This window comes from Pristiophorus japonicus, chromosome 5 (genome assembly GCF_044704955.1).
Source record: "Pristiophorus japonicus isolate sPriJap1 chromosome 5, sPriJap1.hap1, whole genome shotgun sequence".
Classification (NCBI taxonomy): Eukaryota; Metazoa; Chordata; class Chondrichthyes; family Pristiophoridae; genus Pristiophorus; species Pristiophorus japonicus.
In genome coordinates this window covers 270537413-270609501 of record NC_091981.1, presented here as the reverse complement: position 1 = coordinate 270609501, position 72089 = coordinate 270537413, and the positions used below count along the sequence as shown (strand labels likewise).

At 45.7% G+C, this 72089-nt stretch overlaps 1 protein-coding gene across 1 annotated transcript; it reads left to right on the top strand.

Moving 5' to 3' along the window:
• The first annotated feature begins 30740 nt into the window (after positions 1-30740).
• Positions 30741-53539, top strand: insig1 (insulin induced gene 1). Its single transcript, XM_070881646.1, has 6 exons — positions 30741-30916; positions 31562-31953; positions 36221-36345; positions 43308-43474; positions 46720-46819; positions 52453-53539. Exons 2-6 carry the CDS (start codon positions 31620-31622, stop codon positions 52504-52506), a joined length of 780 nt encoding a protein of 259 aa, XP_070737747.1. The 5' UTR covers positions 30741-30916; positions 31562-31619; the 3' UTR covers positions 52507-53539.
• The last annotated feature ends 18550 nt before the right edge of the window (positions 53540-72089 follow it).

Here is a 72089-nt window from a genome sequence, read left to right as displayed (position 1 = left end):
CTAAAGGGCCAAAGTGTGTTAAAAAAAAACAAGCCTGAAGGCTCTGTGCCTCAATGCGAGGAGTATTCGGAATAAGGTGGATGAATTAACTGCGCAGATAGCAGTTAATGGATACGATGTGATTGACATCACGGAGACATGGCTCCAGGGTGACCAAGGCTGGGAACTCAACATCCAAGGGTATTCAACATTTAGGAAGGATAGACAGAAAGGAAAAGGAGGCGGGGTGGCGTTGCTGGTTAAAGAAGAAATCAATGCAATTGTAAGGAAGGACATTAGCCTGGATGATATGGAATCGGTATGGGTGGAGCTGCGGAATTCCAAAGGGTAGAAAACGCTAGTGAGAGTTGTGTATAGACCACCAAATAGTAGTAGTGAGATTGGGGACAGCATCAAACAAGAAATAAGGGATGTGTGCAATAAAGATACAGCAGTTCTCATCGGTGACTTGAATCTACATATTGATTAGGCTAACCAAATTTGTAGCAATGCAGTGGAGGAGGATTTCCTGGAGTGTATTAGGAATGGTTTTCTAGACCAATATGTCGAGAAACCAACCAGGGAGCTGGCCATCCTAGACTGGGTGATGTGTAATGAGAAGGGACTAATTAGCAATCTTTGTTGTGCGAGGCCCCTTGAGGAAAAGTGACCATAATATGGTAGAATTCCTTATTAAGATGGAGAGTGACAAAGTTAATTCGGAAACTAGGGACCTGAACTTAAGGAAAGGTAACTTCGAAAGGTATGTGGCGTGAATTGGTTAGAATAGACTGGCAAAGGATACTCAAAGGGTTGACGGTGGCTACGCAATGGCAAACATTTAAAGATCACATGGATGAACTTCAGCAATTGTTCATCCCTGTCTGAAGTAAAAATAAAACTGGGAAGGTGGCTCAACCATGGCTAAAAAAGCAAATTAAGGATAGTGTTAAAGCCAAGGAAGATGCATATAAATTAGCTAGAAAAAGCAACAAACCTGAGGACTGGGAGAAATTTAGAATTCAACAGAGGAGGACTAAGGGTTTACTTAGGAGGGGGAAAATAGAGTATGAGAGGAAGCTTGCAGGGAATATAAAAACTGACTGCAAAAGCTTCTATAAATATGTGAAGAGAAAAAGATTAGTAAAGACAAACGTAGGTCCCTTGCAGTCGGATTCAGATGAATTTATAATGAGGAACAAAGAAATGGCAGACCAATTGAACCAATACTTCAGTTCTGTCTTCACGAAGGAAGATACAAATAACCTTCCGAAGGTACGAGGGGACCGAGGGTCTAGTGAGAAAGAGGAACTGAAGGATATCCTTATTAAGCGGGAAATGGTGTTAGGGAAATTGATGGGATTGAAGTCCAATAAATCCCCGGGGCCTGATAGTCTGCATCCCAGAGTACTCAAGGAAGTGGCCCTAGAAATAGTGGATCCATTGGTGAACATTTTCCAACAGTCTATCGACTCTGGATCAGTTCCTTTGGACTGGAGGGTAGCTAATGTAACACCACTTTTTAAAAAAGGAGGGAGAGAGAAAATGGGTAATTATAGACTGGCTAGCCTGACATCAGTAGTGAGGAAAATGTTGGAATCAATCATTAAGGATGAAATTGCAGCGCATTTGGAAAGCAGTGACAGGATCGGACCGAGTCAGCATGAATTTATGAAAGGGAAATCATGCTTGACAAATCTTCTGGAATTTTTTGAGGATGTAACTAGCAGAGTGGACAAGGGAGAACCAGTGGATGTGGTGTATTTGGACTTTCAAAAGGCTTTTGACAAGGTCCCGCACAAGAGATTGGTGTGCAAAATCAAAGCACATGGTATTGGGGGTAATATACTGACGTGGATAGGGAACTGGTTGGCAGACAGGAAGCAGAGAGTGGGGATAAACGGGTCCTTTTCAGAATAGCAGGCAGTGACTAGTGGAGTGCCACAGGGCTCAGTGCTGGGACCTCAGCTCTTTACAATATACATTAACGATTTCGATGAAGGAATAGAGTGTAATATCTTCAAGTTTGCGGATGACACTAAACTGGGTGGCGGTGTGAGCTGTGAGGAGGACGCTAAGAGGCTACAGGGTGACTTGGACAGGTTAGGTGAGTGGGAAAATACATGGCAGATGCAGTATAATGTGGATAAATGTGAGGTTATCCATTTTGGGGGCAAAAACATGAAGGCAGAATATTATCTGAATGGCGGCAGACTAGGAAAAGGGGAGGTGCAACAAGACCTGGGTGTCATGGTTCATCAGTCACTGAAAGTGGGCATGCACGTACAGCAGGCGGTAAAGAAGGCAAATGGTATGTTGGCCTTCATTGCTAGGGGATTTGAATATAGAAGCAGGGAGGTCTTAATGCAGCTGTACGGGGCCTTAGTGAGGCCTCACCTGGAATATTGTGTTCAGTTTTGGTCTCCTAATCTGAGGAAGGATGTTCTTGCTATTGAGGAGTGCAGTGAAGGTTCACCAGACTGATCCCCGGGATGGCTGAGCTGTCATATGAGGAGAGACTGGATCAACTGGGCCTGTATTCACTGGCGTTTAGAAGGATGAGAGGGGATCTCATAGAAACGTATAAGATTCTGACGGGACTGGATAGGATAGATGCGGGAAGAATGTTCCCGAAGTTGGGGAAGTCCAGAATCAGGGGACATAGTCTTAGAATAAGGGATAGGCCATTTAGGACTGAGATGAGGAGAAACCTCTTGACTCAGAGAGTTGTTAATCTGTGGAATTCCCTGCTGCATAGAGTTGTTGATGCCAGTTCACTGGATATATTCAGGAGGGAGTTAGATATGGCCCTTACGGTTAAGGAGATCAAGGGGTATGGAGAGAAAGCAGGAAAGGGGTACTGAAGGAATGATCAGCTATGATCTTATTGAATGGTGGTGCAGGCTCGAAGGGCCGAATGGCCTACTCCTGCACTTATTTTCTATGTTTCTATGACCTCCCCTTTAAGAGCTTGATTGAGCTGAAGTCAAGGATTGAAGGCTGATTGCTGAATGCAAGCCAGCTGAAATTGGGCAACTCTCTGTGACTCGTGCCCCTGCAGCTTCCAGCTGAGGCTAATAGTGTCTCATTTACCGCCACCCTTCACCCCGGGGGAAAATACCAAATTCCACACAATTTGCCAAGGCATCTCTCCGGGCACTAAATTTTCTAAAAGTTAAAAGTTACTGCCCCAAATGGGGCATAGAAACATAGAAACATAGAAAATAGGTGCAGTAGCAGGCCATTCGGCTCTTCGAGCCTGCACCGCCATTCAATGAGTTCATGGCTGAACATGCAACTTCAGTACCCCATTCCTGCTTTCTCGCCATACCCCTTGATCACCCTAGTAGTAAGGACTACATCTAACTCCTTTTTGAATATATTTAGTGAATAACTTGATGCAATGCCTGTAACAAAATTTGAATGTTCCCAGAACAATTTTGCATCAGCATCTTGCTTGAGCTTGGAATTAATGAGCAATGGTAAAACTCAATTTTGTGGGATTTTTTGTGAAGCACTCTTTCAAGACTGCTTTGGTGTGTCAGCCTAATTTATATGATGACACCTGTTGTGGTCGTGGACCGACAACCTTGTGACCCAGAGCTGACAGCGGATCACAAATCCATCCTCACTCTGCTGAATAGGCAACAAGCTGGGTCTGTGGCACATATTGTACACAAACGTTTTGGAAAGAGATAATGTTGAAGATCAGTAAAATTAGAAAAGGAGTCAATTCTAGTCAGCCCAGAATAGACTACGATATTCCTTTCCCTGCTCTTTTCAATTCCCCACTGAAACCTGCCTAATTCCATCCTCACAATCATACCAACATACGATAAATGACGGACAGGAAAAGACCATCCTGCCTTTCCAATACAGTTGTCTTGTACACCACAACACATACACTCCACACTCCACTCGGAGCCATGTAATCAAACAAACATAAAACCCAGGCCAATTAGAGGGTAAAAATCCATAACATTCCTCTGCAATCCTATGAGAGAATTGAAACTGATTCAGGAAACGACTCTGGCCATGATTAATGTTACACATTAAGGGCTGGTTTTTAAGCTTTTTTGGGGGCGGGGGCGGGGTGGGGTGATAATGGCGGTGGGGCGGGAAAGTTAGAGACTGGGAATAGTTTGCGCGTTCGTACTTAAGTTTGGGCATCTGGACCCTGCGTTAGGGGGCGCAGCGCTAAGGGAGGCATTGTACACCTCTCGTGGCGCAAGGATGGGAAAAACCCGAGCTAAAGAGCCGGGCCGAGAGCGCTCCAAATGACGTTTGGGGGGGGAGGGGGAAACTTTAAAAAAACAGCACAAATATGTTCCCAAAACATAGCCCATGCCAACACAACACAAATCGCTGAAAAAAATTAAAAGAACAAACAATAACACTTACCTTAGGACTCCATTACTCACCTCTTCGGTGACGGGATGGTAGGACCACCCTGGTTTTCCAGGCGGTCATTGTGGGCACATGTATGGGCGGATGGGTTGGGCAGGAGCTCAAACTCGCACTGGTGTCGCAACCAGGGGCGTTGCACACCGGGCACAGCTCTTCCGGGTGATCACCTGTTGAACCATGTTCCACACTTTTGAAAAGCCCAGATCAGGACACTAATCATGCCACGGGAGACTACGACAGAAGCATTCAAAGTGGGATAGACTTGCGTTGGAGAAAGTTCAAAAAAGGTTCGCTTGGTTGATTCCTAAAATGAAGGGGTTGTCTTACGAGGAACGAGTGAGCAGCTTGGAGTTTAGAAGAATGAGCGGTGATCATATCGAATCGTATAAGATTCTGAGGGGGATTGACAGGGTCGATGCTGAGAGGATGTTTCCTCTCGTGGGGGAATCTAGAACGAGGGGGCATAGTTTCATAGAAACATAGAAACATAGAAAATAGGTGCAGGAGCAGGCCATTCAGCCCTTCTAGCCTGCACCGCCATTCAATGAGTTCATGGCTGAACATGAAACTTCAGTACCCACTTCCTGCTTTCACGCCATATCCTTTGATCCCCCGAGTAGTAAGGACTTCATCTAACTCCCTTTTGAATATATTTAGTGAATTGGCCTCAACTACTTTCTGTGGTAGAGAATTCCACAGGTTCACCACTCTCTGGGTGAAGAAGTTTCTCCTTATCTCGGTTCTAAATGGCTTACCCCTTATCCTTAGACTGTGACCCCTGGTTCTGGACTTCCCCAGCATCCAACCTGTCCAAATCCGTCAGAATTTTAAACGTTTCTATGAGGTCCCCTCTCACTCTTCTGAACTCCAGTGAATACAAGCCCAGTTGATCCAGTCTTTCTTGATAGGTCAGTCCCACCATCCCGGGAATCAGTCTGGTGAATCTTCGCTGCACTCCCTCAATAGCAAGAATGTCCTTCCTCAAGTTAGGAGACCAAAACTGTACACAATACTCCAGGTGTGGCCTCACCAAGGCCCTGTACAACTGTAGCAACACCTCCCTGCCCCTGTACTCAAATCCCCTCGCTATGAAGGCCAACATGCCATTTGCTTTCTTAACCGCCTGCTGTACCTGCATGCCAACCTTCAATGACTGATGTACCATGACACCCAGGTCTCGTTGCACCTTCCCTTTTCCTAATCTGTCACCATTCAGATAATAGTCTGTCTCTCTGTTTTTACCACCAAAGTGGATAACCTCACATTTATCCACATTATACTTCATCTGCCACGCATTTGCCCACTCACCTAACCTATCCAAGTCACTCTGTAGCCTCATAGCATCCTCCTCGCAGCTCACACTGCCACCCAACTTAGTGTCATCCGCAAATTTGGAGATACTACATTTAATCCCCTCGTCTAAATCATTAATGAACAATGTAAACAGCTGGGGCCCCAGCACAGAACCCTGCGGTACCCCACTAGTCACTGCCTGCCATTCTGAAAAGTACCCATTTACTCCTACTCTTTGCTTCCTGTCTGACAACCAGTTCTCAATCCACGTCGGCACACTACCCCCAATCCCATGTGCTTTAACTTTGCACATTAATCTCCTGTGTGGGACCTTGTCGAAAGCTTTCTGAAAGTCCAAATATACCACATCAACTGGTACTCCTTTGTCCACTTTATTGGAAACATCCTCAAAAAATTCCAGAAGATTTGTCAAGCATGATCTCCCTTTCACAAATCCATGCTGACTTGGACCTATCATGTCACCATTTTCCAAATGCGCTGCTATGACATCCTTAATAATTGATTCCATCATTTTACCCACTACTGAGGTCAGGCTGACCGGTCTATAATTCCCTCCTTTTTTAAAAAGTGGGGTTACATTGGCTACCCTCCACTCGATAGGAACTGATCCAGAGTCAATGGAATGTTGGAAAATGACTGTCAATGCATCCGCTATTTCCAAGGCCACCTCCTTAAGTACTCTGGGATGCAGTCCATCAGGCCCTGGGGATTTATCGGCCTTCAATCCCATCAATTTCCCCAACACAATTTCCCGACTAATAAAGATTTCCCTCAGTTCCTCCTCCTTACTAGACCCTCCGACCACTTTTATATCCGGAAGGTTGTTTGTGTCCTCCTTAGTGAATACTGAACCAAAGTACTTGTTCAATTGGTCTGCCATTTCTTTGTTCCCCATTATGACTTCCCCTGATTCTGACTGCAGGGGACCTACGTTTGTCTTTACTAACCTTTTTCTCTTTACATACCTATAGAAACTTTTGCAATCCGCCTTAATGTTCCCTGCAAGCTTCTTCTCGTACTCCATTTTCCCTGCCCTAATCAAACCCTTTGTCCTCCTCTGCTGAGTTCTAAATTTCTCCCAGTCCCCAGGTTCGCTGCTATTTCTGGCCAATTTTTATGCCATTTCCTTGGCTTTAATACTATCCCTGATTTCCCTAGATAGCCACGGTTGAGCCACCTTCCCTTTTTTATTTTTACGCCAGACAGGGATGTACAATTGTAATTCATCCATGCGGTCTCTAAATGTCTGCCATTGCCCATCCACAGTCAACCCCTTAAGTATCATTAGCCAATCTATCTTAGCCAATTCATGCCTCATACCTTCAAAGTTACCCTTCTTTAAGTTCTGGACCATGGTCTCTGAATTAACTGTTTCATTCTCCATCCTAATGCAGAATTCCACCATATTATGGTCACTCTTCCCCAAGGGGCCTCGCACAATGAGATTGCTAATTAATCCTCTCTCATTACACAACACCCAGTCTAAGATGGCCTCCCCCCTAGTTGGTTCCTCGACATATTGGTCTAGAAAACAATCCCTTATGCATTCCAGGAAATCCTCCTCCACCGTATTGCTTCCAGTTTGGCTAGCCCAATCTATGTGCATATTAATTTGAGTACTGTTGGGGAGGATGACTCATCAGGGGAGGGCAGCAGCAGCCAAGTTCATGGCACCGTAGGTGGCTCTGCTGCAAAGGAGGGCAGGAAAAAGAGTGGGAGCGCGATAGTGATAGGGGATTCGATGGTGAGGGGAATAGATAGGCGTTTCTGCGGACGCAACCGAGACTCCAGGATGGTATGTTGCCTCCCTGGTGCAAGGGTCAAGGATGTCTCGGAGCGGGTGCAGGACATTCTGAAATGGGAGGGAGAACAGCCAGTTGTCGTGGTGCACATTGGTACCAACGACATAGGTAAAAAAAGGGATGAGGTCCTACGAAAAGAATTTAAGGAGCTAGGAGCTAAATTAAAAAGTAGGACCTCAAAAGTAGTAATCTCGGGATTGCTCAATATTCAGAATAAGGGGTCGCCCAATAAGGTTGGGGACAGCATCAAACAAGAAATAAGGGATGTGTGCAATAAAGGTACAGCAGTTCTCATGGGTGACTTGAATCTACATATTGATTGGGCTAACCAAACTGGTAGCAATGTGGTGGAGGAGGATTTCCTGGAGTGTATCAGGGATGGTTTTCTAGACCAATATGTCGAGGAACTAACTAGAGAGCTGGCCATCCTAGACTGGGTGATGTGTAATGAGAAAGGACTAATTAGCAATCTTGTTGTGCGAGGCCCCTTGGGAAAGAGTGACCATAATATGGTCGAATTCTTTATTAAGATGGAGAGTGACACAGTTATTTCAGAAACTAGGGTCCTGAACTTAAGGAAACACAACTTCGATGGTATGAGGCGTGAATTGGCTAGAATAAACTGGCAAATGATACTTAAAGGGTTGAAGGTGGATAGGCAATGGCAAACATTTAAAGATCACATGGATGAACTTCAATAATTGTACATCCCTGTCTGGAGTAAAAAATAAAACGGGGAAGGTGGCTCAACCGTGGCTAACAAGGGAAATTAAGGATAGTGTTAAATCCAAGATAGAGGTATCTAAATTGGCCAGGAAAAACAGCAATCCCGAGGACTGGGAGAAATTTAGAATTCAGCAGAGGAAGACAAAGGGTTTAATTAAGAGGGGGAAAATAGAGTATGAGAGGAAGCTTGCTGTGAACATAAAAACTGACTGCAAAAGCTTCTATAGATATGTGAAGAGAAAAAGATTAGTGAAGGCAAACGTAGGTCCCTTGAAGTCAGATTCAGGTGAATTTATAATGGGGAACAAAGAAATGGCAGACCAATTGAACAAATACTTTGGTTCTGTCTTCACAAAGGAAGACACAAATAACCTTCCGGAAGTACTAGGGGACAGAGGGTCTAGTGAGAAGGAGGAACTGAAGGATATCCTTATTAGGCCGGAAATTGTGTTAGGGAAATTGATGGGATCAAAGGCCGATAAATCGCCGGGGCCTGATAGTCTGCATCCCAGAGTATTTAAGGACGTGGCCCTAGAAATAGTGGATGCATTGGTGATCATTTTCCAACAGTCTATCGACTCGGGATCAGTTCCTATGGACTGGAGGGTAGCTAATGTAACACCACTTTTAAAAAAGGGAGGGAGAGAGAAAACGGGTAATTATAGATCAGTTAGCCTGACATCAGTAGTGGGGAAAATGTTGGTATCAATTATTAAGGATGAAATAGCAGCGCATTTGGAAAGCAGTGACAGGATCAGTCCAAGTCAGCATGGATTTATGAAAGGGAAATCTTCTGGAATTTTTTGAGTGTGTAACTAGTACAGTGAACAAGGGAGAACCAGTGGATGTGGTGTATTTGGACTTTCAAAAGGCTTTTGACAATGTCCCACACAAGAGATTGGTGTGCAAAATTAAAGCACATGGTAATGTACTGACGTGGATAGAGAACTGGTTGGCAGACAGGAACAGAGAGCTGGGATAAACGGGTCCTTTTCAGAATGGCAGACAGTGACTAGTGGAGTGCCGCAGGGCTCAGTGCTGGGACCCCAGCTCTTCACAATATACATTAATGGTTTAGATGAAGGAATTGAGTGTAATATCTCCAAGTTTGCAGATGACACTAAACTGGGTGGCGGAGGAGGATGCTAAGAGGCTGCAGGTTGAATTGGACAGGTTAGGTGAGTGGGCAAATGCATGGCTGATGCAGTATAATGTGGATAAATGTGAGGTTATCCACTTTGGGGGCAAAAACACGAAGGCAGAATATTATCTGAATGGCGGCAGATTAGGAAAAGGGGAGGTGCAACGAGACCTTGGTGTCATGGTTCATCAGTCATTGAAAGTTGGCAAGCAGGTACAGCATGTGGTGAAGAAGGCAAATGGTATGTTGGCCTTCATAGGTAGGGGATTTGAGTATAGGAGCAGGGAGGTCTTACTGCAGTTGTACAGGGCCTTGGTGAGGCCTCACCTGGAATATTGTGTTCGCTTTTGGTCTCCTAATCTGAGGAAGGACGTTCGTGCTATTGAGGAAGTGCAGCGAAGGTTCACCAGACTGATTCCCGGAATGGCAGGCCTGACATATGAGGAGAGACTGGATCAACTGGGACTTTATACACTGGAGTTTAGAAGGATGAGAGGGTATCTCATAGGAGCATATAAGATTCTGATGGGACTGGACAGGATAGATGCGGGAAGAACGTTCCCAATGTTGGGGAAGTCCGGAACCAGGGGACACAGTCTTAGAATAAGGGGTAGGCCATTTAGGACTGAGATGAGGAGAAACTTCTTCACTCAGAGAGTTGTTAACCTGTGGAATTACCTGCCGCAGAAAATTGTTGATGCCAGTTCATTGGATATATTCAAGAGGGAGTTAGATATGGCCCTTACGGCTAAGGGGATCAAGGGGTATGGAGAGAAAGCAGGAAAGGGGTACTGAGGGAATGATCAGCCATGATCTTATTGAATGGTGGTGCAGGCTCGAAGGGCCGAACGGCCAACTCCTGCACCTATTTTTCTATGTTTCTATGTTTCTCTGAGGAGGAATTTCTTCTCTGAGAGGGTAGTGAATCTTTAGAATTCTCTACCCCAGAGAGCTGTGGAAGCTGGGTCATTGAATATATTCAAAGCTAATATAGACAGATTCTTGAACTATAGGGGAGTCAAGGGTTATGGGGATCAGACAGGAAAGTGGAGTTGAGGCCAAGATCAGATCAGCCATGATCTTATTGAATGGCAGAGCAGGATCGAGGGGCCGTATGGCCTACTCCTGCTCCTATTTCTTATGTTCTTATGTAGAACCTTATCCCTTCTGGAGATATATCACCAACGATGTCTCGGCAAGATCCTGCAAATCCCCTGGGATGACAGGCGCACCAACATCGGCGTCTTCATCCAGCATTGAAGCAGTGACCACACTCGATCAGCTTCGCTGGGCAGGCCATATAATTTGAAAGCCAGACACGAGACTCCCTAAGCAATTACTCTGTCAGAGCTCCTTCACGGCCAACGAGCCAAAGCTGGGCAGAGGACACGTTACAAGGACACCCTCAAAGCCTCCCTGATAAAGTGCAACATCACCAATGACACCTGGGAGTCCCTGGCCAAAGACCACCCTAAGTGGAGAAAGTGCAACCGGGAGGGCGTTGAGTTCTTCGAATCTCAACACTGCCAGGGTGAAGAGGTCAGGTGCAGGCAGCGGAAGGAGTGAGCGGTAAATCAGTCCCATCACCTCCCTTCCCCCGACAAATGTCTGTCCCACCTGTGACAGAGTCTGTGGTTCTCGTATTGGACTGTTCAGCCAGCAAAGGACTCACTTTAGGAGCGGAAGCAAGTCTTCCTCGATTCCGAGGGATTGCCAATGATGATGATGATGATAGCCCCACAAGAATAATCCCTCTCTTTCTGCATTTATTTTCCTCTCTCTAAGTTATGTTTAATTTGTCAATACTTCCAATCACAGTAAATTGTATGCTGGCACCCTTCAGTACCTCAATTATTCTTGGTTTGTAATTTCTGTTCAAAACCAACTTGTTCAGCAGTGGTACACTATGGGTAAGAAGGTTGGCTGCAGATCTCAAAAACGTCATACTCAGAGTGCACAGTTATTGGTCCATAACAAACAATTAATTAAAGTCATTGGCATGGTTCTCAAAATCAATGGTGCAAATACAATACTTGCTTCCCATCATCTATTAAAAACAAGGTCATCTCAGCAATTAGTAACTATGGTCCTCAAAAGCCGTAACAAAATATGCTCAACATTACCACCTCTGATCCCCCTCCCACACACAAACACACACTTTCTCCATTACCTCTGTCTGTATGCCTATGTAACCTGAAGTTCCTTGTATCCATTCACGTGCTAATTTTGCCTGCCGTTCCAGACCAGAGCCCATTTATTCTTTCCCCCTTTTCCTTTCTTTTCTCTTTAACCCTCTTGGGCTCTTTTCTTCTATCTCCTCCACTCCTCTTACTCAACCATGTCTCCTTTCACATTTCCCCTCTCAGGTGTGTTTCCCCTCCAAATTGCTACTTCAATCCTTCACCATTTTTCTATTTCCCACCTCTGCTTTTTAAAAATTTGTTCATGGGATGTGGGCATCGTTGGCAAGTCCAACATTTATTGCCTGTCCCTAATTGTCCTTGAGAAGGTGGTGGTGAGCTGTCTTCTTGAACCGTTGCAGGTCTGATGATGAAGGTACACCCACAGTGCTGTTACAGAGGGAGCTCCAGGATTTTAAGAACATAAGAACATAAGAAATAGGAGCAGAAGTAGGCCATACGGCCCCTCGAGCCTGCTCCGCCATTCAATAAGATCGTGGCTGATCTGATCATGGACTCAGCTCCACTTCCCTGCCCGCTCCCCATAACCCTTTACTTCCTTATCGCTCAAAAATCTGTCTATCTCCGCCTTAAATATATTCAATGACCCAGTTTCCACAGCTCTCTGGGGCAGAGAATTCCATAGATTTACAACCCTCTGAGAGAAGAAATTTCTCCTCATCTCAGTTTTAAATGGGCGGACTTCTCTGCTTTTATATTCTATCCCCCTTGCAATAAAGACCAAAATCCCATTTGCTTTCCTGTTTACTTGCTGTACCTGCATACTAACATTTTGTGTTTCATGCACAAGGAACCCCAGGTCGCCCTGTACTGCAACACTTTGCAATTTTTTTCCATTTAAATTCTAATTTGCTTTTCTATTATTACTGCCAAAGTGGATAACCTCACATTTTCACAAATTATTCTCCATTTGCCAAATTTTTGACCACTCACTTAGCCTGGCTGTATCCAAGTCAGCATGGATTTATGAAAGGGAAATCATGCTTGACAAATCTAGAATTTTTTGAGGATGTAACTAGTCGAGTGGACAAGGGAGAACCAGTGGATGTGGTGTATTTGGACTTTCAAAAGGCTTTTGATAAGGTCTCACACAAATGATTGGTGTGCAAAATTAAATCACATGGTATTGGGGGTAATGTACTGATGTGGATAGAGAACTGGTTGGCAGACAGGAAGCAGAGAATCGGGATAAACGGGTCCTTTTCAGAATGGCAGGCAGTGACTAGTGGAGTGTCGCAGGGCTCAGTGCTGGGACCCCAGCTCTTTACAATATATATTAATGAATTGGATGAAGGAATTGAGTGTAATATCTCCAAGTTTGCAGATGACACTAAGCTGGGTGGCGGTGTGAGCTGTGAGGAGGATGCTAAGAGGCTGCAGGGTGACTTGGACAGGTTAGGTGAATGGGCAAATGCATGGCAGATGCAGTATAATGTGGATAAACATAGAAAACATAGAAAATAGGTGCAGGAGTAGGTCATTCGGCCCTTCAAGCCTGCACCGCCATTCAATGAGTTCACGGCTGAACATGCAACTTCAGTACCCCATTCCTGCTTTCTCGCCATATCCCTTGATTCCCCCTAGTAGTAAGGACTACTTCTAACTCCTTTTTGAATATATTTAGTGAATTGGCCTCAACAACTTTCTGTGGTAGAGAATTCCACAGGTTCTCCACTCTCTGGGTGAAGAAGTTTCTCCTCATCTCGATCCTAAATGGCTTACCCCTTATCCTTAGACTGTGACCCCTGCTTCTGGACTTCCCCAACATGGGAACATTCTTCCTGCATCTAACCTGTCGAAACCCATCAGAATTTTAAACGTTTCTATGAGGTCCCCTCTCATTCTTCTGAACTCCAGTGAATATAAGCCCAGTTGATCCAGTCTTTCTTGATATGTCAGTCCCGCCATCCCGGGAATCAGTCTGGTGAACCTTCGCTGCACTCCTTCAATAGCAAGAATGTCCTTCCTCAAGTTAGGAGACCAAAACTGTACAGAATACTCCAGGTGTGGCCTCACCAAGGCCCTGTACAACTGTAGTAACACCTCTCTGCCCCTGTACTCAAATCCCCTTGCTAGGAAGGCCAACATGCCATTTGTTTTCTTAACCGCCTGCTGTACCTGCATGCCAACCTTCAATGACTGATGTACCATGACACCCAGGTCTCATTGCACCTTCCCTTTTCCTAATCTGTCACCATTCAGATAATAGTCTGTCTCTCTGTTTTTACCACCAAAGTGGATAACCTCACATTTATCCACATTATACTTCATCTGCCATGCATTTGCCCACTCACCTAACCTATCCAAGTCACACTGCAGCTTCATAGCATCCTCCTCGCAGCTCACACTGCCACCTAACTTAGTGTCATCCGCAAATTTGGAGATACTCCATTTAATCCCCTCGTCTAAATCATTAATGTATAATGTAAACAGCTGGGGCCCCAGCACAGAACCTTGCGGTACCCCACTAGTCACTGCCTGCCATTCTGAAAAGTACCCATTTACTCTTACTCTTTGCTTCCTGTCGAAAGCCTTCTGAAAGTCCAAATACACCACATCAACTGGTTCTCCCTTGTCCACTCTACTGGAAACATCCTCAAAAAATTCCAGAAGATAAATGTGAGGTTATCCACTTTGGTGGCAAAAACACGAAGGCAGAATATTATCTGAATGGCGACAGATTAGGAAAAGGGGAGATGCAACGAGACCTGGGTGTCATGGTACATTAGTCACTGAAAGTTAGCATGCAGGTACAGCAGGTGGTGAAGAAGGCAAATGGCATGTTGGCCTTCATAGCTAGGGGATTTGAGTATAGGATCAGGGAGGTCTTACTGCAGTTGTAAAGGGCCTTGGTGAGGCCTCACTTGGAATATTGTGTACAGTTTTGGTCTTCTAATCTGAGGAAGGATGTTCTTGCTATTGAGGGAGTGCAGCGAAAGTTCACCAGACTGATTCCCGGGATGACAGAACTGACATATGAGGAGAGACTGGATCGACTGGGCCTGTATTCTCTGGAGTTTAGAAGGATGAGAGGAGATCTCATAGAAACATCTAAAATTCTGACAGGACTGGACAGGTTAGATGCAGGAAGAATGTTCCCGATGTTGGGGAAGTCCAGAACCAGGGGTCACAGACTAAGGATAAGGGGTAAGCCATTTGGGACCGAGATGAGGAGAGGCTTCTTCACTCAAGAGAGTTATTAACCTGTGGAATTCTCTACCGCAGAGAGTTGTTGATGCCAGTTCGTTAGATATATTCAAGAGGGAGTTAGATATGGTCCTTTCGGCTAAAGGGATCAAGGGGTATGGAGAAAAAGCGGGAAAGGAGTACTGAGTGAATGATCAGCCATGATCTTATTGAATGGTGGTGCAGGCTCGAAGAGCCGAATGGCCTACTCCTGCACCTATTTTCTATGTTTTTATGTTTGCAGATTTTTTGTGTCCTCCTCACAATTTGCTTTCCCACCCATCTTTGTATCATCAGCAAACTTGGCTACATTACACTTGGTCCCTTCATCCAAATCAATAATATAAATTGTAACTAGTTGAGGACCCAGCACCGATCCCTGTGACACCCCACTAGAAAATAACCCAGTTATCCCGACTCTCTGTTTTCTGTTAGTTAGACAATCCTTTATCCATGCTAATATATTACCCCCAACCCTGTGAGCATTTATCTTGTGCTTAACCTCTTATGTGGCACCTTCTTGAATGCCTTCTGGAAATCCAAATACACCACATCTACTGGTTCCCCCTTATCCACCCTGCTTGGTACATCCTCAAAGAACTCCAGCAAATTTGTCAAACATGATTTCCCTTTTCCTTTCATAAAACCATGCCGACTTGATCAGCAACAATGAAGGAACGGCGATATAGTTCCATCAGGATGGTATGTAACTTGGATGGAAATTTTTAGGTGGTGGTGTTCCCATGCGCCTGTTGCCTGTGTGCTTCTAGGTGGTGGATGTCGTGAGTTTCGGAGATGCTGTCAAAGAAGTCTTGCTGAGTTGCTGCAGTGCCTCTTGCAGATGGTGCACACTGCAGCCACGGTGCACCAGTGGTGGAGGGGGTGAATGTTTAAAGTGGTGGATGGGGCTGCCATCCCAAGATTGACTCCCATTTGGATAATCCCACAGCTTCCTTCTGTGTTTCAATATTCTCTGAAGGGCCCATCAAAGCTCTCATTGCTGGCTCCTTACCAGCAGCAACCCCAACTGCCCCATCCTCTTCTCTCGCCAATCTTCCCACCCAGCGTGACTGCTCAGGGCTAATCTTCCTATCCCACTCACCCCTCCCATTGTTGACCCTGCGGACTCTGCCTGAGGATCAACAATTACTGCTCCTCCTAGTATCTCCCTCCAGAATAATCATTCACTTTCCATCCATGATCTTATTGTGGATGATTGTATTGATATCATGACATGCCCCACCCAAACTGCCACAGTTCTTGAGTGTCGTTGGAGCAACACTCCTCCAGGCAAGTGGAGAGTATTCTATCACACTCCTGACTTGTGCCTTTTGATGGTGGAAAGGCTTTGGGAAGTCAGGAGGTGAGTCACTCGCCACAGAATACCCAGCCTCTGACTCGCTCTTGTTGTCAGAGTGTTTACGTGGTTGCTCCAGTTAAGTTTCTGGTCAATGGTGACTCGCAGGATATTGATGGTGGGGGATTCGATGATGGTAATTCCATTGAATGTCAAGGGGAGGTGGTTAGACTCTCTTGTTGGAGATAGTCATTGCCTGGCACTTGTGTGACCCGAGTGTTCCTTGACACTTATCAGCCCAAGCCTGAATGTTGTCCAGGTCTTGCTGCATGCGGGCATGGACTGCTTTATTATCTGAGGAGTTACGAATGGAACTGAACACTGCCATCATAAGTGAACATCCCACCTCTGACCTTATGATGGAGGGAAGGTCATTGATGAAGCAGCTGAAGATCTCACCTTGGTCTGCCCCCTCAATCATTGTGGTGGCTCTCTTCTGTATCCTTTGAATCATGCCCATGAGACCCAGCTCCTGCTCTCTCTCTCTCTCTCTCTATTCCCACTTATCTGCTGACCACTCAACTTCCCTTCCTGGCCACCATGCTAGCTGCTATTGTGAATTATTTCCTCCCCTCAGGTACTGTCCCTCTCCCTTTCAAATCAGCCATCATCACCATCCCCCGCTCCATCAAAAAACTTGCCCTTGATGCCTCTGTCCTTGCAAACTAGCGCCCCAACTCCAACCTTCCTTTCCTCTTCAAAGTCCTTGAATATGTTGTCGCCTCCTAGATTTATGCCTATTTTTACCACAACTGCATTATTTGAACTTCTCCAATCAGGTTTCTGCCTCTGCCACAGTACTAAAACTACCCTACAACCTTCCAAAAACTCTACATCACTCCAACTCTGGCCTCTTGTCCATTCTCCATTCCCCATTTAATGTGTATTCCCTTGCCTTGTTAGCCCTCCTCAAATGCACTGCCTCACACTTCTCCGGATTGAATTTCATTTGCCACTGTTCTGCCCACCTGACTAGTCCATTGATATCTTCCTGCAGTCTGCAGTTTTGTTCTTCATTATCAACCACACGGCCAATTTTAGTATCATCTGTAAACTTTTTAATCATACCACTACATTCAAGTCTAAATCATTGATAAATACCACAAAAAGCAAGGGACCCAGTACTGAGCACAGCGGAACCCCACTGGAAACATCCTTCCAGTCACAAAAACACCCATCGACCATTATCCTTTGCTTCCTGCCACTGAGCCAATTTTGGATGCAACTTGGCACTTTGCTTTGGATCTCATGGACTTTTACTTTCAGGACCAGTCTGCCATGTGGGACCTTATCAAGACCCTTGCTAAAATCAATATACACCACATCAAATGCACTATGCTCATCGACCTTCCTGGTTACCTCCTCAAAAAATTTAATCAAGTTAGTCAGACACGACCTTCCCTTAACAAATCCATGCTGACTGCCCTTGATTAATCCGTGTCTTTCTAAATGAAGATTTATCCTGTCCCTCAGAATTTTTTCAAATAATTTTCCCACCACCGAGGTTAGGCTGACTGACCTGTAATTACTTGGTCTATCCCTTTCTCCCTTTTTAAACAATGGTACAACTTTAGCAGTCCTCCAATCCTCCGGCACCACACCTGTAGCCAGAGAGGATCGAAAGATCCTCTCTACATAAGAACATAAGAACATAAGTATCATGTATTCAACTATCATTGTAACCCATATATAAGCTGACCTAAGTTGTACACCTTGAGAACATTGACCACAAGGGGGTGAACTTGTGGGAGACACTCCTAACCTGGACTTTCAGGTATAAAAGGGAAAGCTCCACCCACCTTCATTACTTGAGGGCTTGGTAATAAAGGTAACTGATCACAGAGTGACCTTCTCTCAAGTATGAGCCTCGTGTGCATTTATACTGTATAGTAAGGACATATCATTGGCGACGAGAAACTGGGATTTAAACCACACGAGCATGGCCACTAGCAGCACAGACAAGAGGTACTGTGTTGGTAATGATTGGGACGATTTTATTGAGAGACTACAGCAAAGTTTTGTCACTAAGGAATGGTTGGACAGGATTCGGCCGACAAACGCAGGGCTCATCTCCTGACGGTTTGTGGATCCAGAACATACTCCCTGATGAAGGACCTTCTAGCGCCAGAGAAGCCGGCGGACAAGACGTTCGAAGAGCTCAGTAAGTTGATCGGGAAACACCATAAACCGGCGAGCAGCATGCATATGGCGAGTCACCGGTTTTACACGCGAGAAGGGCAAAGCGTTCCAGACTTCGTGGCAGATCTCCGGCAACTGGCGAGCCTATGCAAGTTCCCAGATGCATGCAGAGCGGAGATGCTGCGAGACTTTTTTAATGAGGGCATCGGGCACGCTGGAGTTTTCAGGAAACTGATTGAGACCAAAGGCTGGACCTTGGAAGCAGTGGCTCTGATAGCCCAGACATTTATCTCAGAGGAGGAAGAGACCAGAATGATGTATGACAAAAATCTTGGCTCAAATGCGGCAAATGACCAGGGAATCAACATTGTTAACGCGGCATACAGTTCTCTAGGCAGACAAGGGCAATCAGACATGCCCCAGCATGTAGTCGAACCCAAAGGGGGAATTCAACAGAGACAATGACTAGCTGAACGGCGATTCATGCTATCGCAATGGACAATGAGGCCAGTAATGGGGCCATCAATACCTGATAATGGGGCGCTTAAGGACAGTTACAGAGACAGATCAGAGACGATCGACTGGTAATGGACCTTTTGTTTCCAACAACGGGGCCTCCAGCTCATGCTGGAGGTGTGGAGGCAAACACCCAGCCAGAGCTTGCAGCTATCAGCAATATACCTGCAGAAGCTGCAACATCAGCGGTCACTTGGCGTGTATATGCAGAAAGACTGCAGCCAGGTTGATGTATGAGGAGGACGGGCCCGATGTAAGCCCTATGAGGCCAAATGAATACTGGGGGAAATCGCTGGAAGCTGAAGTTCAGCGAGTTCATGTGGAGCACATTATACAGTTCATATACCAGGACACCACTGATAATGATGAAAGTGCTCCTCAATGGCATCCCAGTATTAATGGAGCTAGACACAGGGGCCAGCCAGTCCCTGATGAGTATCAAACAGTTTGAAAGGTTGTGGGTGTCCAAGACCAGGAGGCCAAAATTATTGCCAATTGACACACAGCTATGGACATATACAAAGGAGATCATTCCGGTGCGAGGCAATGCCACCGTAGTCGTGACCCACAAGGATTCGGAGAACAAGTTGCCACTCTGGATTGTCCCGGGGGTCAATCCCGCACTACTGGGGAGGAGTTGGCTTGCTGTCATGAACTGGAAATGGGGTGATGTCAATGCAATTTCTTCTGTGGAGCGAGTATCATGCTCACTGGTCCTGGACAAATTTGACTCATTATTTCAACCCGGCATCAGCACCTTCAGGGGGGCCAAGGTCGTGATTCGCACAAACCCGGACGCCAGGCCAGTACACCACAAGGCCATACCTGCCATACCTGATACGGGAAAAGATAGAATGCGAATTGGACTGCCTGCTGAGGGAAGGCATCATCTTGCCAGTCGAATTCAGTGACTGGGCGAGCCCTATCTCAAGGCGGATGGATCGGTCAGGATATGTGGCAATTACAAGGCCACCATCGATCGGGTGTCACTCCAAAACCAGTACCCGCTACCGAGAGCGGAGGACCTCTTTGCGACGCTATCCGGTGGCAAACTTTTTTCAAAATTGGACCTGACCTCAGCTTACATGACCCAGGAGCTGGCGAGTGAGTCGAAGAAGCTGACCACCATCACGACACACAAGGGGTTGTTTGAGTATAACACATGTCCGTTCGGGATTTGTTCGGCCGCCGCGATCTTTCAGCGAAATATGGTCCTTCATCAGGAAGTACATTCTAGATCCACAACCTGGAGGAGGTGCTATGCAGACTGGACCAGGTAGGGCTGCGACTGAAAAAGGCGAAGTGCGTCTTCTTAGCTCCAGAGGTAGAATTCCTGGGGAGGAGGGTAGCAGCAGACGGGATCAGACCTACTGCGTCCAAAACAGAAGCGATCCAGAGAGCACCCAGACCCCATAACACGACGGAGCTGCATTTGTTCCTGGGGCTCCTGAACTATTTTGGTAACTTTCTTCCCGAATTGAGCACGCTGTTAGAGCCGCTACACATGCTCCAACACAAAGGTCGCGATTGGATCTGGGGGGACAGCCAGGAAAAGGCTTTTGATAGAGCACGCAATTTGTTATGCTCCAACAAACTGTTAACGTTATATGACCCGTGTAAGAAACTTGTTTTAACGTATGATGTGTCGTCCTATGGGGTTGGGTGTGTGTTGCAGCATGTGAATGCCAATGGTCAGTTACAGCCGGTAGCTTATACCTCCAGAAGTCTGTCCCGGGCAGAAAGGGGCTACGGGATGGTAGAAAAGGAAGCGCTAGCATGTATATACACAGTAAATAAAATGCACCAGTACCTGTTTGGCAGGAAATTTGAGCTGGAGACAGATCACAAGCCCCTAACGTCCCTTTTGGCCGACAAGGCCATAAATGCGAATGCATCGGCCCACATACAGAGGTGGGCACTCACGTTAGCTGCCTATGACTACACAATTCAGCACAGACCGAGCACTGAAAACTGCGCCGATGCACTCAGCAGGCTCCCACTAGCCACCACTGAGGGGGCAACTGAGCATGATGCTGAGATGGTCATGGCTATTGAAGCTTTCGAAAGCGAAGGCTCACCTGTGACAGCCCGTCAGATTAAAGTCTGGACAAATAAAAACCCGCTACTGTCTTTAGTTAAGAAATGTGTCCTGAATTGGGGACTGGGCAGCCACGTACGGGGCATGCCCTGAGGAATTTAAACCATTTCATAGGCGCAAGGATGAACTCTCGATTCAGGCCGATTGCCTACTGTAGGGAAACCAAGTAGTCATGCCCCAGATGGGCAGAGAGGTGTTTATCAGAGAACTTCACAATGAGCACCCGAGCATTGTCATGATGAAGGCAATTGCCCGGTCACACGTTTGGTGGCCAGGGATAGATGCAGACCTGGAACTTTGAGTTCGCAGGTGCAACACATGTGCTCATCTGGGCAACGCACCCAGGGAAGCCCCCCTTAGCCCCTGGTCCTTTCCCGCCAAGCCATGGTCACGCATCCATGTGGACTACGCAGGTCCTTTCATTTAGAAAAAATTTTTTGGTTGTAGTAGACGCCTACTCCAAATGGATTGAGTGTGCCATTTTAAATTCAAGCACATCCTCTGCTATGGTAGAAAGTCTACGGGCAATGTTCGCCGCCCATGGTCTACCGGATCTCTTGCTCAGTGACAATGGCCCGTGCTTCACAAGCACTGAATTCCAGGACTTCATGGCAGGCAATGGAATCAACCATGTCAGAACAGCACCGCTCAAGCCAGCCTTAAACGGCCAGGCAGAGCGAGCAGTGCAGATAATCAAACAGGGGATGCTCCGAATCCAAGGGGGTTCCCTACAATATGACTACCATGACAGGAATGCGAGGGCACGATGTATTGATGTCAATGACCCTGCTTTTGTCCTTAATTATGCTGCAGGGCCCAAATGGCTTGCAGGCACTGTGATTGCCAAAGAGGGGAATAGGGTTTTGGTAGTTAAACTTACCAATGGACAAATCTGCCGCAAACACGTGGATCAAACTAAAAGGAGGTTCAGCAACCCCATAGAAGAAGCAGAGGAAGAACACGACGTAGATTTTACTCCACCACAGGTGACCGAATACCGGAACCAATTGGAGGAGAGCCCAGTCACTGTGGGCAGTCCGGACAGGCCTGAGGCACCGTAAACAGCAGACACTCAGGCCAGCGCCCAACAACCGGAGCCCCAACTCAGGCGCTCTACAAGGGAGCGTAAACCACCAGAAAGACTTAACCTGTGATCCCAATAAGATTTTGGGGGAGGAGGTGATGTCATGTATTCAACTATCATTGTAACCCATGTATAAGCTGACCTAAGTTGTACACCTTGGGAACATTGACCACAAGGGGGTGAACTTCTGGGAGACACTCCTAACCTGTACTTTCAGGTATAAAAGGGGAAGCTCCACCCATCTTCATCACTTGAGGGCTTGGTAATAAAGGTAACTGGTCACAGAGTGACCTTCTCGCAAGTATGGGCCTTGTGTGCATTTATACTGTATAGTAAGGACATATCAATAAGAAAATAAGAAATAGGAGCAGGATTAGGCCAGTCGGCCCATTGAGCCTGCTCCGCCATTCAATAAGATCATGGCTGATCTGATGTAGACTCAACTCCACTTCCCTGCCGGTTCCCCATAACCCTTTATTTCCTTATTGCTCAAAAACCTGTCTATCTCCGCCTTAAATATATTTAAAGACCCAGCCTCCACAGCTCTCTGGGGTAGAGAATTCCACAGATTTACAACCCTCTGAGAGAAGAAATTTCTCCTCGTCTTAGTTTTAAATGGGCGGCCTCTTATTCTGAGACTGTCTCTAGGATTCCTTCCCGCCTCTCTGTCTCTCTGCTCCTTTAAGACCCTCCTTAAATCTTACCAAGCTTTTAGTCACTCATCCTAATATCTTCTTCTTTGGCTCGGTGCCAATGTTTGTCTGATTACATTCCTGTGAAGCGGCTTGGAATGTTTTCCTGTTAAGGGTGTTATATAAATTCAAATTGTTGTTTTAACTACATTAGAATAATGACAAATCTTCAAAATACTTAGCTGTAAAGCCTTTGGAATGCAAGTTATTTCCTTTCTTTTTAAGTCGATAAGCAGAGAGACAGATACTGGGATTGTGGATGTTGATGAAAAAAAGCTTAATAATTAACCTTTCCTAACGTTTGTAGAGAGTGCTTATTCATGTCGTGGAACACATTTAAAAAATAACTACCACTTAAATCTGGGCATTGGTGAGAACATGGAACTTGCTGCCACAGGGAGTAGTCGAGGCGAGCAGCAGAGATGCATGTAAGGGGCGGCTAGATATGAGGGAGAAGGGAATAGAGGGTTATGCTGAGGGAGTTAGATAAGGAACATTGGGAGGAGGCTCCAGTGGAGCACAAACACCAGCACGGACTAGTTGGGCCGAATGGCCTGCATCTGTCCAGTATATTCTACGTAATTGCAAACTTGTGAGTGTTTGTGAAACTGGTGTACATTTGTGGAGCATTTACATGTACATTAAAGGCCGAGGGTATAAATTACTGTCACATTCCAGCAAACCCAAAATATGTTCCACGTCATCATCATAGGCACTCCCTCGAAATCGACGAAGACTTGCTTCCACTCTAAAAGTGAGTTCTCAGGTGACTGTACAGTCCAATACGGGAATTACAGTCTCTGTCACAGGTGGGACATACAGTGGTTGAAGGAAAGGGTGGGTGGGGAGTCTGGTTTGTTGCACGCTCCTTCTTCTGCCTGCACTTGTTTTCTGCATGCTCTCGGCGACGAGACTTGAGGAGCTCAGCACCCTCCCGAATGCTCTTCCTCCACATAGGGCGGTCTTTGGTCAGGGATTCCCAGGTGTCGGTGGGGATGTTGCACTTTATCAAGGAGGCTTTGAGGGTGTCCTTGAAATGTTTCCTCTGCCCACCTGGGGCTCACTTGCTGTGTAGGAGTTCCGAATAGAGCGCTTGCTTTGGGAGTCTCATGTTGGGCATGCGAACGATGTGGCCCACTCAACGGAGCTGGTCGAGTGTGGTCAGTGCTTCGATGCTGGGGTTGTTGGCCTGATTGAGAACATTGATGTTGGTGCGTCTATCCTCCCAGTGGATTTTCAGGATCTTGCGGATGCAGCGTTGGTAGTACTTCTCCAGCGCTTTGAGGTGTCTACTGTATATGGTCCACGTCTCTGAGCCATATAGGAGGGTGGGTATCACCTGGCACCAAGCTTATGGCCTATAGGTGGGTATCACCTGTAGGCCATAAGCTTGGTGCCAGATTTGAGGTCCTGGTCTTCTAACACTCTCTTCCTCAGGTGATTGAAGGCTGCGCTGGCGCACTGGAGGCAGTGTTGGACCTCGTTGTTGATGTCTGCCCTTGCTGATAGTAGACTCACAAGGTATGGAAAATGGTCCACGTTGTCCAAGTCCACGCCATGGATTTTGATGACCGGGGGACAGTGCTGTGTGGCAGGGTCAGGTTGATGGAGAACCTTTGTCTTATGGATGTTTATTGTAAAGCCCATGCTTTCGTACGCCTCTGTGAAGATGTTGACTATGTCTTGGAGTTCAGCCTTTGAATTTGTGCAGGCGCAAGCGTCGTCCGCGTACTGTAGTTCGATGAGGATAGGATGACCTTGGATCTAGCTTAGAGGCAACGAAAGTTGAACAGGTTCCCATTGGTTCTATTGCTGAGTTCCATTCCAGTGGGGAGCTTGTTGAGCGTGATTTGGAGCATCGCAGCGAGGAAGATCGAGAAGAGGGTTGGTGTGATGACGGACGCAGCCCTGTTTGACCCCAGTCTGGACGTGAATTGGGTCTGTGGTGGATCTGTTGGTCAGGATCACGGCTTGCATGTTGTCGTGGAGCAGGCGGAGGACGATGACAAACTTCTGGATGCAGCCGAAATGGAGGAAGATGTTCCATAGTCCCTCGCGGTTGACAGTGTCAAAGGCCTTTGTGAGGTCAAAGTAGGCCATGTACAAGGGTTGGTGCTGTTCCCTGAATTTCTTTTGTAGTTGTTGTGCGGTGAAGATCATGTCCGTTGTACCCCTTAGTGGACGGAATCCGCATTATGACTCTGGGAGGAGCTCTTCAGCCACAGGGAGAAGACGGTTGAGGAGGATTCTAGCAATGACTTTCCCAGTGGCCGACAACAGGGAGATTCCTTTGTAGGTGTCGCAGTTGGACTTTTTCCTTTTTTTTAAAGATGGTCATGATTACGGCATCGCTGAGATCTCCTGGCATGCTATCCTCCTTCCAGATAAGAGAGATGAGGTCATGCATTCCTACCAATAGTGCTTCTCCGCCATACTTTAGTGCCTCAGTAGGGATTCCATCTGCTCCTGATGCCTTGTTGTTCCTGAGCTGACGGATGGCCTTTTCTACCTCGTACAGGGCTAGGGCTTTGCTGAGATGGTGATGGGTAGCATGCTGTGGGATGGAGTCGAGGACACTCGTGTCAACGGCAGAGATTCAATGAAGGATATCTTTGAAGTGCTCCTTCCAGCGGGACCTGACTGCCTCGATGTCCTTAATGAGTGTCTCACTGTTCTTGGCCAGCAGTGGGGTGGGGCCTTGGGTGCTCGGGCCATAGGTGGACTTAACTGCGGTGAAGAATCCTCGCACATCATGGCTGTTGGCCAGCTGCTGAATCTCCTGTGCTTTCTCCACCCACCATCTATTCTTTAGGTCGCGGGCTTTTTTGTTGGATCTCAGCCTTCAGCCATCTGTGGAGCTGCTTTGCTGCTCCTGAATTGGGTTGCTGCTTTAAGTTCAGACATGCCCTGTGCTTGCGGTTTATTAGTTCCTGGATCTCCTGTTCATTCTCGTCAAACCAGTCCTAGTGTTTCCTGGTTGAGTGACTGAGTGTCTCTTCGCAGGTGCTGGTTATGGAGGTCTGGAGGACAGACCAAACGCTGTGGGCACTCTGCGTCTCAGGGTCACGAGGGTCCCCAGGTTGGCAGTGAGGCACTGGCTATATAAGGCTCTCTTAGCTGGGTCTTTGAGTGCCCCGGCATTTATTTTTCTGCAGCATTGCCGTCGCAGCTTTGGGGCTATATTGATGTTGATGATGGAATGGATTAGGCGGTGGTTCCGTCCAGCAGTCGTCAGCTCCTGTCATGGCGCGGGTGATGCATACGTCCTTGCGATCCCTCGCTCGGACGATGACATAGTCGAGCAGGTGCCTGTGCTTGGAACGAGGGTGTTGCCATGATGCCTTGTACTTGTCCCTCTAGTGGAACAAGGTGTTGGTGATGACAAGGTCGTGTTCTAGGCATTTTGTCAGGAGCAGGGTACTGCTGGAGTTGGTTTTCCCTACCCCCCTCTCTGCCGATCACACCTCCCCAGAGGTCTGTGTCCTTACCGACCCTGGCGTTGAAGTCACCGAGGAGGATCAGTCCGTAGGGACTCGAGACAGGGATTGTTCGAGGCTGGAGTAGAATTCCTCTTTGGCCTCATCTGTTGCGTCGAGTGTTGGGGCATACACACTGATAACTGTGGTGCACTGGTTCTGGGTTAGGGTGAACCAGAGAGTCATGAGATATTCGCTAATCTCGCAGGGGGAGTCTCTGAGGCAGCCGACCAGCTTGTTGTTGATGGCGAAGCCAACTCCATGGAGGCGGCGTTCTTCTGGTTTGCCTTTCCATAAGAAAGTGTAACCTCCACCTTGTTCCCCTGCCTGCCGAGTCTCACTTAGGGCTGAAAGGTACTGATGAGAATAGTGCACTGATTTGCAAAAGCAGCAAATCTCCTGATTTACTTCCATGGAGTAAATGGTGTTTCTTTTGGCACAGAGCAATGAGCTCATGTAAAGTTTTATACCATCCAATTGACATTTCAGTTCTACGTCTTTCTAACCAATGTTTCAGTTCCCCATCGCATTTGAAATAAATCAAAACAGAATTATTTAGTGGTAACACAGGAATATACAACTGTGGGTTGATTTGAATTTGTACGTGTGAGGTGGAGACTGTGAGCAGGAGCAGGGATCAGTGGGATGCAGTCCTCGACTCAGAGAGTGCCTGATCTCAGATATGTCCAAGTCACACACCATCCTGACTTGGAAATATATCGCCAATCCTTCATCGTCGCTGCATCAAAATCCTGGAACTCCCTCCCTAACAGCACTGTGGGAGTAGCTTCACCACAAGGCCTGCAGCGGTTCAAGAAGGAGGCTCACCACCAACCTTCTCAAGGGGCAATTAGGGATGGGCAATAAATGCTGGCCTTGCCGGCGACACCCACATCCCATGAACAAATAAAACAAAAATGTTGCTGCGGAACAAAAGCACCAAGTAGAGGCTCAGCAGCTTCTTTACATAGAATTACATTGAATATGCAGTACAGAAACAGGCCCCCGAGTCCGTGCTGCTCTTTATACTCCACATGTTCTAGCCCGTACTTTAGAGGGAGAGAAGGGGGAAGAGTCAGACTGTGAGTGTTCTTCCTGGGTCATTCTGACATACATTGCTACTTTCACAGTGACATTGGATCAGGTAACCCACTTACTCTCGCACCCAGGGCAGGGGTATGGAGTGAGGAAACCGGTATAGAAACATGAAAAAATGGATCTACCTTAATTCAAAAAAATACATTTTTAAAAATACAACCAATCCCACTCCAGAGACTTGAGCACAAAAATCTAGGCTGACGTTTTCCTAAGTTAAAGGTGTTATGTCAATGCAAGTTGTTGTTGTAACTACATTACAACAATGACTACTCATTGTTGGCCAGGCAGTGCTGAGGACGTGCTGCACAGTCCACTGTGCCATCTTTCAGATGGGACATTAAACCGAGGCCCTGTCTGCTCTCTCAGGTGGATGTAAAGGATCCCATGGCACTTTTCGAAGAAGAGCAAGGGAGTTATCCCTGGTGCCCTGGCCAATATTTATCCCTCAATCAACATAACAAAAAACAATTATCTGGTCATTATCACACCGCTGTTTGTTGGAGCTTGCTGTGCGCAAATTCGCTGCCACGTTTCGTACATCGCAACAGTGACTGCACTTCCAAAAGAACTTAATTGGCTGTAAAGCGCTTTGGGACATCTGGTGGTTGTGAAAGGCGCTATATAAATGCAAGTCTTTCTTTATTTTAACATTACATACAATTTGCAGCACAAAACAGGCCGCTCGGCCCAACAGGTCTATGCCGATATTAGACATACAAGTGCCATCTGACCACAGAGGGCGATCAGCTGCTGGCCCAATATGGTCAGGAAGGGTGATTTTAGGCCAAGACATTGGATCCATTTAGATGTTGTAATGGGAAGATTATAGAGTTGGCCTTGCAGTCGGAATCAGGTGAATTTATAATGGGGAACAAAGAAATGGCAGACCAATTGAACAAATACTTTGGTTCTGTCTTCACGAAGGAAGACATGAATAACCTTCCGAATGTACTAGGGGACAGTAGGTCTAGTGAGAAGGAGGAACTGAAGGATATCCTTATCAGGCGGGAAATTGTGTTAGGGAAATTGATGGGATTAAAGGCCGATAAATCCCCGGGGCCTGATAGTCTGCATCCCCAGAGTGCTTAAGGAAGTGGTTATAGAAATAGTGGATGCATTGGTGAACATTTTCCAACAGTTTATTGATTCTGGATCAGTTCCTATGGACTGGAGGGTAGCGAATGTAACACCATTTTTTAAAAAAGGAGGGAGAGAGAAAACGTGTAATTATAGACCGGTTAGCCTGACATCAGTAGTGGGGAAAATGTTGGAATCAATCATTAAGGATGAAATAGCAGCGCATTTGGAAAGCAGTGAGAGGATTGGACCAAGTCAGCATGGATTTATGAAAGGGAAATCATGCTTGACGAATCTTCTGGAATTTTTTGAGGATGTAAGTAGCAGAGTGGACAAAGGAGAACCAGTGGATGTGGTGTATTTGGACTTTCAAAAGGCTTTTGACAAGGTCCCGCACAAGAGATTGTTGTGCAAAATCAAAGCGCATCGTATTGGGGGTAATGTACTGACGTGGATGGAGAACTGGTTGGCAGACAGGAAGCAGAGAGTCGAGATAAACAGGTCCTTTTCAGAATGGCAGACAGTGACTAGTGGAGTGCCGCAGGGCTCAGTGCTGGGACCTCAGCTCTTTACAATATACATTAACGAGTTAGATGAAGAAATTGAGTGTAATATCTCCAAGTTTGCAGATGACACTAAACTAGGTGGTGGTGTGAGCTGTGAGGAGGATGCTAAGAGGCTGCAGGTTGACTTGGACAGGTTAGGTGAGTGGGCAATTGCATGGCAGATGCAGTATAATGTGGATAAATGTGAGGTTATCCATTTTGGGGGCAAAAACACGAAGGCAGAATATTATCTGGATGGCGGCAGATTAGGAAAAGGGGAGGTGCAACGAGACCTGGGTGTCATAGTACATCAGTCACTGAAAGTGGGCATGCAGGTACAGCAGACGGTGGAGAAGGCAAATGGTATGTTGGCCTTCATAGCTCAGGGATTTGAGTATAGGAGCAGGGAGGTCTTACTGCAGTTGTACAGGGCCTTAGTGGGGCCTCACCTGGAATATTGTGTTCAGTTTTGGTCTCCTAATCTGAGGAAGGACGTTCTTGCTATTGAGGGAGTGCAGCGAAGGTTCACCAGACTGATTCCAGGGATGGCTGGGCTGTCCCATGAGGAGAGACTGGATCAACTGGGTCTTTATTCACTGGAGCTTAGAAGGATGAGAGGGGATCTCATAGAAACGAATAAGATTCTGATGGGACTGGACAGGTTAGATGCGGGAAGAATGTTCCCGATGTTGGGGGAAGTCCAGAACCAGGGGACATAGTCTTAGAATAAGGGATAGACCATTTAGGACTGAGATGAGGAGAAACTTCTTCACTCAGAGAGTTGTTAACCTATGGAATTCCTGCCGCAGAGAGTTGTTGATGCCAGTTCATTGGATATATTCAAGAGGGAGTTAGATATGGCGTTTACGGCTAAGGGGATCAAGAGGTATGGAGAGAAAGCAGGAAAGGGGTACTGAGGGAATGATCAGCCATGATCTTATTGAATGGCAGTGCAGGCTCGAAGGACCGAATGGCCTACTCCTGCACCTATTTTCTATGTTTCTATGTTTCTAATGGTGGGGAATTCCAGAACCAGGGGTCACAGTCTAAGGATAAGAGGTAAGCCATTTAGGACCGAGATGAGGAGAAACTTCTTCATTCAGAGAATTGTGAGCACGTGGAATTCTCTACCACAGGAAGTTGTTGAGGCCAGTTCGTTAGATATATTGAAAATGGAGTTAGGTGTGGTCCTTATGGCTAAAGGGATCAAGGGGTATGGAGAGAAAGCAGGAAAGGGGTACTGAGGTGAATGATCAGCCATGATCTTATTGAATGGTGGTGCAGGCTCGAAGGGCCGAATGGCCTACTCCTGCACCTATTTTCTATGTTTCTTATGTTTCTATGGAAGCTCAGCTCAGGGTCAAAATAGTGTGGTTCAACATCGGACGGTGGGTGTAATACTCTCCGTAACTGCCACTCTTTTTGTGTCCTGGACATCTTTCTCTGTCTATCCTGATCATTTACTGTATGTGTATCTGTGTGTCTTGCTCTCTCACATATTATCTGCTCGCTCTTGTTGTCCAATTCTGGCTTGACTCTCCCTTTATTCTCTGGCTGTCTCTTTCATTTTCTGGCTGCCTGTAATGGACTCACCCTCTCTATCCTGTCAATTAATGTTCATCGATGGCTATCACATTGTCTCTCTCTCTCTTTGGTTTGCACTTTGCTCTCATTCTCTCTCTCTCTCTCTCTGTAAAAAAGGGGCGAGAATTCGGGCTGATGGTGCGTGCATCTGGTGATGCTATGACGGGTAGGTGTGCTTTGACTTCCACTTCCTCATTTTGTGGGAAGGGAGGCAATGTGAGCGGGGACGGTGCAGCGAGTGGTGTGTCCTGAACGTCATATGGGCCGTCAGGCTGCTATTGGCTCGACTGCGCTCACCAGACAGATTGTTTTTGACCGCCCGCCTGTCTGCGCCGTATGAATAGTCCCATGCAGGATGTGACCTAGTAATTTAACATACAATGTAAGCCAGCGGCAGTCGCCGAACAGCATCGACAGCAAAACTTACAAAGTTGCCCCCTTTTGCAGAAGGCTGACATGAATGGGTGCTGATACCTGGCTGCACGTCTTGGTCGGTAGGTGTTGCATTCTGATCGTGGCATGATTATTGAGCTGGGTCAGATCTCACTGTGCATTGGGGGTTTATTGCTCAGTGCAGGGCCTGTTGGTTACACAGTAACTCCAGGCTGCGATTCATCTTTTCGGTACCGGCTCTGTAGACTGAAGTGAACGGTAAAACGGGCAATTTTTTGTTGTTGTTGGTGTTGGGGGGGGGGGGGGTATGAGACATGTTTGCCTCTAGATATTTGTAAAGATTCCTAGATTTTTGCCACCTTAATGTAAGATCAGAATCAACCCCTATTGTTAACCTAGAAAGTGAAAGTAAGACGCGAAGTGGAGCCTGTTCTCGTTTTATATAGCGACTGAACCCTTTCTTATAAACACATACATCGTAATTCACATTTGCCTGATATTTGGGGTATTATATTGCCCTACTGAACCCTTCCTTATGAACACATACATAGTCATTCACATTTGCCTGATATTTGGGGCATTATACTGCCCTGTTTTTCATTTTTGAGGGGTTGCTGTATGAGTAAAACAAATGCTTCCATTCATAAAGTTTGGGACTTGGGCTAGTTCTGGTGTTTTTTTTTGTGTTGAGCAGTGCCAGTGAAGTCACCGAGTGATGTCTCATTTGTTTTCTCCTGACCCCGCAGGGCCGTGAGGTGCCGCCAATTGAGTGTTGACAACCCCAAGGAATCCCTTTTGTACCAAATGTCAAGGATTGAAGAGGCTTGCTGGACGTGCAGTTGCACACGGGCTGGTCGCTCTGAAAGCACCTCCGGCGGCACGCTGCTGGTGGCAAAGCTCTACGAAATGATGACCATCGTCACCTCGATCCTGGGCAGTGCCTACTGCTCCCTGGCCAGCGGCCACACCATGAACTTGCTGCGGAGGGGTTTGGTGCTCTTCACCGTGGGAGTCTTTCTGGCTCTCGTCTTAAACCTGCTGCAGATCCAGAGGCACGTCACCCTGTTCCCCGAGGAGGTCATTGCCACAATCTTCTCTTCTGCCTGGTGGGTGCCACCTTGCTGTGGCACAGCTGCAGGTAAGGATGTGTGTGTGTGTGTATGTGTATTGGGGAAGGAAGGGAGAGAGAGAGACTCTCTTCAAGTCAATATATCCTGTGTAGTTCAGCAGCACTTGTATAATCTTTAGCAGTGTAAAGTTCTCCAGCAGAGTTAAAGATCTGCAGTTGGCACCACCTTAACCTTGGCAAGGAAAAGTGCCCTTTCAATTTCAACAAGTCCTGTCCTATCTTAATGATCCTGTCATTGAGTAGACATGTGGAGCATTTTTTTAAATTAACCTATTGTAGTAAAAAATCATGTTTACCTCAATAAATGGAGATTAGGATGGATTTGGAATACAACTATTTTAAAATACAAACTGAGCAATGGAAACCCCGAATAAAACGCAACTAGGTTTTCATTGATTTTGTCAATCCTATATTGTTGTAAAACAAAGATGCACATCGCATCTGGCCACCAAAGGCGGGAATCTAATGAGTTGCAAACAATTCAATGCGAAATAATAAGGTGTTAATAGATCTCGAACTGTAAGAACAAAGACATTTAATCGTCTGTGGGTTCTGCCAATAGCAAGGATGCAATTTCTCTCCGTTCCAACTGCCTTTTGTCTAAATACAGCAACATTATGAAACTTTATGTTGTTGGATGTTTCTTTCAGAGAACTGAAAATTCACTTTAGTGTGAAACTTGCTGCAATGTGCTTGAAGCAGCTCAGAGCTCCCAGCCCCCTAATAGCTTTAACAAGACTCACACACCCCGGGCAAAAAAAAACCTTTTAAGTCTTGAGAGTAAATTATTTTTTTGTGAGAAAAGCATTTTTTTTTTTTGCAGTGTTTGTTTTAAATCTGAATGTTTTATTTTTGAAAACGAGTACTTCAAACAATTGGCATTTTAAAGAAAACTCTGTGCTTTAGGGGAGAGGGCTCACGTTGACTGTGGTTTTCCTGTTGTGCTTGGGGGGGGGGGGGGGGGAACACAAACCCTGGCTGGCCACAAGGCGCCTGTTCCCAGCTGGAGGGGGTTTCGCGCCACGTGTCCCTGGATTTGCATGGAATGTGGTGGAGGAGGGGGGGCGGGCCTTGCCGAAGGAGAGCCGCCTTTTCATTGGCCCAGCTGGGAACTGGTGAGCTGGGATGTTCGCTCCTGATTGGTTGCTATGTGCAACACGCCACCGCGCTGAAAAAAAAGAATGAAAACAAGGAAATGAGGCTCAGCAGCCAAGGTACTCCCTCCCGCCCCCCCACCACATCCTCCCATCTCAGTCAGTGAGCACAGCAACCGAGGTGTCAGGCTCGCTAAGGAGCTTGCAGTGCTGTTGAGTGGTTAACCCAATAACAACATGCTCTCCCTTCTATTTCATTGCTGGTTGCTATCTGTTTGTTTTTGAATGGGTTAACCCCCTCAGTGCAATAGCAGAGAGAGCAATTTGAAAGAAAAAGGACTTGCGTAAGAACGTAAGAATTAGGAGTCGGCCATATGGCCCATCTTCAACCTCAACTCCACTTTCCAGCCCGATCTCCGCATCCCTTGATACCCCTCGAGTCCAAATATCTATCGAGCTCAGCTTTGATTATACTCAACGACTTAGCATCCTCAGCTCTTTGGGGTAGCGACTTCCAAAGATTAACAGCCCTCTGAGTGAAGAAATTCCTCCCCATCTCAGTTTTATATTGCATTTGTAAAGCGCTTTTCATGACCTTAGTACTGCTCAAAGCATTTCGCAGCCAACTTTTGAAGTGTGGTCACTGTTTTAATTATCGTTGTATCATGCCACTGCCAGGATGGTAGAAGGCAAACTGAATGGACCTGTGTGTATCTTTTTTAGTCCAGCAATTCATACATAATGTTGGGAAAATTTGGTAGTACGGTAACAACCGCAACAATAATTTCTACCCATCTGTGTGGTAGCCTGTTTTGGGTTAATGCTGTCACTAAAACACTGCCCAGTGCAATCAGCCATAAGAGAATGGTTACAGCACAGAAGGAGGCCCTATGGCCCATCGAGCCTGTGCTAGCCCACTGCAAGAGTACTCAGCTAGTCCCATTCCCCTGCTCTTTCCCTTTAGCCCTGCAAATTTATTTTCCTTCAAATACTTATCCAATTCCCTTTTGACAGCCACGATTGACTCTGCCTCCACCATCATTCAGGCATTGTCTTTCCAGATCCTAACCACTCGCTGCATAAATAATATTTTCCTCAAGTTGCTTTTGGTTCTTCTGCCAATAAGCTTATATCTGTGTCCTCTGGTTCTCGACCCTTCCACCAATGGGAACAGTTTCTCTGTCCAGATTCCTTGTGATTTTGAACATCTCTATCAAATCTCCTCTCAACCTTCTCTGCTCGAAGGAGAACAACCCCAGCTTCTCCAGTCTATCCACGTAACTGATCTCAGTGAATGGTGGAACAGGTTCAAGGGGCTGAATGGCCTCTTTGTGGCCCCAAGTTTCCACATGATTTGCTCCTGATTTTTAGGAGCAACTGGTGTAGAACGGAGTATCTTAGAAATCGGAATTCTCCACATTTAGTTTTCTGCAGTTCTAGTCAGGTCGAACAGTTTTACTTTGGAACTGAATTTTTTTTTCAAAAGGGGGCGTGTCCGACCACTGACGCCTGATTTGGAAGTTTCCACAGTGAAAACGTACTCCAAACTAACTTAGAATGGAGCAAGTGAAGATTTTTGTACGCTTGAAAAAACCTTGTCTACACTTTAAAAAATCAGGCACAGGTTACAAATTAGGCGTCGGGAACGAGGTGGGGGGGGGAGGAGGGGGAAGGGAAGTCATTAAATTATACAATCAATCCTTAGTTATACTTATACAAATATTATACAAATAAATCCAACCTGAATAAAAATTTATAAGCAAAGAAAAGATGAAATAAACCATGTTCCTACCTGTGTGAAAGTGCTTCAGGCAGGCCTTTCAGGCAGCGGTGTGGCATCGGTCTCGACGGCAGGGGCAGGCAGCAAGCAGCCTTGGTGCTGAGCTTCAGTGCTTGAGGCAGCGGTGTGGCGTCGGTCTCGACGGCAGGGGCAGGCAGCAAGCAGCCTTGGTGCTTGAGGCAGGCCTTCATTCCCCGCGAAGATGCAGCACCTGGACGGACTTGAGGCCATTCGGCCATGGGATTGCAGCGGCGTCAGTGGCTGGTCGGGAGCAGCAGCAGCCTTCGAGCTGTGAGGGGGACTGAGGCCATTTGGACAGGGAGAGGCAGCCACATCGACATCTTTATATTTAAATTTGCAGAATGGGTGCACCACATATCATGCAATGGTTTGCTTCCTCATGCAAGAAATTCTTTGTTCTTGGTGGAAGTTGATCCATTGCAAAGTTGAATTGGCACTTTTATTTCTCCAAACACACAGTCCTTAATTTGCAGGCACCGGTTCTGCAAGTTTAGCAGTGAAAAGCTGAACTCACTGATTTCAGCAGGTGATTTATTCAGCAGTGCTGCTAAAAGCACTCCCTCACACACAGAAATATCAAGAAAATTAAAATGCAAGCCTTTGCAGGGGTCCAAGAAACAAATCTTCATTTTTTCTGCAGCACTTTTAAAAATGGCCGAGTGCCAATGTTTACGTCAGACTGCGCATGCGTGAACGCTCCAACGCGCACGCGCAGGGTTGCCGGCACCAAGAAGCCTCATTTAAATTGTACCCGCCCCCTCCTACTTACAAAATCGGCGCGAGTGGTAGGCTCCGCCGCGCCAAACAGACATCGAGCTCCAAGGAGCTCGGGAATACCGCGTTTTTTTTCAGGCGCCGTTTTCGGCGCGAAAAACAGGCGTCCAGCTCTGAGGGGCGCCTTTTTCGCCGCGTGTGGAAACTTGGAGCCCTTGTTCCTATGCTCCATAGGAATTTTAGATTCGTATGTTACCCGATGTGCTAAAGTGTTCAGCAAACAAATAAAGCTGATTTTTTTTCCTGTTTTATATAGCCCAATAAAGGAACAGAAATACACAATAGATCAATCAGCGTGTGAAAGGGAAAGGTAGATTAACATTTGGGAAAAAGGCTTATTCCTAAGCATTGACCATTTCTGTCGGACACTGATTATCCTGTTGTTCATCTCCAGCATATTCTTTTTCTGTTTTATTCCTTTAGTGACAATTGTACAAGTCTATATATTTCACGAATAACTCTTGCTAATATATTGAAGGGTGAATAATTTACCTGACAGAAATCTGTAAGCATTTTATTAAATCTACGACAGCTAGCTTGAATTAATATTCTTCTGCATGGTCTTAGTTTATGGTCCTAACTACTTTAACTTCTAATCTTTATTCAGCTGTGGTGGGCCTGCTGTACCCCTGCATTGACAGCCACCTTGGAGAGCCTCACAAGTTCAAAAGAGAGTGGGCAAGTGTCATGAGATGTGTAGCAGTCTTTGTTGGCATCAATCACGCGAGTGCTGTATCCTTCCAAATGTTAACAACAAGATGAACTGTTCATTTTTTCTGAAAGTTATTACTAATAACGTTTTGTAACTGCCAAATGGACTATATTGCTGCTTTTTCATAAGTTTTGCTTTTGAATAGGACAAGAAAAATATTTAAGTTGAGAGGGAATTTTGCAACTTTTTTTCTGTCTCCTAAAGAGCCTGGCACTAGGTTGCTAACCGGGAGATCAAAGTTGGTCAGGGTCAGACTTGCCTATAGGTGAATCATCATCATCATAGGCGGTTCCTCGAACCACATCAAAAGGGCTGAGTTTGAAGACTGGACCCTTCCTGTCAAGAAACACACTTTACAAAAAAGGCATTATTTATAAAACAATATCAAGCTATAAAATGAAGGGAATAATAGATGCCCGGCAGTGATTCATAAAATCATAGAATAGTACAACACGGAAGGAGGCCATTCGGCCCATTGGATTTGTACTGGCTCTTTTGAAGAGCAATCCAGTTAGTCCCGCTTCCCCTCCGCGCCCTCCCCCCCCCCACCCCCGCTCTTTCCCCATATCCCTGCAATTTTTTCTCCTTCAATTATTTATCCAATTCCCTTTTGAAGGCTACCATTGAATCTGTATCCACCACACTCGGGCATCGCATTCCAAATCCTAACCACTCGCTGCGTAAAAAAGGTTTCCTCATATCCCCTCTGGTTCTTCTGCCACTCATCTTAAATCTGTGCCCTCTCGTTCTCGACCCCTAAGCCATTGGAAAGAGCTTCTCTTTATATGCTCTATCTAAACCCTTCATGATTTTAAACATCCCATACACAACTTCCACTCCTCTGGCAAAGTTACACAGCAATCTCATTGAGAGGTTCACAATCTGCAAGAGAAAAGCTGAAATAGTTTCCAACTGTCATCCAAATCCTAAAATCTGATTCTTGTATTGCAATCACTCCATGGTTCATCCATAATTACATGGATACAGTGTCGATCCTGGATTTTTGTCAGATTTAGCTCCTTTTTCTCCCGACACATCCAAATGCTATCATATTGCCGAGATCATGATGTGCACACTGGAAGTTTAGGATTGAGATTTTAAGTCTTCACCCATCACATCTATGAACTCTGGAATTCTCCTGAATCTCTTCGCCTTGCTATCACTCTCTTTTCCCACCATTAAAATAATTCCTCAGAACTTCCCTCTCTGACCATTTGATCACCTTACCTTATTTTGTGTCAGCTTGGCTTAGCGGAACCCTTCTTGCCTCTTGAGTCAGAAGGTTGTGCTTAGAGGCCCCAGTGCTCGAATTTCAGCACGTGATCTAGATTGGCACTTCAGTGCAATATTGAGGGCAGTATCAGAGGTGCGATCTTTTGGATCAGACATTAAACTGTTCATGTGGGCGTAAGCAATCTCACGGTACTATTGGAAGAGCAGGAAGTTCTGGAGTTCTGCCCAACATTTAACCTTCCACCAACAGCAATTTACATTTACAGAGAGTGCAACGAAGGCTCACCAGACTGATTCCTGGGGTGGGGGGATTGTCCTATGAGGAGAGATTGAGTATACTAGGATTATATTCTCTAGAGTTTAGAAAATGAGAGGTGATCTCATTGAAACATGCAAAATTCTTACAGGGCTTAACAGCGTAGATGCAGGGAGGATGTTTCCCTGGCTGGGGAATCTAGAACCAGGGGTCACAGTCTCAGAATAAGGGGTCGGCCATTTAGGACTGAGCTGAGGAGAAATCTCTTCACTCAGAGGGCGGTGAATCTTTGGAATTCTCTACCCCAGAGGGCTGTGGAGGCTCAGTCATTGAGTATAGAGATCGATAAATTTTTGAATATTAAGGGAATGAAAGGATATGGGATTAGTGCTGGAAAGTGAAGCTGAGGTAGAAGGTCAGCCATGACATTAAATGGCGGAGCAGGCTCGAGGGACCGAATGGCCGACTCCTGCTCCTAATTCGTATGTTCGTTATATTGCGACTTTAGTGTAGTAAAATGTCCCAAGGTGCGTCACAGGAGTGTTATCAAACAAAACTTGACATCGAGCCACATAAGGAGATATAAGGATGGGTGGCCAAAAACTTGGTCAATGATTAACCAGTAAATTAAAAGATTAAACAGATTAACTAGACATTTATCTCATCTATTTATGAGATCTGGATGTACAGTGATTTGGGATATCCTGAAAAGCGCTGTATAAATACTAGTGCATTACCTCTTGCAATGTGTCCATCCTACTTACTGTAAGCGCTTTGGGACTACATTAAGGGTGCTATATAAGTGCAGGTTGTTATTGTAAAACTCCTTTGGCTGGTTTGTTATCTGATTTTCAGGAAATGCAGCAGTAATAATGCAGTGTGCTTCACATGATTTGCTGTCACTTCAGTTACAACACTAAATTATAGTGGGAATAGGGCCATTTCCAATGTCATCAGTCAGGTTCCTGCCATTTAATTACTGTTGCCAACTCTCCCTTCAGTCAGTTGAAGCACACTAGAGGTGAAAGAAGCAAACACAATCTAAAAATACCCATCTAGGGAATGTCAAAAATCAGGGTTTTTTTTTTGGAAAAAATAACAAGGATTCTGTCCTTGGCAAATAATATTGTGTTTACAGTAAAATAGAAGATGGTAGAAATGAAACTAAAAGCAGTCGGCCTCTGAAAGTGAAAGACAGTCTCCCTCATCCCGATCGACCAGTGATTCGTCACATCAGTTCAACCTCCCCATTCTCACATTCCATTTTGGCCTCCTGCGCAGCTTCAACCAAGCTAGCCTTCCTTTTGGGCACTCACTATTCCACAGCTTGTCTGTCTTATCCTTTTTTTCCTGCTGGATTCTCTCATTCATATTCCGGCATTTTTATCATTCCATTTTGGACCCACATTGGACTCACCATTTGTCGTTCGAAGCCTGATTCTGATGACCTTTGTGTAGTTGACAGCACTTTACATCTTTTTGCACCCTTTTAGTGATCTATTTCCAGGTTGTTAAGCCCATTCATTAGTTGCCTGTTTGTGAGACTGAAGAGCAGATTTGAACTCTTGAGCTGCTAGTCACTTCCCTCCCCTGTCCCTGTCATTGCTTTGGTCAGCCCTGTATAAGGGCCTCTCCCAACTACCTGCTCTGTTGCTTACATAGGGTCTTTCTAGGTACAGATGCAGGGGGCTTACTACTACATCAAGGAGCTTTTAAGTCTGTTTAAAAACTTTTTTTAAAATTTAGTGTAAAAGGGATAAAAATCAGTGTGGGGAAAAAGTTCGACCACAAATATTCAGGGAAATCCATAATGAAAACAATTTTTATTTTGTGTATCGCTAATACTCAAAAACAAACAAAAGAGAGAGTCTTGCATTTATACAGCAACCTCGGGATCTCCCAAAGCACTTTACAGCCAATGAAGTACTTTTGGAATGTAGTCGCTGCAGTAATGTAGGAAACGCAGCAGCCAATTTGTGCACAGCAAGCTCCCACAAACAGCAATGTGATAATGACCAGATAATCTGTTATTTGTGATGTTGATTGAGGAATAAATATTGGCCAGGACACCAGGGAGAGTTCTCCTGCTTATCCTCAGAAAGTGCCACGGGATCTTTTACGTCTACCTGAGAGAGCAGACAGGGCCTCGGTTTAACGTCTCATCCAAAAGCTGGGACCTCCAACAATGCAGCACCCCCTCAGCACTGCACTGGACTGTTTCAAGTTTCTGGAGTGGACCTAGTCAAACAAAATAATAATCCAGAAATATTGTAGCAGGAGTATGCCAAAAGGGCCTTCGATTTTTGGTCTCCTGTGCTTATTGTTTCAGCTTCTGTATCTTGTACCTGTCACTATGCTGGTGGGATGATAATTGTTGGAGATTATGCACACGGGGACCAGTTACAGTCTTAGAAACATAGAAAATAGGTGCAGGAGTATAGTAGGCCATTCAGCCCTTCAAGCCTGCACCACCATTCAATAAGATCATGGCTAATCATTCACTTCAGTATCACTTTCCTGCTTTCTCTCCATACCCCTTGACCCCTTTAGCCGTAAGGGCCATATCTAACTCACTCTTGAATATATTCAATGAACTGGCATCAGCAACTCTCTGCGGTAGGGAATTCCACAGGTTAACAACTCTCTTAGTGAAGAAGTTTCTCCTCATCTCAGTCCTAAATGGCTAACCCCTTATCCTGAGACGATGTCCCCTGGTTCTGGATTTCCCCAACATCGGGAACATTTTTCCTGCATCTAACCTGTTCAGTCCTGTCAGAATTTTATATGTTTCTATGAGATCCCCTCTCATCACTCTAAACTCCAGTGAATACAGGCCCAGTCGATCCAGTCTTTCTTCATATGTCAGTCCTGCCACCCCGGGAATCAGTCTGGTGAACCTTCACTGCACTCCCTCAATAGCAAGAACGCCCTTCCTCAGATTAGGAGACCAAAACTGAACACAATATTCCAGGTGAGGCCCCACTAAGGCCTTGTATAACTGCAGTAAGATCTCCCTGCTCCTATACTCAAATCCCCTAGCTATGAAGGCCAACGTACTATTTGCTGCCTTCACTGCCTGCTGTACCTGCATGCCAACTTTCAATGACTGATGTACTATGACACCCAGGCCTCGTTACACCTCCCCTTTTCCTAATCTGCTGCCATTCAGATGATATTCTGCCTCCGTGTTTTTGCTACCAAAGTGGATAACCTCACATTTATCCACATTATACTGCATCTACCATGCATTTGCCCACTCGCCTAATTTGTCCAAGTCACCCTGCAACCTCTTAGCGTCCTCCTCACAGCTCATACCGCCACCCAGCTTAGTGTCATCTGCAAACTTGGAGATATTACACTCAATTCCTTCATCTAAATCATTAATGTATATTGTAAATAGCTGGGGTCCCAGCACTGAGCCCTGCAGCACTCCACTAGTCACTGCCTGCCATTCTGAAAAGGACCCGTTTATCCCGATTCTCTGCTTCCTGTCTGCCAACAGTTCTCTATCCACATCAGTACATTACCCCCAATACCATGTGCTTTAATTTTGCACACTAATCTCTTATGTGGGACCTTGTCAAAAGCCTTTTGAAAGTCCAATTACACCACATCCACTGGTTCTCCCTTGTCCACTCTACCAGTTACATTCTCAAAAAATTCTAGAAGATTTGTCAAGCAGGATTTCCCTTTCATAAATCTACGCTGATTTGGACCGATCCTGTCACTGCTTTCCAAATGGGCTGCTATTTCATCCTTAATTGATTCCAACATTTTCCCCTCTACTGAAGTCTGGCTAACCGGTCTATAATTACCCTTTTTCTCTTTCCCTCCTTTTTTAAAAAATGGTGTTACATTAGCTACCCTCCAATCCATAAGAACTGATCCCGAGTCGATAGACTGTTAGAAAATGATCACCAATGCATCCATTATTTCTAGGGCTACTTCCTTAAGTACTCTGGGATGCAGACTATCAGGCCCCGGGGATTTATCGGCCTTCAATCCATCAATTTCCCTAACACAATTTCCCACTTAATAAAGATTTCCTTCAGTTCCTCCTTCTCACTAGACCGTCGGTCCCCTAGTATTTCTGGAGGGTTATTTGTGTCTTCTTTCGTGAAGACAGAACCAAAGTATTTGTTTAACTGGTCCGCCATTTCTTTGTTCCCCATTATAAATTCACTAAATCTGACTGCAAGGGACCTACGTTTGTTTTCACTAATCTTTTTCTCTTTGCAAAATCTTCTATAGATATGTGGTCAGTTTTTATGTTCCCAGCAAGCATCCTCTCATACTCTATTTTCCCCCTCCTAATTAAACCCTTTGTCCTCCTCTGCTGTATCATAAAATTCTCCCAGTCCTCAGGTTTGCTGCTTTTTCTGACCAATTTATATGCCTCTTCCTTGGATTTAACACTAATTTCCCTTGTTAGCCACGGTTGAGCCACCTTCCCCGTTTTATTTTTACTCCAGACAGGGATGTACAGTTGTTTTTTATTGACAAATGCGTCAGTATGTGACCGGAGTCAGCCTTTCATTGATGACTATCCCTGCGACTATTGATGTAGTATTGTATCGACGCACTGCTGTCGTTGTTCCATACCCAACTAGGAATGAAAGACTGCTGTGGTCTACCATCTTAACAGCAGTATTCAAAGGAATCACATAGAATTTACAGCACAGAAACAGGCCATTTGACCCGACTGGTCTGTGCCGGTGTTTATGCTCCACACAGTAGAGCCACATTCCCTTAAACCGTTCTTTTCCTGGCAAAAATCGAGTGCAGAATGTCCATGCCCCTGTGATGTCACTAACATGTGCAACACGCAGTGGACAGGCTGAGCTCACCGTTGCGACATGCAATCAAGGCTGGATCCGGGTTAGAGGAAGAAAACCCTGGGAATGTTTTTCCTCGGATTCAAATTGTCTTTGTTACTGATTCATCACCTGGAAAACAACCAGGGGGGGGTGGGTTAATTTTAACTTTGGTCAGCAGTGTACACGAGATGATGTTGGATCAGCTCCCTGTTGTACACCTTTCAGCTTGTTTTTGTTTCCATTGACTTCACTGAAAAGGAAATTCAGGAGAGGTGTATAACGTGCGGCCAATCAGATATCGCCTCATTTACGATATCGGCAAAAGTGAAAATGACCCCTAACCCCGGGAACTTATTACTGGAAATAGATTAAAAGTAGATTTTAATGATCACCCACTTTGGTTACAATTCTCGAACCTTCGCTAGTTGATACTGGGGCTCTGCCCCAATGACACATCTCCTAAAATCACCTCTTTATACGCCATCACAAGAATTACTTGATTGAATTCGAGTCATTTAACTTCTGGTCAGCTGTCATATACCAAATGTTGAAGAATCAGGCGTAGTATTTAACTTCAGTTTGGCCCAGGCTGTGCACATTATTAGATGTCTTGTGAATCGTTCACTTTATAATCCAAGATTGTTTATGGCTCTTTCCTTAACTCTCATTCAATCAGAAATTAGATTTTGCCAATAACATGCAATTGTCCTTGACCCTAGCAGCCCTCTCGCTGGGTCTCTGGTGGACTTTTGACCGCTCTCGAAGTGGATTTGGACTTGGCCTTACAATAGCATTTGTCGCAACCTTGGTCACCCAACTGTTGGTGTACAATGGCGTTTACCAGTAAGTACAAAACTTCATTTGTAACTTTGACTTTAGGCAGCCTCTCATCATTTCCCCCCTCCTTCCAGTCACCTCCCCAGCATCTGCGTTATTAGTAATGTATAGAAATTCGACAAGTATCTCCATGGCATTTAAGGCTATCTCTCCCAGTAGGAACCTCTTGGAATGTGCCAAAAGTTCCATACTGCACCCCAATAGCATGGCATTTTTACTCTTCTCTTTGAGTGCACTGTGCAAGATAGGGGAAAATCACTGGGATCCCCAGGTATGAATATCAGCCAAGATCGGCTTCCAGCGTCACAACTGATAGTCCAGTGTTAAAGCTACTCAGTACCCGACGGAAATACTTTCAACCATTTTGTGTCCAGTGGCTAAAAGGGGTGTAACGCTTATGTCTCACGGGACTGTGAGCTTTATTACAATAGCACTTCAATGTTTATTTCACTCTTATTTTATTACTAATTATAAAAATTGCCGTTCTTTTTGCAGTACTTTATTCTGGTTATGTTAAAGTAACAATATCCATTGCTGTTCAGCTCACATAATTAGTATTAAATTCATACCGACTGGAATATCCATTTCTCCCCTTGTAATGTACTTGGTTCTTTGCTTAAAAATTCATAGCAACACACTGCTATTAAGAACTGGTTTGTTTATTAATTACACTAGGTTTAACAATCACACTACACATTACGAGGTCATCCACCAGGCTCACAACCACTTGCCTCATCGTGGATCCCCTCAACCCAACTGGCTGGGGTTTTATTGAGTCTTGTGAACATCATGTGACTGGCTAAGCCTCTCCCAACTCAACAGCTCGATAAACCTGTGAGCATACTCACAGGCGTTTACATTACATCCCCCAATTCTAGATCCATTGGTATAACCTCCCCACTCCTGCCCAGTGCATTAGCAGCTGAACAGCAGTACCATCTGAAGACCGTATAGTCATTCAGCATTTTGATAGTCTGTGGGTTCTTTTCCTATTATTTCTCACATGATGAATTCACGTGGTCAGCTATGCCACCTGGGGGGGGAGGGGTGGTGAATAGGGAGTGAAGATGGTGGCAGGCTGTTACTATGCCACAAACTCGATGCTTGCTCTTGCAGTGCAAGACAAAAACTAGGTCTGGCCAATTGCTGATTAGACGAGTGCAACGTGTGATAGAGTCCTGAACCATATAATAACATATCGGCAAAGCACTATGTTTAGTTCCTGGTCTGTGGTGAGTTAGGTCTGTCATTTAGGATTTTTTTAATTCATTCACGGGATGTGGATGTCGCAGACAAGGCCAGCATTTATTGCCCATTCCCAATTGTCCTTGAGAAGGTGGTTGTGAGCCGCCTTCTTGAACCGCTGCAATCCATGTGGTGAAGGTGCTCCCACAGTGGGGGGGGACTTTGACCCAGCTGGTGTTCCCATGCACCTGCTGCACTTGTCCTCCTAGGTGGTAGGGGTCACGGGTTTGGGAGGTGCTGTCAAAGAAGCCTTGGTCAGTTGCTACAGTGCATCTTGTGGATGGTGCACACTTCAGCCACGGTGCGCCAGTAGTGGAGGGAGTGAATGGGGTGCCGATCAAGCAGGCTGCTTAGTCCTGGATGGTGTCGAACTTCTTGAGTGTTGTTGGAGCTGCACTCATCCAGGCAAGTGATTTTACTGGTGGCATTCTAATTAACTGTGGTTCCAGTCAAGGGAAGGGTTCCAGTCATTCATTGTTCCTGCTCTTTGCTCACAATCCAGCAGCCTGATCATCCCCTCCCCTGGAAGATGCACATGTATTGAGTGTAAGACCACTGTGATGTCTCCCATCTATGAATTGCCAGATTGACATGTTGCGACCTGGGGTGGGGAGAGTGGGTGGGGGGAGATACTGAAAGGCTGCCACTACTGGTGGGGGAATAATGAGGAAAGAAATCTTCTAACTGGTATTTAAGTTGAAGCAAGACAAGGTGCCCTGTGATCGAAAACTCCCAGCAGGAGTGCCTCTCGTAAAATCACAGGCACACCGTTTTAATAGACGCAACATCACAGACTGCGTACCCACAGTCTCTGTCCGGCGAAGGCTATTCCCCAAAACTGGGTCCAATAATCACTCGCCCCTCATGAACATAAGAAATAGGAGCAGGAGTAGGCCATTTGACCCCTCGAGCCTGCTCTGCCATTTAATAAGATCATGGCTGATCTGATCATGGACTCAGCTCCACTTCCCTGCCCGCTCCCCATAACCCTTCACTCCCTTATCGCTCAAAAATCTGTCTATCTTCGCCTTAAATATATTCAATGACCTAGCCTCCACAGCTCTCTGGGGCAGAGAATTCCATCGATTTACAACCCTCTGAGAGAAGAAATTCCTCCTCATCTCAGTTTTAAACGGGCGGCTCCTTATTCTGAGACTATGCCCCTTAATTCTACTTTCCCCTATGAGTGGAAATATTCTCTCTGCATCCACCTTGTCGAGACCCCTCATTATCTTGTATGTTTCGAGAAGATCACCTCTCATCCTTCTGAACTCCAATAAGTACAGGCCCAACCTACTAACCTATCTTCATAAGTCAACCCCCTCATCTCCGGAATCAACCTAGTGAACCTTCTCTGAACTGCCTCCAATGCAAGTATATCCTTCCTTAAATACGGAGACCAAAACTGTATGCAGTACTCTAGGTGTGGCCTCACTAATACCCTGTATAGCAGTAGCAAGACTTCTCTGCTTTTATACTCTATCCCCCTTACAATAAAGGCCAACATTCCATTTGCCTTCCTGATCACTTGCTGTACCTGCATACTAACATTTTGTGTTTCATGTACAAGGACCCTCAGGTCCCTCTGTACTGCAGCACTTTGCAATTTTTCTCCATTTAAATAGTAATTTTCTTGCTATTTTTTCTGCCAAAGTGGATAACCTCACATTTTCCCACATTATACTCCCATCTGCCAAATTTTTGCCCACTCACTTAGCCTGTCTATATCCCTCTGCAGATTTTTTGTGTCCTCCTCAGAATTTGCTTTCCCACCCATCTTTGTGTCATCAGCAAACTTGGCTACATTACACTCGGTCCCTTCATCCAAGTCATTAATATAGATTGTAAATAGTTGAGGCTCCAGCACCGATCCCTGCGGCACTCCAATAGCTACTGTTTGCCAACTGGAAAGAGACCGGTAATGGCATTGTTTCAAAGTTCCAGTCCTCCAGCTATTCTTGTAATAAGCCAAGAAATAAAGAAAGTATGTTTCATTGTTGATCCAGGTATACTTCACCAGACTTTCTGTATATTCGCTCCTGGCTGCCATGTATATTCTTCTCTGGAGGAGTGACTGTAGGAAACATAGGAAGGCAGCTGGCCATGGTAAGCAGTCTCCTTCAATCCAAATCTCTTCATTCTTCTCTGTGTGGGTGACTGAATTTGTCGATTTTTGTCTGATTATGTTTTACTACGTTAACGGCGCTCTATAAATGCAAATTTCCGTTGATTATTGTTTGTTCGGCAAGGGTATTCAGGGTTATGGAACCAAGGGTGGATGGAGTTAAGATACAGAGCAGCCATGATCTAATACCGGAGCAGGCTCGAGGGGCTGAACGGCCTCCTCCTGTACCTATGCCCCGGATCTTGTATGTTGTGTACAGCTACGTCGAACACTTCCTCTTGCTTCAATGTGCCGCTGTATTTACGTTGCAGCACTGTGGCTGTGATGTGATGTAACCGACACAGCAGTCCAACCGGAACAACACCTCCGTAGGTGACTGTTCCGCAAGTGCGGCATCACCGGCAACAACTGTAACTGGCCATCACTGATGTCACCGCCGGGCACAATATGTATATATATATTTTTTTTTCTGGTCAAGAGCAGGCTGAGAACTCGGCCCAGCCTGCATCTTTGCTTTTGCTGTTCTGTGCGGGTCTTCCCCGACACTGCCACTGCATCTGTTTAAAACCACCGCTTTGTGCTTTGCCAGAGGGGGCCTTTTGTCCCTGGGGGCGATGCAGAAATGATCCACGAGGCTGACTACCAGCGTCTGAAGATTGAGCTCCGACTTCATCGAATCACACAACACAGCGGGAGACCATTCGGCCCATCGTTCCTGTGCCTGCTCTTTGAAAGAGCTATCCAATTAGTCCCCACTGCCCTGCTCTTTCCCCATCGCCCTGCAAACTTAATCTTTTTCAAGTATATATCCAACTTGACTTGATAGGAGGCAGCTGAGCGGGGGCCATATAGATCTCATAGATAAGATGGTAACTGGTGTAGAAATGGTAAACCGCGACCAGTGGGATAAGGGGGATATCGTGTCCAAGCAGCAAAGTGCAAGTTTTGGACTGATGTGAGGTAGTTGACACAGTGCAAGATCCTCGCATCATCCGAGACTTTTCAAGTGTGCACCGGCAGCAATGCTCATCGGCAGCTGCCGGCTCGGATGGGGAAAATGGCAGGGAACACTCTGCCGACTGACCGCCGAGATTCCTTCCTGCAGAGACACACTGGCCAAATTACCCCCGAGGAGTTTTAGATAGAGGAACACAGCCAAAATCCCAGTAATTATTCCACAAACCATGTGCTGCTGTGATGGGTGGGGTGGTCAGTAGGTTTTTCTGCATCAGTGACTTAATAACAATGCATTTATATACCACCTTTCACGACTTCACCACTTCTCGAATTTAGAAGAATGAGAGGTGATCTCATCGAAACATGTAAAATTCTTACAGGGCTTGACGGGGTAGATGCTGGGGAGTCTAGAACCAGGGGTCACAGTCTCAGAATAAGGGGTCGGCCATTTAGGACTGAGCTGAGGAGAAATTTCTTCATTCAGAGGGTGGTGAATCTTTGGAATTCTCTACCCCAGAGGGCTGTGGATGCTCAGTCATTGAGTATATTCAAGATTTTTGGATATTAAGGGAATCAAGGGATATAAGGATAGTGCGGGAAGGTGGAATTGAGGTCGAAGATCAGCCATGATCTTATTGAATGGCGGAGCAGACTCGAGGGGCCGAATGGCCTACTCCTGCTCCTAATTCTTATGTTCAGGACATCCCAAAGTGCATTACAGTCAACATTGGTATTTTTTGAAGTGTAGTCGCTGTTGTAATGTAGGAAATGCGGCCGCCAATTTGCGCACAGCACAATCATCAATGAGATAAATCTATTGTTTTAGAACAAATATTGACCAGGACACTGTGGAGAACTCCCCCGCTCTTCTTCAAAATAGTGCCGTGGGATTTTTTTTATGTCCATCTGAGAGAGCAGACAGGACCTCAGTTTAAGGCCTCATCCAAAAGACGGCACCTCCGACAGTGCAGCACTCCCTCAGTACTACACTGGAGTTTGTGCTCAAGTCTCTGGAATGAGACTTGAACCTACGACTTTCTGACTCGGAGACAAGAGTGTTACCAAGTGAGCCACGGCTGACATTTAATGAAGTCAAATGGCCTCCCTTGGCTTCGTTCTGAAGAACGCCCCAGAGTTTTTATTAATTCATGGGATGTGGGCGTCCTAATTGCCCTTCATTGGCTTGCTGGGCCATTTAAGAGTCAACCACATTGCTGTGGGTCTGGAGCCACATAGGCCAGACCGGGTAATTTCCTTCCCTAAAGGACATTTGTGAACCAGATGGGTTTTTACAACAATCCCGTAGTTACATGGTTATTGATTCTGATACTAGGTTTTTAATCCCGATTTATTTAACTGAATTTAAATTCCACAGCTTCCGTGGTGCGATTTGAACGCTTGTCTCTGGATCATTAGTCCAGGCCTCTGGATTACTAGTCCAGTAACATAACCGCTATGCTACCGTTCCCGGTGTAAACTGGCCATCTAATGTCAAGCAAATTGTCAACCTCGTTGAGAATAATTATGGACTTGTTTAAAAATCCTTAATTAAAAATACACGGATTCAGCTGCAACCTGCACAATGAATGTTCACAATAAGCTTTCTGACAAATGCAGAATTTATTTTCAACCAACATCTGTCGAGGACACTGTACAGCTGCTTCCTGCCTGCCAAGTGTGAAACCTACCAAGTAAAGCAATTGTCAGTCGTCCAATGCTGCTATTTTCTATTTTGACTTCGATAGTGAAATCAAATTTTATAAATAAATAAAGCCTCAAAGATAAAAATAGAGCATGTCTGCTTTTCAAATGCCTGAGCTACATATGATGAATCGCCACGTGCAGAGATCTGAAAATTCACCTCGGTAGAGTCGCAGGTGCCATTCTCTGAGAGGAGGGGTTAGATCACGTATGTTATTGGGCAGAGTCAAGGAAGCAATGAATAGAATTTCTCAGACTGTGAGAATCTTGTGCTTCCTGACTGCCCATTTCACCTCTCGCACAATCAGGCTAAAAAAGCACACCCTCTCATATTACAGTAATTATGGCATTGAGGCATCAGTAGTTTTATTACTGGAATATAAATATAAGGCACAGACATCAAAAAGTTCTAAATGAAGTTTGAAAACATAGCTTTGTTTCTGCTCTGCCGTTATCTGTTCTCTCACCACTGTCCCATTCTTACTCTTAACTATTATTTTTGTTTTACAATCTTGCCGGGGCCTTCCCCCGCTAGGTCAGTGAGTTTATCCAGAGGAATAGCTGAGCTATAGGAGTAGGCCGTTCAGTCCCTCGAGCCTGCTCCACCATTCAATGAGATCATTGTAGAATTCCATTTACCCACCTTTGCTCCAGATCCTTCGATACAATGAGCTAACAAAAAATATATCGCTCTCAGACTTGAAAGCTCCAATTGTCCCAGTATCCACAGCATTTTGAGGGAGCGAGTTCGTGATTTCCACTACGCTTTGTGAGAGAAAATGCTTCCTGATTTCCCTCCTAAATAGAAACATAGAAAATAGGTGCAGGAGCAGGCCATTCAGCCCTTCGAGCTTGCACCACCATATGATCATGGCTGATCATGCATCTCAGTACCCCACCCCTGTCTTTTCTCCATACCCCCTGATCCCTTTAACCGTAAGGGCCACATCTAACTCCCTTTTGAATATGTCCAACCAACTGGACTCAACAACTTTCTGTGGCAGAGAATTCCACAGGTTCACAACTCTGGGTGAAAAAGTTTCTCCTCATCTCGGTGCTAAATGGCTTACCCCTTATCTTTAGACTGTGACTCCTGGTTCCGGACTTCCCCAACATCGGGAACATTCTTCCTGCATCTAACCTGTCCAATCCCATCAGAATTTTACATGTTTCTATGAGATCCCCTCGCTCTAATTATAAGATTATGTCCCCCCGTTCTTGATTTCCCCCATTAGAGGAAATAGTTTCCTTGTATCTCCCCTATCAAATCCTTTTAAGATTTAAATCATCAGGAGATGCCAGATTGGATTCCATGCTGAGTTAGCAATAATGGGAGTGTTAGAATTGCCCAAATGCATATAGATAGATTAGCAAGATGGTAATGAGCTCAGGTTCCTGTTGTTGATCACATACAGCCACCTCTGTTGGAGGTCCATGCGTGTGGATATGAGGACAGAATTAGCTTCAGCCTCAACTTGATGTCCTTCCGACTCACAGTTAGACCTGCCCTATACCCACATCCCTTGATTCCCTTTAGTGTCCAAAAATCTATCGATCTCCGCCTTGAATATACTCAACGACTAAGCGTCGACGTCCCTCCCTCTGGGGTAGAGAATTCCAAAGATTCACCATCCTCTGAACAAATTTCTCCTCATCTCAGTCCAAAATGACCGACTCCTTATCCTGAGACTGTGACCCCTGGTTCTAGACTGTTCAGCCAGGTTAAACATCCTCCCCACATCCACCCTGTCAAGCTCTGTAAGAATTTTATACGTTTCAATGAGATCACTGCTCATTCTTCTAAACTCCAAAGACTATAGGCCCAATCTACTCAATCGCTCATCATAGGACAGCTCTTTCATCGCAGGAGAGCTTTAACCTACCACATGGGGCGTGGCCTGTCTGCATGCTATGGAGTTGCACAAGGAGCAGGACCACAGATCAGTCAAAAATCCCATCTGCCCTGGCAGAGTCCCTTCATCTATTCTGTCCATTCTATTCTGCTTACCCTACCCTGATCATGTAACTACTTCCACAAAAATAATTAGTTTTGAAACTCCAGAAAGGAACTTTTACTTTAACGTGCCTTCTTGGGAGCAGTAGCTTTGAGCCTGAACAAACAGACATGTTTTACATGTCCAGTGAAGTTAGGCTAAGAGTAGAGGTAAACGAGCTGATTCCACGGGCCGGGACCTCCAAGCGACGTTGCAGGCTGGGCTCGTGCAGGAAATCGTAGGCCCGTGATTTTCTGCACGCTTGCTGGGAAAGCCCAATGGTAGAATTGGCCACAAAACCAAAAAAAAGGACTGAAAAATACCAAAGGAGAGTGAGTTGTCCTGGTGTCTGGGCCAACACTTCTCAATCAGCCATCTAAGGCAGATTAACTGTCCATTCAACTCATTGCTGTTTGTGAGCCACTTTTTGGCCCCGTACAGCTGCCGCATTTGCCTACATAACAGCAGTCATTGCCATCCAAAAATATCAATTGCGTGAAGTCCTTTACCATGCTTTACCATGTTCTGAGGTGATTAGGTATTTATAACGTTATATGAAATGTGGAACTCGGTACCAAATGGAATGGTTGAGTCGAATAGCATTGATGCATTTAAGGGGAAGCTGCGTGAGGGAGATGAAGTAAATAAAGTCAGGAGGAGACTCGTGTGGGCTGAATGGCCTGTTTCTTTGCTGTAAATCCTATATAATGACAGACGCAAAATCGTAACATCATTATAACATCAGAAAATTGCTAGAAATATACAGGCTGATGAGTGCATGAATGCCAGAGATGATGAAGGGTCACACCTGAAACATCAGCCTATCTTTGACCCACTGAATATAATTGCAGCAGATTTTTTTCCATCTTGTTTTTAGTGCTGAAACAGATTGCACCAGTCTGAACTGAAATCCAACTGTTTTTTTTTTCTGATTTGCCGTTTTTCTCTTTTTTTTTTTATAGGGAGTCACGGAAATCACACACAAGGACTGTCTGGATAAGATGCACAAGGATTGAACAATTGAGTGTTGGTGGAAAGGAGTGCTCATGGTGCCAATGTAGATGCTTCGTGTGAGAGTGCACGTATATACACCGGGCTGACCAGTAGGTGCCATATATGGTGGAGGTTGCGATTACTGCATGATATTCATAAAAGGGAACATTTGCAATCTGTGATTGCCTTCGTACAGTTGATCCATTTTTCAGCATCGACGTCTTTTTTTTGTCGCAGACTGTACATACCGAGTCTAATGAGTGTACATCATTTAATTTGTGTGTGAACTGCAATGCCATTGCCCCTGTTGCTACGGCAGACCTAATTAGCAAGTATTAGGTCTGGCTGATGAAAGTGCAATGTACACAGTACATGAGCCTTGTTGTATACCCATACCTTATTTATTTCCTCTTTTCGAATCCATTTGTACCATAAACATACAGCAGGGTTTCCCACCTCTTTGTACTGCATGGGTCTAAAATTGTAAGCAAAGAGATAGTATTTTTTTCTCCAAACTGTTATTCAGTACCTGCAAGTGACAATAGCTTTCACCAGAATTTAGCTCTTGTGCCACAATGTGTATATGTACAGTGTGTATATAGATATATATATGTGTGTATATATATATATATATACACACACACTATAGACATATATAAAGATTTATGATCCTAAGGGATGTGCGCAGTGCCGAACTGAAGGAAATGAACTTTCTCGAGCTGGAATTCTCCATTTGAACCAATATTGAGACTGTCACAGAGTGAAGGTTGGTTTTCCCTCTCTGCTTTCACAGTGCAATAGGGCAGTGAGAACAATTCCATTGCTTCGGGCCCAATCGGTGTATGCCTGCTTGCTGCTCCTCCACCCCCAGAGTGAAGTGATTTATTTTCTTTGTTTTTGCAGTGTTTCTGATCTGAAGCAATCATCGCGTTTGCACGCCTGGCGATAGGATGATTTATCTGATTTTGTAATTTAAATGTACACATTCAGTTTAAATGTATTCTGGGTTTTTTTCCCCCCTCACTGTTCGCAATAAAAATGTACAGTAATTGTCAAGTGGGTTTTCCCTTGTTGCGTTTTTTTTTCATTCAAAAGAGCGACTCAAAGTACCAGTTCATCTGAAAAAATGTTCATGTTATTGTTGACCTGAAAACATTTTATTTTCTCACAATCGTGTTGGCTGCTGGAAATAAGTAAATTAAATGTCCATTGTACATATGCTTTCCGAAGTTGACACAGTGCAGCCTGTGTGTCAACTTGACTCGCATTTCTGAGTCAGAAGGTCATGGGTTCGAGCCGCACTCCAGAATTGGAGCATATAATCCAGGCTGACACTTCAGCGCATTGTCAGAGGTGTCGTCTTTCAGATGAGACATTAAACCAAGGCCCTGCCTGGCTATTCAAGGGGATATGAAAGCTCTTATGTCGCTATTCAAAGTTCCCTTGGTATCAACCAAAGCACGTTAACTAGTCATTTATCCTACTGGAATTGGTTGCCGCATTTGCCTCTCAACGGTGACTACAGTTAAAAAGTTGGTTGTGCAGCGCTTTGGGATATCTTGCGTATGTGAAAAGTGCTGCATAAGTACCATAAATTATTTAAAAATATGAAAGATTTTGATAGAGCAGACACAGAGAGTGTTTTCATTTGTGGGAAAGAGCAAAATTAGAGGCCGTCAATATAGGATAGTGACAAAGAAATCAAATGGGGAATCCAAAAAAATCTTCTTTACCCAGAGCGTGGTGAGAACGTGGAACTCGCTACCACAGGGAGTGGTTGAGGTGAATAGTATCGATGCATTTAAGGTGAGGCGAGACAAGCACATGGAGGAGAAGGGAATAGAACGTTACGTTGATAGAGTTAGATGAGGAAAGGCAGGAGGAGGCTCGAGCGGCCTGTTTCTGTGCTGTGTATTCTGGAGATGAGGGGATTGACTTGTGAGAAAAGGTTGAGGAGGTTGGGCCTCTGCTCATTGGAATTCAGAAGAATGCGAGGTGATCTTATCGAAACGTGTAAGATTATGAGGAGGCTTGACAAGGTGGATGCAGAGAGGATGTTTCCACTGATGGGGGAGACTAGAACTAGAGGGCATGATCTTAGAATAAGGGGCCGCCCATTTAAAACTGAGATGAGGAGGAATTTCTTCTCTCAGAAGGTTGTAAATCTGTGGAATTCGCTGCCTCAGAGAGCTGTGGAAGCTGGGGCATTGAATAATTTTAAGACAGAGATAGATAGTTTCTTAACCGATAAGGGGTTATGGGGAGCGGGCAGGGAAGTGGAGCTGAGTCCACTTCCCTGCCCGCTCCCCATAACCCCTTATGGTCGGATCAGCCATGATTGTATTAAATGGTGGAGCAGGCTCGAGGGGCCATATGGCCTACTCCTGCTCCTATTTCTTATGTTCTTTTGTATTCTATGTAAGCCTGTGTAATAAATGATGTGCGACCACTAGGAGGCTGGCCCAGTAATTCTGAGTACTGCTCCAAGAAAAACAATTTCTTCCATTCTTGGCTTCACGTTCCCTAAGTTTCTTCCTACTCTCCTAAAGGGACAACATAACTGTGGGTATTTGTTCCATGGGTTGCCACTCTGCTACCCCAGTCAAGTGGCATTTCTTCATGTGTGACCATCTACCAGGAACGCTGGTAGACTATTATTGGGGGTAATCGAGTCGGGTCTGATCCTATGCTGCCCCAGTACCCAGAAACTGGGCTTGACAAGGTGGATGCAGAGAGGATGCTTCCACTGATAGGGGAGACTAGAACTAGAGGGCATAATCTTAGAATAAGGGGCCGCCCATTTAAAACTGAGATGAGGAAGAATTTCTTCTCTCAGAAGGTTGTAAATCTGTGGAATTCGCTGCCTCAAAAAGCTGCAGAAGCTGTGTCATTCAATATATTTAAGACAGGGATAGACAGTTTCTTAACCGAAAGTGGTTATGGGGAGCGGGCAGTGAAGTGGACCTGAGTCCATGATCGTATTAAATGGCGGAGCAGGCTCGAGAGGCTGTATGGCCTACTCCTGCTCCTATTTCTTATGTTCTTATGTGTGTTCGTTGATGGAAAAACTGGGCAGTGAGCAGGAGTGGCTGATTTTTTTTTTCCTCTCACAAGCTCAGGTCGTCAGGTCAGTTGGCGGTCGCATTGCCAAGATCAGCTAACCTCAGCTCCTGTAGTGAATTAAACGTGGACCCATCCCAGTCTGGGTCAGTTCCACGCAGCGCAGTTCATCTACCCACTGAGGCATCAGGCACTCCAAGGCAACACTTTTTATTTTAATGTATTTTTGTGCTTCAATGTTTTTTCTTTGATATTTATGTTTTTGAAATGTTACTGTTGTTCAGTTCATTCCCCTTTAATTATGTTTGCTCTTAACTTTTTTATGACCTTTGTTCTCAAATATTTGAAGTGTTTTAATCTTTTATTAACAAGTAAGAAAGTGTTAAGTATCGAATAACTCCACGAGGCTAAGTGCGGTGAGCTAGTTCAGGCATGACCTTACTCCAGTTTATTTATTCTCAAAGTGAGGATTCAACATGACTGCCAATATTTTATACACGGCTTGCACGTGTCTGCCAGTGACCATGAGGACTCCGATAGTCACGCCCTCCGGTGGCAGGTAAAACCCAGTTAACATACATAACAGAAAGAACGTGCATTTATATAGCACCTTTCACAGCCTCAGCATGTCCCAAAGCGCTTTACAACCAATGAAGTACTTTTGAAGTGAAGTCACTGTTGTAATGTGGCAAATGCGGCAGCCAAATTGCGCACAGCAAGATCCCACAAACAGCAGCGTGATAATGACCAGATAATCTGTTTTTGTTATGTTAATTGAGGGATAAATATTGGCCAGGACACCGGGGATAACTTCTTCGGAAAGGTGCCATGGGATCTTTTACATACACGTGAGAAGGCAGACAGGGCCTCGGGTTAACGTCTCATCCGTCAGTCGGCACCTCCGACATTGCAGAACTCCCTCAGCCCTGCACTGAAATCAGCCTAGATTTTACAGTCCAAAAGTAGCACAATTCAACTTTTGTTCGTGACACAGATCAGATGGGCAGGATATCCAGCACTCCCAGCCGATGATGATGGGCGGGCCGATTGATGTTTGGGATCAGGCCTCATTAAAATACCGGAGGAGAGTTATCAGTGCTAATTGCACCACGAATAGGCTGCTCACCATTTGGGAGAGGGGAAAAGCCTGCTGCTCTCAAAGTGCAGGTGTCATTTTCAGTGTTGGTGAGTCGACGGCAAATTACTGAGGCAGCAGGCACAATGATACCAGCCAGTGAGGACCAGGAAAGTGGTCCACCTTCCTTCAGATGGGCGATGGTGCACCGGCAAATTCAATAGCAGCAGTGGAGAGAGGTAGTTGCACAGGTCAAAGGCATCAGCACAGTCCTTAAGACCTGACTGCAGCGCAGGATAAAATTTAATGACCTTACTAGGACTGAAGAGGTAAGACTTCTTTTGATATCTCTCTTATCCTTTACACAGCCCTGTAACAACCAGACCTTAACCTCAGGACTGTCAATCCTTTCCGCCCCCCCCCCCACTTCATAAGCCTCTCCTCCAATCATAATAGGGCATTTCGCTGCACCTCCTTCTCCTGGCACTCTCGTGCTCAACACCTGCTAGTGACCGCCCCCCTTGCCCACACTTGCTGCTTCCTCTTATCAAGCACACGATTGTAAATCCACCTCACACGTCTTCAGAACATCTTCAACAGGGCAAACACTGACCCACTCACGCTCTTGCAGCGGAAGCTGGCATATAATCGGAAGGAGAACTGGAGGAGGTCCCGACACGTAAGCTTTGACTCCAGTGGAGTACATCACCATCACTATCGGCAGAGGGAGGGCCTGCAGTACTGGAGGTGGCCAGGTGAGAGATCACGCACTGGAGGGTTTTGGGGGAATTTTCCCTTTCCACGCTCTAGCTCACCCACAGCATGATAGCCCGGGGCTGCATTCCGCTGCCACTCATCGGCTGCTGTTTACCCTTACCATTACTTATTCTTAAGCAATCACCTGGAGTCGAGGATGACGTGCTTCCATCCTCTCCCAAAGCAAGCGCTCTACTCGGAACTCCTTCACGGCAAACGAGCCAAAGGAGGGCAGAGGAAACGATACAAGGACACCCGCAAAGCCGCCCTGATAAAATGCAACATCCCCACTGACATCTGGCAGAGCCTGGCCAAAGACCACCCTAAGTGGAGGAAGTGAATCAGGGAGGGCGCTGAGCGCCTCGAGTCTCATCGCCGAGAGCATGCAGAAATCAAGCGCAGGCAGCGGAAAGAGCGAGCGGCAACACAGTCCCACCCTCCCTTACCCTCAACAACTGTCTGTCCCATCTGTGACAGGGACTGTGGCTCTCGTATTGGACTGTTCAGCCACCTAAGGACTCACGTTTAGAGTGGAAGCAAGTCTTCCTCGATTCCGAGGGACTGCCTATGATGATGATGGTGATGATGCTTCCATGCTAATATGAGTTCTAACGTGCCTGACGTTCCAGGTCCCGAACTTCAATTTGAAGGGTGGAAGATACCTGTGCGTGAATCCTTTTAACGTGGTGTGGCCGTTGCACACCAGCCACCACACGAACTTGACAGAGCAAGGTCTTGGTCCAATGGCAAGGGGACGCAAGACGTTTGGAGACCAGTCTCTGCTGCATGGGCCTAGCACACACCACACACACATCTTCCCACTGACCCCCACCCTCAGGTCCTCTCACCCTGATTTTCAGGGATCGCAGCGTGGGTGAGACCATTGTGTTTGGAGCAGCTTGTGAGTTTGATCATATAGTACTGACACTGTACCCCGGCCCCCCCCCCCCCCCCCACCCCAGCTTTCGCACGCTGCTCCCCATTCGCAGGCTCTGCTGCACTTTTCCCCCTCTCTCCAGCTGACCTCTCTGCAACAGGGAGCGGGCGGGGAAGTGGAGCTGAGTCCATGATCAGATCAGCCATGATCGTATTGAATGGCGGAGCAGGCTCGAGAGGCCGTATGGCCCACTCCTGCTCCTATTCCTTATGTTCTTTTAACAGCCCACTCACCAATCTGCTGACATCGCCAGCAACCAGGAGTTAGGAACTCCAAAAGTGCTGTCGGGCGATGACTAAGGTGAAGGGTGCACAGTTGAGAATCGACGTTCCCGCTCCCCGGGATTATTACCTCCGATTTCTTCCCCCGCCGGTTGCAAAAAAATTACCTCCGATTTTCGTAGCCCGCTGCCCTCCGACTCCTGATGCCATGGTTTTTGCCGGTACCTACCGGTTATCTCGTCGCTCGCCGCCCGATGCTGCCAGATTGGGGAGGCCCAGTGGTGACCAAGCCGCTACCATTCCTTTAGCTGTGCACAACTTCTCTGCCGTTAAATGGCAACCCTTGTCCTTCTGTGCCCTGCTTCTGCAGCCGCACAGATATAGAGGAAGTACGATAAGGGAGTCAAGGGTTATGGGGAGCGGGCAGGGAAGTGGAGTTGAGGCCAAAGATCAGATCAGCCACGATCTTATTGAATGGCGGAGCAGGCTCGAGGGGCCAAATGGCCTACTCCTGCTCCTATTTCTTAGCATCGGCATAGATATTGGCACCTCAGGCGGTATAGGTTGTGAGTTTAAGGGGCCTGCTCTGGGTGATTCACAGAATACATGAGCAAGGGCAGGCGCAAGTGGAAAAGACAGCCCTGGGAGTCAGTTCTCAGCCGGGCAACGTGGGTGCAGTTAATGAGATCCTGGACTTGGAGAAAGGCTGCAATCTGCTTCAAACTCAGTGCTCTATCCTGCTGTTTTCCAGTTGTCCATGGAGAGCGGCCATGAAAGGGCTTGCTTCAGTGAGCCTGGCATCGGTCAGCTGCTTAATGCAAGCACGAGCTGCAGACTGACTACTGTTGCCGATCTCCCCTGTGGCAGCCTGGAAGGAGCCAGAGGCAATGAAGTTGAGAGCTGCAGTAACCTTGAGTGAAGGGGGCGATACTGTGCCAGCAGGTGGCGGTGGGTCATAGAAATTGAAACATAGAAAATAGGTGCAGGAGTAGGCCATTCGGCCCTTCGAGCCTGCACCGCCATTCAATGAGTTCATGGCTGAACATGCAACTTCAGTACCCCATTCCTGCTTTCTCGCCATACCCCTTGATCCCCCTAGTAATAAGGACTACATCTAATTCCTTTTTGAATATATTTAGTGAATTGGCCTCAACAACTTTCTGTGGTAGAGAATTCCACAGGTTCACCACTCTCTGGGTGAAGAAGTTTCTCCTCATCTCGGTCCTAAATGGCTTACCCCTTATCCTTAGACTGTGACCCCTGGTTCTGGAATTCCCCAACATTAATAAGAACATAGGAACATAAGAACATAAGAATTAGGAACAGGAGTAGGTCATCTAGACCCTTGAGCCTGCTCCGCCACCCAACAAGATCATGGCTGATCTGGCCGTAGACTCAGCTCCACTTACACGCCCGCTCACCATAACCCTTAATTCCCTTATTGGTTAAAAATCTATCTATCTGTGATTTGAATATATTCAAATAGGTCGCTGGCGTCTCCCTGGAGAAGCGCAGCCTCCTTGTGCAGCGCTCTTCAAAGGAACACAGGTTTGTTGTCCTGGGCCTTTGCACTCTTGAGTTTAAAGATCCCGACAAGATCACCTGCCCTGAAGCTGCAGCTCCACGTGCTCCGCCCACCTGTCCCTGCTGCTCCTCTTCCTCTACAATTGTTAGAAAGATGGCAATTTTGAAAAACGGAAGTGCATTCCCAGTACTCCCTAAACATTTCAGAAGGTTGGCCGGCTCCGAGCCACCACAAGCACTTTCAAATCAAGCAACTTGCCAAAAAAAAACACGATAAAATATATGCTGATGCTTTGCTAATTTTTAAACAAGAGCAGATGAGGATGTCTTTAAGTTGCGCTGGAAATGGCCCCACCCCAACGTGTACTCCCCACGATTTGTGGGTGGGTTGAGGAAGCTCGTGGTGGCAACACAGACTGACTTCAGAAATGAACTGGAGTCTATACTGTGTCATCTGCCCCTTATCTAAATATATTCATTTGGGCCCCTACCCTGTTTTTCAGGGGAGTACTGGCTCTCTACTCTTGACTCCAATGGTAGCACAGCTCCCGCTATTTCACCAATGTTTCATTTCCATTTCACGCGCCAGCCTTCCTTGTGGCATCTACGAGTCAGACTGCCAATGAGTGCCGGGGGTGGGCAGTTAACATCGTACATTAGGGTTCGGGATTGTAATGACTGATATGTTCACAGGTTTGTAGAGCTGTTGAGTCTGGAAGAGTCCGTGTTCCACGTTTTTATTGAATGTGTGAGGTTGCAGCCCCTCTTCCAATATTTGAAGGGGCTGTTTCTCAAATTCTGGTTGCACTTCAGTCCCACACTCCTGATCTTTGGGCACCCTGTGCGGAGGGGAGCAGGTAGGTCCGAAGGCCTCCTCGTAGGACTGCTCCTGGGCACGGCCAAGGGTGCCATCAGCCGGTCCAGGCAGTGGGCAGTCGAGGGGGTCGTTCAGCCCGACTGCCTGCCTCTCTTCCGCGGTTACATCCGAGCCAGGGTATCCCTGGAGATGGAGCACACGGTGTCCACCGGTACGCTCGCGGCCTTCCGTGAGAGGTGGGCGCCGGATTGACTGGAGTGCATTATCACCCCCGGCAACCAAATTTTAATTTGATTTTAATGTCTAAAGTTTAATTTGTTTAAGTTGTCGGTTTTAGTGCCCCCTCCCTTTTAGCCAGGGCACTTGTATAATTTGTGTTTTAGTGCCCTCAAAAACCCCCCCAAAAAAAAGGCGGCACTTGAAAAGATTTTGGAGTGTGCCACCTCCCCTCCCCCCGCCCCCCCCCCCCTTTAATCAGGGGGCACTTGATTATTTGTTTTCTACAAAAATAGTAGTAGAGCTGTTGAGTCTGGAAGAGTCCGTGTTTCATATTTATGTTGAGTGTGCAAAGTTGCAGCCACTGTTCCAATATTTGAAGGGGCTGCTCCTCAAATTCTGGTTGCACTTCAGTCCCACGCTCCTGATCTTTGGGCACCCTGTGTGGAGGGGAGAGGGCAGGTTGAAGGCTTCCTCATAGGCTTACTCCTGGGTATAGCCAAGGTGGCCATTCTCTGGCCCAGGCAGCGGACGGTCGAGGGGGTCATTCAGCCCGACTGCCTGCCTCTCTTCCGCAGTTACATCTGAGCCAGGGTGTCCACCGGTACGCTCACGGCCTTCCGCGAGAGGTGGGCACCAGAGGGACTGGAGTGCATCATCACCCCCGGGAACATGATTTTAATTTAATTTGATAAAATTCCCGTTAATTTGGATTTATGGGCTCTAGTACCCTTTAAAAAAGGGAGTAGTTGATTTAAACTCGAAATAGTTGAAAGATCCCAATTCATTGTTTATTGTTAAAAAGTTTTATTTTCAATTTGTTGGTTTTAGTGCCCCTTTAATAAGGGGGCACTTGATTTATAGGTTCAACTTAAAATAATTGTAGAGCTGTTGAGTTGTGAATGGCTTAGTCAGTCACGTGATGTTCACAAGACTCAATAAAACCCCAGCCACTTGGGTTCAGGGGATCCACGACGAGACAGGTGGTTGTGAGCCTGATGGATGAACTGGTAATGTGTAGTGTGATTGTTTAATCTTTGCTAATAAACCAGCTAGTTCTTAATAGCAATATGTTGCTATGAATTCTTAAGCAATGAACCCATGAAGCAAATACATTACAGATATCGTAGTGGTTGTGTTACTGGACGAGTAATACTGAAGTATGGATACAAGATCCCGTGGCACTATTTCAAAGAAGAACAGGAGAGTTATACCCAGTCTCCTAGCCAATATTTATCCCTCAATCATCATCACTAAAACAGATTATCTGGTCATTATCACATTGCTGTCAGTGGGAGCTTGCTGTGCGCAAATTGGGTGCCACAATTCCAACATTTCAACAGTGATTACACTTCAAAAAGTACTTCATTGGCAGTAAAGCACTTTGGGAGGTCCCGAAAGGGGCTATATAAATGCAAGTCTGCTTTTATAATCCAGAGAACGTGAGTTCAAATCCTATTGTGGCAGCTTGCGAATTTGAATTCAGTTTAAAAAATCTGGAAATAAAAAGCAGGTCTCAGTAAATGTGACTGTGAAGCTGTCGTAAAAAACCCAACTGGTCAATTAATGTCCTTTTCAGAAGGAAACTTGCCGTTCTTACCTGGCCTGTATGTGACTCCAGTTTCATGCCAACATGGTTGACTCTTAACTGCCCTTTGAAATAAAGAAAGGAAGAAAGAACTTGCATTTATATAGCGCCTTTCACAACTTCAGGACAACCCAAAGTATTTTACAGTACTTTTGAAGTGTAATCTCTGTTGTTGTAATGTAGGAAACGCAGCAGCTAATTTGGGCACTGCATATACAGAAACGTGATAATGCCCAGATAATCCGTTTTAGTGATAGTGATTGAGGGATAATTGGCCAGCGATAAATCCCCTGCTCTTCTTCAATATAGTGCCATGGGATCTTTTACATCCTACTAAGAAAGCAGATTTTTCACTTTTCGGTTTAACTTTACATCCAAAAGACAGCATCTCTGACAGTGCAGCACTGCCTCAGTACTGAATTTTAAGCTCAAGCCTCTGGAGTGGGATTTGAATCTGCAACCTTCTGTCTCAGGAGCTGAAAGTGCTACCCACTGATCCACAGCTGACACTATAGCGTGAATCTTTGCAAACCTCTGCCCCAAAGAGCTGCGGAGGCTGAGTCATTGAATATATTCAAGGCCGAGATAGGCAGGCCTTTGAACTACAGGGAGTCAAGGGTTATGGAGAACAGGCAGAAAAGTTGAGGCCAAGATCAGATCAGCCATGATCTTATTGAATGGTGGAGCAGGCTCGAGGGCCCAAATGGCCCACTCCTGCTCGTATTTCTTATGTTCTTATAGCCTAGAATCCCCTCAGTCAAAGAAACTAGGGATGGGCAATAAATGCCAGCGACGCCACATCGTGTGAATGAATTAAAAATAAAAACATTTATGTAGGACAATTGGCAGAAAGAGACCTTTGTCCAATCAATCAAGACTGAAATTAAACTGCAGTCCTAGAGGGCACTAACAGGCAAGAAAGAGCTGACATTTATACAGCTCCCTCAGGGCATCCCAAAGCCCTTTATGTAACATGGCATGCAATTACCATTGTTATGTCGATAAGCACACAGCCACTTCGCACGCAGCAATGCGCCACAGTCAGCAATAAATGTTTGTTTTCGGTACTTCTGGTTGGGAGAAGAAAGTTGGCCCGGATAGCTGAGAACCTGCTGCTCTCAGATGGTGCCATGGGATCTGTAACTTGAACAACTGGAACAGGTTGAGCCTCTCGGGAGGATAGAATTTCTGACAATGCAGCACCTTCCCTCAGGGCTACGCTGAAATATCAGTCCAGCTTCACATGTCCCAAGTCCTGGAGTGAGGCAAACTCAGAACATTCTGACTTGCAGGCGAGAATAAACATAAGAACATAAGAAACAGGAACCCCTCGAGTCTGCTCCGCCATTCAATAAGATCACGGCTAATCTGATCTTGGACTCAGCTCCACTTTCCTGCCCGCTCCCCATAACCCTTTACTCCCTTATTGTTCAGAAATCTGTCAATCTCCACCTTAAATATATTCAATGACCCAGCCTCCACAACTCTCTGGGGCAGAGAATTCCATAGATTTACAACCCTCTGAGAGAAGAAATTCCTCCTCATTTCCGTTTTCAATGGGCGGCCCTTTATTCTGAAACTATGCCTCTAGTTCTAGATTCCCCCACTAGGGGAAACATCCTCTTTGCATCTACCTTGTCAAGCCCCCTCAGTATCTTATATGTTTCAATAAGATCACCTACACACCAATCAGTATTGGCCCAACCTGCTCAACCTTTCTTCATATGACAACCCCTTCATCTCAGGAATCAACCTCGTGAACCTTCTCTGAGATGCCTCCAATGCAAGTATAAGAAGACCAAAACTGTACGCAGTACTCCTGGTGTGGTCTCACCGATACCCTACACAGTTGTAGCACGACTTCCCTACTTTTATACTCTATCCCCCTTGTAATAAAGGCTGACATTCCATTTGCCTTCCTAAATATTTGCTGTACCTGCATGTTAACTTTTTGTGATTCATGTACAAGAACCCTCCGATCTCTCTGTACTGCAGCATTTTGTAATCTCTCCCCATTTAAATAATAATTTGTTTTTTTATGTTTCCTACCAAAGTGGATAACCTCACACTTTCTCACATTATACTCTATTTGCCAAATTTTTGCCCACTCACTTAGCCAGTCTATGTCCCTTTGCAGATTCTTTGTGCCACCCATCTTTGTATCATCAGAAAATTTGGCTACATTACACTCGGTCCCTTCATCCAAGTCATTAATATAGATTGTAAATAGTTGAGGCCCCAGTATTGATCTCTGTGGCACCCGACTAGTTACCATTTGCCAACCGGAAAATGACCCATTTACTCCAACTCTCTGTTTTCTGTTAGTTAGCCAATCCTCTATCCACGCTAATATATTACCTCCAACCCCATGAGCTCTTATCTTGGGCATTAATCTTTTATGTGGCACTTTATAGAATGCATAGAGAATGCTACCAACTGAGCCCAGAAGACACCAGTTTTTTGTTCTTTGTGGACCACTTAGGGGCATATCATAGAGCCGTGGCCGCCAAATGTAAAATTTAAGTCAACGTTTATCATTAATTTGCAAATTCTCAAATACGGATGCAACAGATCTCAGTGTTCTATCTTGGAATGTGTTCACCAATAAGGCAACAGCACCAGGAAGCTCCAATCCATGATTTTAGTCTTATTTGCTCATGTGAATTGGGCGTCGACAGCAAGGCCAGCATTTATTGCCCATCCCTAATTGCCCTTGAGAAGGTGGTGGTGAGCCGCCCTCTTGAACCGCTGCAGTCCGTGTGGTGAAGGTACTCCCACAGTGCTGTTAGGTAGGGGGCTCCAGGATTTTGACCCAGTAACAATGAAGGAACAGCGATATATGTCGGTGTCAGGATGGTGTGTAACTTGGAGGTGATGGTATTCCTATGCGTCTCCTGCTCTTGTCCTTCGAGGTGATGGAGGTCACAGGTTTGGGAGATACATCAAAGAGGACAAAGCAATGTAAGGAATATAAGCACAAGTAGAAGCTGAGTTGCCTGGGATTAATCAGCCAGAGTTTGCAGGCGCCTTATGGCCCAAGGCACCCCTCTTCTTAACCAACCCATCATTTCTATTGTTTAGTACATATCACTGCAACTGAATATTTAAACAATGTTTGCATATTAAATGCAGCTCATGAAAATAATTAATGCATATTTGAGCTCAGAAATGACTGTGTATGGTGATACTGTATGATTCCTTAACACGTTCATACAACATTGATTTGTCTGCTGTTTTGATGGAACAATTAACCTGTTGGCTCTGTTAAAATCTAACATGTTATTTGTACAGTAATATCATGTACAGTTTACTTGGTTTGATTCTTAAATTTGGTTCATGTGTCACAAGGAGGCAATCCAATTCATGCTAAGCAGCATGACTAAGGAGTCATCATCATAGGCAGTCCCTCGAAGTGAGGATGACTTGCTTCCACGCCAAAAAAGGATGAGTTCACAGGTGTTTCAATGAAGGACCTAATATTCCAGGTCCCGAACTGCATCCTGAAGGGTGGAAGATGCCTGTGCGTGGATTTTTTTAACGTGTGGTGGCCGTTGCACACCAGCCACCACACTGGCTTGACAGAGCTAGGTCTTAATCCAGTGGCAAGGATTACCCAAGACTAACTGGAGACCAACTCTGCTTGGGAGCTACAGGAAGGCCACATTTTCGATCAGACAGCATGGCTGAAATTTTCTGAGGTAAGAGTGGGTGGGTTGGAGGTGTGGGAGGAAGTGAAAGTTGCAAAAATGTGAACCCCAACCCACCTACTTTCACCTTTAACTCGGGGCGGGCTGCCAACCCATTGCCAGGAGGTGGTTTGGCAATTTACATATGCTAATGAGGACCGAAGCTTCTACTTTGACCTGCTTTGCAGGTTTAACCGCAGGCGGCCGGGGATCCCGGGGCTTAAGGCGTCCACAGCCTCAGGGAGCAATCCTTGTGGGCCGGGAGGAGCAGCAAGGCTTCCTCCCGCCCTCCCCGCCCCCCACACCAGGTTCGGGGATCGGATACCCCCATGGGGATCGCAACCCCATCCCGGGGACAGGGATCGGACCTCTCCCCCTCTCCCCGCCCGGAGTTTAGGCCCCACTACACCCACCATCCTGGACCCAGCACTTACCTGTCACTGCCAGCAGCCCCCTCCTCTGAGTTCCACGCACAGCTGGTTTCTGGACGGGGTACCCACCACTGACGTTGAACACCAGCTGTGGAGTGCATTGAATGCTCCACAGTGTGCCAGGAAACCCGACTTTCCGGATTTCCTGCTGTCTCCCGGGTGCCCCCGCACCGTGCGGGTGGGAGCTAGGAAAATCCAACCCCATGTTACATTTATTGTAATTAAATTTATACAACAATAACAACAGCTTGCATTTATATGGTGCCTTTAGGATAATAAACTGTCCCACGCCGCTTCACAGGAATGTTAACACCAAACAATATAAGGTGATATTAGGGCAGATGACCAAATGCTTAGTCGAAGAGGTAGGTGTTATGGAGCGTCTTGTGAATTCTGAGATCTGCTGTGATGTGCACTCTTCAATAAACAACATAAAGATGCTTTAATATATTCTTTTCTCTTTCTTTTCCATGGAGCATTCGATGCACTTTGGCTTTGTTGAAAACAATGAGACAAATGTTAACAGTTAACAACAAGCAGCTTACTTGCAGTAACAGAGATTTGGGGTCTGGTCCGTATGGTGAAGGTGCTCCCACTGTGCTATTAGGGAGGGAGTTCCAGGATTTTGACCCAGCAACAGTGAAGGAACGGCGATGTATTTCCAAGTCAGGATGGTGTGTGACTTGGAGGGGTACTTGGAGTTGGAGGTGTTTCCGCGAGAGATGAGCGCCGGAGGGACTAGAGTGCATCATCACCCCGGGCAACCAAATTTTAATTTGATCTAAGTTTCCGTTAAAGTTTTATTTGGAAATTTGTGGGTTCCAGTGCCAAAAGGGGGCACTTGATTTGAAGTTTCTATTTAAAATAGTTAGAGGTGTTCCCATGTGCTTGTTCTCAAAGAAGTCAAGTTTGTGGGTTTGGGAGGTGCTGCCAAAAAAGACTTGGAGAGTTGCTGCAGTAGAACTTGTAGATGGTACACACTAGATCGACTGGGTTTAGTGTGAATCAGGAAGGTCGAAGTGCACACTTGTAAAGGAGCTCAACTATTCTAGTGTGCTTGTACCCAGGAGACCCTCCCCTGTCATGTACAGAGACTGAGGGAAAACAAGAGGGTGGCCTTCGCCAAGGTCCCCCAATACAAGTCTGCAGGTTCAGGAGAGGAAAGAGAAATTAAAGGGAAGTGAGGAAGGAGAGATACTTGCCGAGGAATAGCATACAGCAGGTCTTCCTCTATGTGTTGGTTTTCTCCCTGGTGGTCTGGTTCAGAACTGCCAAAGGTAATTGATTGGACTGTGGTTCAACCCAACAAGCAAGCATCTTAGGGCCGCCTCTTGCAATCGACATGAATAGGACCACGTTGGGCAGCCATTGAATACTTAACTCTGTTACCAGGCAACTGAAAAAAAACAATTTCTCCAATCCACTGCATTTTAACTCAATGTATGGCATAAATTCAGGTAATGTCATAGCAACTAATTTGAAATTATTAAAATTTTACCTAAACAACTAAAAACGAGCCACCATATCTTTGTATCTGAGCCCAACTTCGAGTGTCCTGACTCGAACATGTGCAGAAATTGGCAACTGTAACTAAACAGGCAGCATTCTCATGTTACCAATGCTGACATGTGTCATGGAATTCTTCGGTGGCTTTGACAGAATTGTTGACAGTGGGATCTTGTGTAGCAACCAGTGAAGGTCACTCAAAGGAGCTGGCAACGATTGCCCAAAAAATAAAGTTACAAATAAATCTGCTGATACAGTGAGGATTGACATTCAACAACAAAAACAACTTGTATTTATATAGCGCCTTTAACATAGTAAAACATCCTAAGGCGCCTCACAGGAATGTTCTCAAGCAAAACTTTTACACCGAGCCACATAAGGAGAAAGTAGGGCAGATGACCAAAAGCTTGCTCAAGGAAGTAGGTTTTAAGGAGCAGCTTAAAGGAGGAAAGAGAGGTAGAGAGGCGGGGAGGTTTAGGCAGGGAATTGCAGAGCTTGGGGCCTAGTCAACAGAAGGCATGGCCGCCAATGGTTGAGAGATTATAATCAAGGTCGCTCAAGAGGGCAGATTTAGAGGAGTGCAGAGATTTTGGGGGTTGTGGGGCTGGAGGAGATTACAGAGATAGGGAGGGGCGAGGCCATGGAGGGATTTGAAAATAAGGTTGAACATTTTAAAATCGAGGTGTTCCTTAACCAAGAACCAATGTAGGTCAGCAAGCACACGGGTGATGCGTGAGCAGGACTTGGTGTGAGTTAGGACACAGGTTGCCGAGTTTTGAATGACCTCAAGTTTACGTAGGGTAGAATGTGGGAGGCCAGCCAGAAGTGCATTGGAGTAGTCAAGTCTAGAGGAAACAAAGGAATGGATGAGGGTTTCAGCTGCAGATGAGCTGAGGCAGGGGCAGAGAAAGGCGATGTTACAGAGGTGGAAATAGGCGGTCTTACTTATACTTAATAAATGTGGTCGGAACTCAGTTCAGGGGCAAATATGACACCAAGGTTGCAAACAGTGTGGTTCAGCCTCAGACAGATGCTAGTGAGAGAGATAGAGTCAGTGGCTAGGAAACTGAGTTTGTGGTGGGAACCTAAAGCAATGGCTTCAGTCTAAAGTTTAAAGTGTAAAGAAACAGAAACCTGTTGTCAGGAACATGGGGCCACAGAATGAAAACAACGTACACCAAAGAAACAGGACAGCTCAACCCGCAACCAGTGCAATAAGAATTTTACAAATGTTTCAGGCTGTCCAACTTTTTACACTTCATTTTTAGCATTTTAGCCCGAGTAAAGAGCTCTTCGTTGAAGATTAAAAATTCAACTTGCCAATGAGTTTATCAAAGATTTGCTGAACCTGGAAGATCTCAGGTTTGATCCCTGGTCTGTGCTGTTTCCGTTGATTAACAGTAAGAAAGGAGAAAATCCACCAGAGTTCCTGCTCTTAATGTCAATCCAGTGATTCCTTGTTGGAAGTGCTGGAAGTGAACGTCATACAGGATCTGCTGGGCTGTGACACCCCACGACTGTAAAATCGACCACCTACGGGCATGTAAACAATGATGCTTTGAGTGAGGACCAGCGCCTATGGAATCGTACTTCAGCAAAGGATATAATGTGCATAGAGGACTAGGAGAGATAAACAGCATTAGAATAAAGAATCGTTCAGAAATAGGACGCGTCAGACAAGGAGGGAAATGCAAAGCAGACTAAAGTGGGTCTGGAGTGCATGTGCATAAATGCACAGAGTTTTCTAAATAAGAATGTTAAACTGCAGGCACAAGGAGCCTCTTGGGATTATGATATAGTGGCAATGAAAGAGTCCTGGCTCAAACAAGTGGATGTGGTGTATTTGGACTTCCAGAAGGCATTTGATAAGGTGCCACATAAAAGGTTACTGCACAAGATAAAAGTTCACGGGGTTGGGGGCATGGAAGAGGATTGGCTAACTAACAGAGAATAGAGAGTTGGGATAAATGGTTCATTCTCTAGTTGGCAACCAACTTGGGGTGCCGCAAGGATCAGTGCTGGGACCCCAACTATTTACAATCTATATTAATGACTTGGAAGAAGGGACTGAGTATAACATGGTCAAATTTGCTGACGATACAAAGATGGGAGGAAAAGCAATGTGTGAGGCGGACACAAAAAATCTGCAAAAGGACATAGACAGATTAAGTGAGTGGGCAAAAATTTGGCAGATGGAGTATAATGTCAGAAAGTGTGAGGTCATGAACTTTGGCAGAAAAAAATCAAAGAGCAAGTTATTATTTAAATGGAGAAAGATTGCAAAGTGCCGCACTACAGCGGGACCTGGGGGTATTTGTGCATGAATGACAAAAGGATAGTATGCAGGTACAGCAAGTGATCAGGAAGGCCAATGGTATCTTGTCCTTTATTGCAAAGGGGATGGAGTATAAAAGCAGGGAAGTCTTGATACAGCTATATAAGGTTTTGGTGAGGCAACACTGAGAATACTGCATGCAATTTTGGTTTCTATATTTACGAAAGAATATACTTGCTTTGGAGACATTTCGTTGAAGGTTCACTAGGTTGATTCCGAGGATGAGGGGGTTGACTTATGAGGAAAGATTGAGTAGGTTAGGCCTCTACTCATTGGAATTCAGAAGAATAACAGGTGATCTTATTGAAACGTATAAGATTATGAGGGGGTTTGACAAGGTGGATGCAGAGAGGATGTTTCCACTGATGGGGGAGACTAGAACTAGAGGGCATGATCTTAGAATAAGGGGCCGCCCATTTAAAACAGAGATGAGGAGAAATCTTTTCTCAGAGGGTTGTAAATCTGTGGAACTCACTGCCTCAGAGAGCTGTGGAAACTGGGACATTAAATAAATTTAAGACAGAAATAGACAGTTTCTTAAACGATAAGGGGATAAGGGGTTATGGGGAGTGGGCAGGGAAGTGGAGCTGAGTCCATGATCGAATCAGCCATGATCTTATTGAATGGCGGAGCAGGCTCGAAGGACCGTATGGCCTACTCCTGTTCCTATTTCTTATGTTCTTATGATCTTATGTTAAGAGGAGGAATGGGCACTTATTTCTGGCCAAAATGTATTCAGGAATGGTAGAGAAGGTGAAAATGGAGTGGGGGTGGCCATATTGATCAAAGATACTGTTTCAGCACCAGATGTACTTGAGGGTTCAAAGACAGAATCTGTTTGGTTAGTATTAAGGTACAATAGAGGAGCTGTTACATTGCCAGGCCATCAATAAGTGGGAAGGAGACAGAGGAGCAAATTTGCAGGCAAATTGCAGAAAGATACAGGGACTTTAGAGTAGTGAAAATGGGGGACTTAAAATGAAACAGGAAAAGGAGGCTTCTGTTAAGTGTCGGGTTCAAAATTCAGTAGCGAGCCAAGCTGAATACAGAAAGTACAGAGGAGAACTGAATAACAGGGGAAAATAGAGGTTATGAGATTATTTTAGTGGGTATCATAAAAGGGACCCAAACGTCTTCTATAACCATATAGATAGCTAAAAAGGTCAAAGGAAGGGTGGGACTGATTAGGGACCAAAAAGGAGATCTTCTTGTGAAGACAAAGGATATGGATGATGTACGAAATGAGTACTTTGTATCTCTTTTCATTAAAGAGGATGCTGCCAATGTCACAGTAAAGGAGGAGGTAGTAGAGAAATTGAATAGGATAAAAATAGATAAAGAGGAGGCACTTAAACGGTTAGCAGCGCTCAAAGTAGAAAAGTCACCCGGCTGGTCCAGATAAACTTCTGGTCAATAATGACCTTAAGTATATTGATGGTGGGGTATTTAGTGTT

Coding starts and splice junctions, on each gene's coding strand:
- insig1 (XM_070881646.1), top strand. CDS start 31,620: ATGTCAAGGATTGAAGAGGCTTGCTGGACGTGCAGTTGCACACGGGCT. Junction 31,954..36,220: donor TTGCTGTGGCACAGCTGCAG/GTAAGGATGTGT, acceptor ATCTTTATTCAG/CTGTGGTGGGCCTGCTGTAC. Junction 36,346..43,307: donor GCATCAATCACGCGAGTGCT/GTATCCTTCCAA, acceptor TCATTCAATCAG/AAATTAGATTTTGCCAATAA.